This window comes from Nicotiana attenuata, unplaced genomic scaffold, assembly GCF_001879085.1.
Source record: "Nicotiana attenuata strain UT unplaced genomic scaffold, NIATTr2, whole genome shotgun sequence".
Taxonomy (NCBI): domain Eukaryota; kingdom Viridiplantae; phylum Streptophyta; class Magnoliopsida; order Solanales; family Solanaceae; genus Nicotiana; species Nicotiana attenuata.
The window spans coordinates 65,359-125,590 of NW_017673648.1; the positions used below are offsets into that span (position 1 = coordinate 65,359).

Consider the following 60,232-nt stretch of genomic DNA (forward strand, 5'->3'; position numbering starts at 1 on the left):
ACACATTGAAAAGATCTGCTATTGCTAGATTTTAGGCATTACCAGCAAAGGCAACCTCACAGTTTCAGAGGCTCCGGAAAAAAATTCTATGTTTCGTATGCTCCGGTCGTTGAAGAGCACTACATTTATCTTTAACCAGCAATTGAGTTTTTTGTTCTTCATGTTAAAAAGAGTAATGAAGTGATTGATAACTATCGAGTCCTCTTGCACAAGAATGAAAATAGTACATAGCCGCCCTTACTCAAAATGCAACCAAAGAACGAAATCAGAGAACAATGCATAAGAAATGTAATAGAAAACCTAATTGAAGAATTTTTCAAATAACTAGAGAATAAAATTTAATAACATGATAAACTTTCACTGTTGAAATCCCGTCGCTGCTCAGAGAAAACACAAATACCTAGCATATCGTCAAAGACTGAAATAAATAAATACAAGAAGTACAAGATGAAAAAAAGGATACCCAGTCGAAAATCAATATGGACAGAGGGGAGGCGTGAGAGAGCAAAGGTGTCAAAATAAAAAGGTGCTTAAAGATTGAGCTTTTCAGGTAGTGTTGAGTCTGGTAAGAGAAATCAAACGATGACTTAATATATGTAAAAACAAATTATAATTTTATCCTCACAGTGGCCAAGCATGCACATTGACTATGAGTTGCCTCTTATCCTCATTTATAGTATTAGGCTAGTTACCATGAGCCCAGGCACAACTTTCGAGCCCAACAACTATATTCAAAGCTGTAAAGTTTTCCTTTCTGCTCTATGATTATTACAGGTATATAATTTTAAAGAAGCAACATGGAGCAATTTAGAGCTAAAAGTGTCAATTTTCTGACTAATTATGTTTGCTACCCCATCTTGATTGTTGGAAAGATATAACTGTAAGTTCAAATATGGTCCGACTCTACAGTAGTACCCAAAATATAAATTTCGTGGCCCTGTAGCATTAAAATAGGTAAATGTAGTTCATAACAGGTATAGAAGAATACACTTCACAGAAAAAAATATATATAGCTCTTTGGATAACCAAAACCATACTGTACAAGATGATTAATCTTGAAGATATATACAAATCCATAGGAGACTTAGGTAGCAGTTACATCAAGCAGCATAAACAATTTCGTCGACCCTACTTTTGGCACACACTCTTAACTCCAGCTCTAGAAATGCGAGCTCGTAGTAATTGAAACAAGTAAGAAATATTCCTGCAAAATAAACAAGTTAGCAGTAATCTAGCTTCATGGGATGTGCTCTTCCATTCCTAACATATTTTGCAATGTTGGAAAAAAGGAAATATAAAGTTCAATTTTCAACTACGAACTCGGTAAGAAACACACAAACAAACATTAATCTGCAATGCTTGAGCACTGCAACTATGAAATTGCAGCGGGTGATGCAACCTCTGTTTTCAGAAAATGCTTTTTTCTGGTAAATTTAATTCTCTCACTAATTGACTTTAGCTCCTCATGAGGCATTGAGTATACAAACACTTAGTTGTATCCTACCTGGCACAAAACTAAAAGAACAATTCCACTATGGGAGCCAAATTGCCATAGCTCAAATAGAATTCAGGGGAGGTCCAATGAAACTTTTCATTAGCCATATCTGTAGTACAATAATTTTTCTGACTGTACATGTGTGTGCACTCGTTAAAGCAAAATAGGTAAACCAGGTTTTTCCTCGAATATTTATAGAAAAAGATACCCATTAACATCCAGAGTCATTTTTATTTTTGATCATCTATGTTTGAGCTAAAATAGTTTATCTTTAAAGAAATATCAGTTTTTATTATTCGACCTCACTGCTTATTCTTACTCCATATTTGTGGTGAATCAGTTGTGTTGATTATATAATAATATCACGCTTACCATATGAATATCAGTAAACTTCTTTCCTCAATATAAAAGCTGAAGATCAATTGCCTAACCTATTCAGCAACTGGATTTCATGAAACATGATATGCATTTACAAGATATATAGTTTATAAAAACAACTCTCATATCATATAAATAAAAATGCACTAAATAATGTTGATAAACTATTTATTTCATGAAATTATTACCTTTGTTGAACGAATATGATACATACAAAGTTCAAGGTATTTTTCAAGTGAATGCAATTCATCCCGTGTCATTGTTCCAGCTCCTCCTCCATACATGCAGCTAAGGAGAAGTTTTTGGATAGTTAAACTTTGTATCATTATTGAGGAAGAAATAAAAAAAATAAAAAGGGCCATATTTACCCCTCTACTATAAAATATAAGCATGAAGAGAGCGCAAATAATACAGTATAAACTGAACTCATCTGGAAGTGATCAAAAGCAAATTAGTAACAACAAATAGTCAAAGAGCAGAGCGAAACTAAACAGAAAGATAATCTTTAAGAATAAAACAGAAATACCTTCAGAGCGCATATTGCGAAAAGGTTGCGCAGTCGCGAGCGGAATATTTTTGTATTTTTCGACACTTGTGACCCACAAGAAAGCATTAAAGCCTAAAGAACAACCAAATAGTGCACAGTTATAACCAGAATGATCAAAATGTCTGCAAAGCATAAGTAGGCATGTTTACGGGCAACTTCATAAAAAAAGGACGAAGTCAATATTATGGAGTAGTTGGAACCTAGCAAATTGCAACTTGTGTACATATGAGCTGCAAACCACCTTGTTAATGGATTACCGTGGTTTTCATGCTTAGCTTTTACTTTGTCCCTTAATTAGAAAGTACTAATGGTGCTTCAAGTATTATTTGATCTTGAGGACGACTTTTAACTTTTTCCTTCCTGTTTTAAAATGATTCGAGGGCTATAAAATACTATAATTTCGAACAAATGATCACTTAAGGAGAAATAATATAATGCGGATGAGCTGAAGCTAAACGAAATACACATCAAGTTATTAATTACTATTTGTTGAGCGAAATAAATAAGTAAAGAGCTAAGATTACTAAAACGTAGAAACACATAAATAAACTTTTGCATTACTAAAATCAATTTGGAATACACTTCTACCAGTTAAAATTATCATACAATATGCTGGAAATCATCAAAGAGAAGTATGTAATCTCATGAATAAGTGCCCCTTGAAGTTTAAAATGAAGCGACCGTATTTCAAAGGTAAACTAAGGAAGCAAATTTAGACAGAACAAATGTACTCTTTGAAGTCCATAATTTTTCAAGTGGAATACAAACTTTTCTCCTTAAAAAACAGAACAATAGTCGCTGTTTTTCTTTTAAAACAATATCAGAGAAACTAACTTTTTGAACCATGCGATTACCTGGCAAGAGCGAAATCCGAGTTGTGAAACCCAGGAAGACCCAACAAACCATGCTGATATTCATGTTCTATACTTCAGAGAAATCCAGCAATAGAAACCTAAAAGAACAACCAAAAAAAGAATAGTTCAATCCTTTTCGTAAGTAGATATCTCTGTCTACCTTTTTCCAATTGCCTAATGGCATTATCAGAAAAGTATATGTGAGCAACTTCACTTGACATGTAATTCATATTCCTTCAACGATCAAAACAACAAATTCTTTGCGAAGGTAAAAAAAATTCTCATCCTGCCAGAGTACATGCAAATAACCGGCAGCAATAGCAGAAAAGGGCTACATCAGTAATTCCAAATATCTATTACAACTTAAAAGGCTCAAAGAATGGATCAAAATAATAAATAGTGAGATACATTTTTGTAGCAATCATCATTACTTAAAATTTAAAGTCAAGCAAAACTTAGAATTTAGTTATAGGATCTTTTGTGAAAACTTCAGATCTTGATATAAACTTTTACAGTCAAGATCTCTAATTAAAGCGTAGGATCTATACTTACATCTCATTGAAATCGGTTAATATCCAAGGCGAAAAATGAAAAATATTGCACATAAATAATGATATATGGTGAGCCTTAGTGATATGCAGATTTTTTTTTGTTTTAAATAGCTGATTGATTGAGATTGTATAATTGTACCTTGTTGCCAAGCGGGCAACGTATACAAAATTTATCAATAAATAAAGCGAAAGTGCTACTGATATGTGTTAAGGAATAAAGATAATGGTTCTACCATCTTGGTATTTGGTAATACCTACTCACTTTGCAAGAATAACATGGCATTGTGTGGCAGGTCTTCCCATATGGTGAGCAAGAAAGGTTTCTTCCCATAAGGTGAACAAGAAAGGTTTCTTCCTGCAAAGTTATGAATGTCAGCTGAGCGTTTTCTTATTTGATCGAGAGTAAATGACTTACTCGTCATCCATAACTATGGCCTCTTGAAATTTCTTGGTTTGATTGGTAGTGTATTTAATTATCCCACAATTTGTGACCGCTGGTAACATATCTGTTGTTATAAATAACAGAAGAAATGTAGGTAAAACCAGTGGTTAGTTCGGCAACCAAGCTTTATTTAATCTGTGAGTGTCTCTCACTTTTTCTCATTCCCTGTGGGCTCTCACATCTTAATTCTTATTCCTTAAGTCAACAATAACAACAATAGCTATCCTCGTTCCCAAGCTAGTCGAATCGACTATATGAATCTTCATTCCGTTTGAACACCTCTTATTCCTTAATCAACAGCAATAACAATAAATATACTTGTTCCCAAGCTAGTCGGGACGACTATATGAATCTTCTTGGACACCTCTTATTCCTTAAGACAGAAGAAAAATTGTTGAATCTAAAACTCATCATTCGTAAATATTTTCTACTTCTATTACAGGAACTAAAAATCATTCATAGAAGAATTACTCTGTGATAATCAAGAATTGTTCTGTTCACGATAAGATAAAGTAATTTAAAATTTAAAATTAAATTCCTCCGTCCCAAAAGAACAACATAATTTGGAGTACGAATAACAATGCATCTATGTGTCTGTTCCACCTAAAGGTGGTTGTAATTTCCTCTACAGTAATAGCGACCTAATAAATGATCTGCGCATTAACAGACTGCTTTGCTAACAGCTCTATGAGAGAATATTGACACGCAAATGTGTAGCAAACAACAAAACTATCTATGTTTGGATACTTTATCGAAAAAGCTGATTAAACTTGCAACACTAAGCAACTTTGGGGAAGTAAGCTTTCTATTTTCTAATTTCGCGGTGGTTTCTCCGATTGGTGGATACTGGATAAACTCGCCTATAGAAGCCAGTTAAACGGCAACCTTTGAGAGCAAATAATAGGAAATCCCGAGTGTACCATTTTTGTCATCCTACTCTAAAATAAAAAGTTTCCTTCCAATCTCTCCCAGATCATAGTTTTTCCATAAGATATTTTACTCCATTCGTCATCCATATTCTTAGCATACAGGGAAGGCAAATCCAATAGCAATAAAGAACACGGTCTCAAGATTCAATATCCTAATAAAAATAAAATTTGAATATTTTAAATTCTGAATCAATAGCGATCCAAGGTCAGAATCACATATACAAGAATCACATAAAAATTAGAAGCAAAAAAACAAAAAAAAAAAAGCAACATTTGAGAAAAATTACCTGGCAGCCACTTTGGTTACCTGACATTCTCCTTATTCATTTCACATGCTGATTAAAAACTCCCAAGACAGGATACAAGCAACTGCCCTTAGTGAAATACTGTTAGTACCATCAAGCTATCTGAAACATCCACAACTGCAACGTTTAATATGTACAACAATTATATGCTCTTGTCATAATTCAGACCAGCTTTAGCACTACCAAATAAAGAAACTTTCAGGCACACACTTGGAGACTAAGACAGCCAATACAATCATATTTTATGTCAAAGCACCTTCTATGAAATTAAGAAACAATAATTTCAAAGATTATCAAAAATAGTGTGTAAAATTTCTCACCTCTTAACAGCATACGGTCTTACAGTACTTCAACTTAAATTAGCCTATAACCTCTTGGTGTAATTCAGAAATTTTTAAGTCCCACCAAGCCGCATAAGTATGAAAAAAACCAAGTCTAAGAATGAAACCAACCACTTTCTTATGATGCTAGCAAAACAGAAGATGCAGAACATAATCAATTCAGCGACCTAAAATTGATTAATTTAATGCAATATCAAAGGCTTATAATTTGTAGGCGCACAACTTCCAACGAAAATGGACATAAGACCCTTCCCGTTTTACTAAGAGCACAATTTTATTGTAATCTGGTTAAGAGTCAATTAAAAATCCTTATAGCTTCTTCAGTCATGCCATTGGGGGTTAATGCCTTAGTACCTCTGTATTGAGTCGTCGTATTCCTATTCAATCTCGTTGTATTGCCAGGAAAAATAATTATTATTTATTGCTACTTTTAATAATTTACATTAAAGTAGTAATATTCCACCTATTATTTACTCCAAAAGAAAAACAGTTACAATATTTTTTCTTGCAATAAATGGATAAATTCATGCAAAAAATGAACAATCTAATTTCTAAATTTCAAGTTTACGCTCATGGTAGTGCGAAGGACAGAGGAGTATCAATGTGATGCTATTATAGCCATCTTTAAAAGAACATACCAGATTTTCCGAGAGAACATTTTATCAGACACTTTATAAGTGTCAGTACCATTCTTTCATCCTTTTTTCAGAATTAATTTAATACCAATTGTGTTGCCGTTCACCAATCAACGTCTGAGCATAAAAAAAACATAACATCACAATCATCCGAAAAGTCATCATAACAGCATCCCCAAAATAGACCCGAGGAACAATACAGTGAGTACATAAAATACATTACATAGAGTGCACCATCCATACATTACACTTACTTGGGCATATACAAACAGACTCATCACCACTCTTGAAGTACTCATTTGGAGTACGGTGCTTGTTCATATGCATTCAATGATTTCCATCAAACCCATCCGAAGCAAACTGAGCTATAAACTACTCTTCAGTATCTCTGAGTCTCTAATCAGCGGTACCCTTAACAACTAATCAATATTCGGAGACGACAAACAAAAACAGTTAAAATTCGATGTTCGAAACCCTAAAATTCACCTAAATGTCATAGTAATATGAATAGCTTCAAGGTCGTATTTGCTATTTGCAGAAAGACATCGGAATCAGATGAAGAACAAGAGGACGATGAAACAAGCACTTTGCTTATTCCTCCGCCTCTTAGGGCTGTTTTACGAAGACAAATAGCAGAAGGAAGAGGAGAACTAAGAAAGAGCGAATTGAGGTCATGAGGAACACGAGATACTCGGTGCTTCGGCAATGGAGAGAAACAGAGAGACAGAGAGCAAATGATGGAGAGCAAAACACTTTTACGTAAACGGGCCTAAGAAAATGTGGGTAATAAGAAAACCTAAGGGTATAAATGTAATTACACCCGAAAGGAGGACGACGAAGAGCAACTTTACTCCCGCTTCTAAACAGTAGGAAAAAAAAAGGCGAAATACATAAACCGCCCGTTCAAGTTGTCCTCAACGACCAGCTGAACACCCCAACTGATCCATTTACCATTTAGACACTTCAAGTGACTATTAAGTGTATCAAGTAAATACCCGAGTGCTGAAGACTCTATGCGTGAGCTACACTTGCCAATGATGTGTCAAATGAGCCAATTAAAAAATGACACGTGTAAATTGGAATAAAAAATTGCCACATAATTAAAAAAAAAGAAAATACATTAAAGATTAAATAAAAACCCTCACCAGCACTACCCCTCCCCCTTCCCCCTTCCGCCCTCCCCATTCCCCCCGCCCTTTCATCTTCTTCTTTGCATCAGTCATGTCCTTCATCTCCTTTTCTTAAATCCCTTCCCTCCAACAAATTAAAAATCAAACCAATATGAAATAACATAGAATAGCCAAAAAGAGAAACTACCGAGGGATCATTAATTGACCTCGCCGGATTATGCGACCTCCATTATCGAAAAATTATTCTCCAAGCAAATGAGATTGTTTGAATCTTTTTCTGCCTCAAAAAACAAAAACTGGACTAGTCTAGTTGGATGCCTGAACTTGAACACCTCTTCAAAATTTATTTCAACACTGCTTGTGATAACTTCTTCAGCCATGGATAACTTTGAAGACCACTAGATTTGGCGTCACTTTTTAGTCTTTGGATTTTGAGTTCTTGATTTTTCCTATAATTAATAAAGGAGAAAAATAGAAGAAATAGAGGGAGAAAAAATGGAGTAGTGGAGCCTTCACCGAAGCAATGGCCGGAATTTTGGTCGGAATTTTGTTTCAACACTGCTTACGAGGAAGAAGAAGCCTGAACTAGTTGGGTGAAAAAGATTAGAGGAAAATATAATGATATAGTGTGGGACCCACATACAAAATTTAATTTAATTTTGAAAATAAGAGAGAAAAAATCTGATAAAAGTCTCAAGCGGCCAAATGAAACTAAAATACACGTAACTTGCCATGTCAGCGTGAGGTATTTACTTGATACATTTAATAGTCATTTAAAGTGTCTAAATGGTAAATGGATCAGTTGAGATGTTCAGTTGGTCGTTGAGGACAACTTGAAGGGGTCGTTTATGTATTTCGCCAAAAAAAAATACTCTTGGGGTCGTAGGGGTAATTTGGGAAAATTACAACTGCTTTAACCTAACACACGCAGTATTCTTGTTTTACCCAATTTTGACACGTACAACCCTCAAAATGAACGCTCAGTGCATACGCTGCTTCTTCCTTCAGATTTTCACAATTGCTCAAAGCCTCTTCCAGTTTCGCTTGGAAAATGGGGAATTTCCCTTTTTTTTTTTTTTGGTTTCCCCTAGAATTTCTGTAAATTAACATAGGCATCCGATCTCAGACCTTATTGTCCAACGATTTCACTTTTGTCTCTGGATCTAAACTCTATATATCCGATCTCAGATCTTATTGTCCAACGATTTCACTTTTCTCTCTGGATCTAAACTCTATATACTCTGACAAGATAGTTCCGTCACAAATCTCAAGGTAATTTATATTTCTTGCTTGCTGCAGAGAAATGATTTATTTTAAATGAATTTATTTGGTTCTAGGTATTTTTCAGATTGTTGTTGTCCAAAAATTGTTTATATTGGGTAAATTGCTTAACCAAAAGTCCAAAATTGACAGAAGTGCTAACAGTACTCGACACAAAGGAGATGAGTTGAGTGGGAAATGTGATTTTTCACTTTAAGTCATATAGGTATTCCCTATGTCCTAATAGACTTGATTGTTTTCTTTTTTTCCCGTGTAGAAAAACCTTATTTGAATCCAATTAGTAAGGTTTCGAACATCACTCAAAAGTATATTTCTTGATCATCTTATCCACATCAAAATACTTAAAAGGTAGCTGAGTCAATTAGTAGGATTATCTCAATAACATTTTCAGTCTCATGAAAAAATCTATATCCCCAATTTATAGAATCATTAATTATTTATTATCTCATTACATAATCTAAACTCCAAAATTCCAAGAAATTCTTCATAAATTTAATCAGCTAGCCTGCCATGTCCAAAAAGATATAAATTCATGATCCGCAGCACAACTGAAATCTAGCAGATGAATTTCTGAGATTTAAATGTTAAATGTCATTTACATGGTCTAACATATAGGGAGAGAAGTCCTCACCAATTTCTTAACTATACTCCTGCTAAGTAGTCACATAAAACTGGAAAATTACAACTGCCATATACTCAGAATAATTACTCTGCAGATAAATTGATCCTATCTTCCTAGGTTTTACTTTTCACTTATCAAGGTCTTACTAATGAAAAAAAAGAAGACCGAGTCTAATGGCAGAGATGGGAAGAAGAAAAAAGCAGGAAGATTTAGGGTGTGTTTGGTACCAAGGAAAATGTTTTCCATAGAGAGGAGCTTGGGGTAGTAAGGGTATTTTGGGAATAGCAAAAGGCTTGCTTGCCCCATCCGGAGTACTTCTGGTATTTCAACATATTTTCATGCTTCAGTTATGATGTGCCAAGTACAATACTGTGAGTACCTTTTTACTTATGGGCCCCACCTGAACATTATTTCATATGTACACAAAAGTGGGCTCCACTAGCTGCCTTTTGATCCAGTTAATTTTACCATTTCATAACTAACTCTCTGCATATAAAAGTAAACTATGCTGCCTTATTTAATACTTTATATTAGAATTTTATTTTTAATGTAATTAGAGTGAACTAATATATTATCTAGAGCTCTAACAAAGAGAAATTAGAAAATACCCAGCTCAAACAGGCAATAATTGAGAGAAGCACAAGCGCCTCGCCTGCAGGATTTTGAAACTTTTGTTCCGTGCCTATAAACATGATTTGAAATTAATAGTATACTAAAAAGAGAAATTAAATTTATCCTATTTCTCCAATTATTTTCTTAAGAAGTCCAACAAGAAATCCATGCCACGTTGAGCTATTGCTATTATTTTGAAATTACACTCTCAAAAAATTATAAAGTAAATGTTAGTACTACGTTAATTATAATTAAACAAATAAAAAAGATGATATTATTGAGATTAGAGTAGCTGCGATAGAGGGGCGACTCAAGCACGTTAGTAGTCTAAAGTCAAAATTTATTTGGAGGCCTTACATTTAAAAAATGAAAAATAATTTTCCCCCAAAAAATCTATTGTTTTAACTTTTGAAAATAATAATTTTTTTAAATTATCGAAATCTTCTAATATTTGTTTTTCAAATGATAATATAGCCAACTCTTTTAATTTTTCTTGAGAATTATTGATATTGGATAAGATACTATCAATTTTAATTTGGAAAAAAAACTTCTTTCTATTGAGGCAACTATTACATTAAGTGTTAGCATTATTTTATAAGAAATATAAGTATTTAAAATAGAATTATGTCCTTTCATTTAAATGAATATGTCGATTAGAGTATTATTTTCTACTTGTTCTATTTTCTTAAACACTTTTAGTTTAGAATAAGTCTAAACCAACAGTATCAGAGTGAACTATATTTTAAGGAACATTCAAGGTTAAGATAGTATTTTTTTAAATTCTTGTCATCTAACCTCTCATATTTTACCACTAAAATTTTTGAACTGTTGAACTATTAACTTATCCTTCTAAAATTCTACTTATATATAAATACATTATTACGAATGTGGGAAAATGCACACAGGAGGTCAACATGCCTGCTTGGCAGTTGGTGTGTTTTGGTAAATTCATTTAAAATGGAGCAATGTGATTGGCCAAAAAGGTATCTTAATGTAGCTACCATATAAATTCTGAGACTTGACGAAATTGTCCCTTGCTTATCTCATCGGTGATGTATTCAAAAGCTTTCATGGAGATGTGGGTCCCATCTGAGTTTTGTTTTACATGTTGCTATCATTCTGCATATTAGCTATTTGTATTGTACCACTCATTGAAGAAATGGGGCCCATTTAAAGTTCTAAATTCTAATGCTGCTTTAATTACTACTGGGTGTAGTCTTACACTGTTATATATACGTAAATATTAGTACTACTATATAATTTAGTTTGAGTGCACTAGATGTGAATTAAAAGTTGAAAACTACATAAAAATATTTAGAATTCTAATGATCTTTTATACATATATTAAAGCATAATTTAGGTTGTCATCTTTTACGCCGAATACTTTTATTTAGAGAAAATAATATAGAAAGATACAAGGAGAGTACTTGAATTTATTTATATATAATTTATAGCTATCCAATGTAAATACATAAATGGTATAAATTTATATAAAATAAAAATTTTGTATACTTTTGTAGCTATCGATTAAATAGTTTCGGCAACAAACTAAAAGTAATCTTTGCCAAAAAAATAATTATAGACGCTATATATATATATATATATATATATATATATTCGTCGGCTATCATTTTGGAAGACTGTTTAAATTTTTCTAAAAATTAGGGGTGGCAAAATTACATCCATTTATTAACTCAATTCATTTCCATTCAAATTCAGACCAATCAGTCCATTTAATATCCTAATAAAAATCAACAAAAAGGAAAATGGTGAAAAATTTATATTGCAACATAAAGCTTCAAGAGTCATAAATACTTAGCAACAAACTTACTTTTAAGGCAACTGATATTCAATGGCATGTATGAGTAATGCCTAAGCTTTCAGAGATAAGATCCTGGACGCGGCTAAGACTGTTCATAACTTGTTAAAATTGAATTATTTGTTACTCCTTCCGTTCCAATTTATGTGAACCTGTTTGACTGGGTACGGATTTTAACAAAAAATGAAGACTGTTAGAATTTGTGGTCCTAAACAAATCCAAATGGGACCTAGAGTATTTGTGTGGTTATAAAAGCTTCCCATTAAGGGTAGAGTTGTAAGTTTAAGCTAAATTGTTACCAAATTTAGAAAGGGTTCATTCTTTTTGGAACGGATCAAAAAGGAAATAGGTTCACATAAACTGGAACAGATGGAGTATAAAATAATGACTGTAAAGTAAACAAATCGAAGACAAGTAGAGAGAGAGAGAGATTTATTATTCAACTTCAAATTCATGTACATAATTAACTTAAATCTCCTCTATTTATAGAAGAAAGGAAGTTGCTGTGTAAGCTGCTACTGCAAGCTGCTGTGTAAGCTGCTTGTAATTTGCTTGTAAGCTGCTACTGTACCAGATATAGATAATCTTCTACCGGGGCCCATGTGGAAGTTGTTTTGTATCCTTGTATGAGTTCAAATCACGGTAGTGTTTTTTGCTCTTTTGTGTGTTTTTTTGAATCAAGTTTGCATTGTATTTGATTGTACCATCTCTTTTCTTTCGGTCCGTAGCAGAATTCTGAAACAGTGGCAACATGCTTTCTTATGTACAATTGAAACTAGTATAAGATCACTCGCCCTGAAGATGCAATGGGAGCCTCCATTGGACCAAGGCTATCCGGGATGCAGAAGCAAGTGCTTGCTCTTTATAGGGGATTCCTAAGAGCAGCACGCTCCAAGCCTGTTGAGGAGAGAAGGCAAATTGAGTCAATTGTATCAGCTGAGTTCCACAAAAATTCTAAGCAAGTTGACCGTAAGAACTTTATTTATATTGAATACTTACTTCATCGTGGTAAGAAACAACTTGATCAGCTTAAAAGCCCTGATACTGTTGGATTGTCATCCTTGAGTGTTGATTCTTCACGAACTAGGAACTCATCCTCCTAGATTTTTCTTACAAAATCCACTCGTGTTCAACTTTATTGGAGTTGGTTGATTATGTCATCTCTTTTGCTAGGATTAGCATTGGGCATTCGAATGCCAAATTTTATTTACAAACACATATACTGGGATTCAGAAACATATGTACGGTGTTAAGAGTTTGTAATGTACCATTATCTAGAGTGAGAGTCATAGTTGCTGTAAGAGCAATTTAACGACCGGCAAATGATCCTTTTTAGGGAAAAGAGACTGGCAGATGGTTTTGAAACAAAGATAATTCATTTTTGATGATTTTTGTTTTGGTTCTCTTCAATAAGGAGCTTGATTATTCCAATAGTAAGAGTAAAGAGTTGGGAGCTTTTACAACATTAATAAATTCATTTGCTGGTTGTTCCTGAAGTTTACATAAATACTTGCATACAATTATCACAGTATTTCAATATTTAGATGGCATTTACGTTTTCTTCAACAGAAATGCAAGCCAAGCTTGATAGAAACAGACAGTTCAAAAGTTGTTTAGAAAAAAGTATTAACTATGCTTGAATAGTAGTGGTTGTAGTAGCTGTTAATTCCATGATGTGTATATGCGCTGTCTAACTCTGAGATCATATAGATTATGACTCGCATTTAAATGGCATGACATCTTCAGGTGTCTGGACTACCGGTCTGATCCTCACAATATTTCACATAATTGTGCACTATATTGCATCAATTATATCGTACGATCATTTCATATCGGTTCGCAAGCGACATAACTTGTTGAGATCTCATCACTTTCTTTATTTTCAGGTACCTGAACTTCTTCAGGAGTTTCATGAAATGTTATGTCGTGGGCTTTTTTAGAGCTTATTTCCTCCTTGATATGATCATTTTGATCATTTGCTCCTATCCTTTTCAAGGATTGTTATCTTTGGAACCGATTGGTCTACCATGAACCAATACTATGCTTAGGTTGTGCTAATTAGTATGTGTAAATTTTCCTCTTAATTTATATGCACTGGTAATATAAAATTTTACTTAAAATATCAAGTTATTAAAATAGTAAGTGCTTCTAAGTTTTTGACACATACATTAAGAGAATCATTTAATAGCATCAATATAATTGTTATTTAACTAAGTTATCCTTTATATCTTCTTAAATTACTCTTTGTATATACACATATCTTGTAGATCATTTATTGGTTCAAGGATAGTTAGGGAAAATACTAATTAATGCCTTCTTAAAAGAAATGAAAGATCAATTTTAATTTAAAACCATTTGCTCTATTTTGTATATATTTATTTTTCTTTTTCACGTTAGGTTAGACTCTATTTTGCTCTACTATTTTATTTTTATAAGATTTTATAGATGGGTATTGCTCACGTTAGATTAACATTAATTTACCGTGATAGAATGAAAGATCAATTTTAATTTAAAACCATAGGCTTCCCTTGTTTACCAAAAAAAAGACTCTAATTTTATTTTATAAAATTTTAAAAATAAATATGCTAAAGTTAGATAATAAAGACATATTAGTTTTAATTAAAAAGAAACTGCGAATAATGTATTTTTGATTTACTATGAAGTTCATGTTTGAGAAGGAAAACTTTGAGACTACATGCGCCCATAATATAATCTAGACGCGATATTTATAAATTTGTGAGAATGCGAAAGTAAAATTTTATATAATTCCAACTTCAAATAATTCTTTTTTCACCTTTTCTGATGATATCTTAAATGGAATTCACAGTAAATAATCATTCTCCATATACAACTGTAAATAAATAAAATCTACTAATAATATAATCTAACTTTAAGATATTTGTGTTAAACTCATACATATTGCTAAATATTCTATTATTTTTTTCTTATTCAAGTATGTAACGACCCGGCCGGTCGTTTTATGAATTTCATCCTCGTTTTCCTCATTTTTGCTTCTTATTGTCTTGTTCAGCTGTATTATATGTTATCGGGTCGATTAGTTCGGGTTCAGAGAGGTTTTGGTAAGGTTTGAGACATTTAGTCTCTTTTGAGTAAGCTTAAGTTGGAAAAGTAACCGGATGTTGACTTATGTGAGAAAGGGTTCGGATGTGAATTTCGATGGTTCGGATAGCTTCAGGAAGTGATTTGGGACTTAGGAGCGTGATCAGAATGTGTTTTGGAGGTCCGGAGTAGATTTAGGCTTGAGTTGGCGAAATTGGAATTTTGGCGCTTTCCGGTTGATATGTGAGATTTTGATATAGGGGTCGGAACGGAATTCCGAAAGTTGGAGTAGGTCCGTTGTGTCAATTGTGACGTGTGTGCAAAATTTCAGGTCATTTCGACGAGGTTTGATAGACTTTTCGATCGAAAGCGGAATTCGAAAGATTTTTGGAACCTTAGGCTTGAATTCGATGTTATTTGGTTGATTCCATATTGTTTGAGGTGTTTTGAAGATTGGTATAAATTTGGATAGTGGTATATGACTTGTTCGTGCTTTTGGTTGAGGTCCCGGGAGCCTCAGGGTGATTTCGGATGGTTAACGGGGAGTTTGGAGTTGGGAATTTGCAGCTGAAGCTGCTGAGTTTGCTGTCATAACCGCACCTGCGGCTTGGAGACCGCAGGTGCGAGCCCGCAGAAGCGGAAGTGAAGTCGCAGATGCGGCCAAGAGAAGGAAAGGCTGGAGCCGCAGATGCGGAAATTGGGCGCACCTGCGAAGGCGTAGGTGCGAGAAGGTGATCGCAAGTGCAGTGGCTGGCGGATAAGTGAAAAACCGCAGATGCACACCTAGGACCGCGGATGCGGGTTCGCAGGAGCGATAATTGGACCGCAGATGCGATTTTGCTGGGTCAGAACATATATATTTCGCCCTTCGCGAATTTGGGCTATTTTTCATAACATTTCAAACGGGAGGAAGCTTTGGAGAGCAATTTCAAGGGAGATTTTCAGAGGGATTCATTGAGGTAAGGTCCTTGGTTCCTAAGCTCGTTTTTATGGGGATTTTTATCGTTGTTAGCATGAAAATTTAAGGGAAAATCAGTGGTAAATTGGAGGTTAGGGCATGGTTAATTGGAGAGCTTTGAGTGGTGATTTGAGGGGTCATTTGAGGTCCGATTTTGGTATTCTTGGTATGTATGAACTCGTGAGAGTGTGAGGATTCTAGTTTTGTGATTTTTATCGGAATCCGAGGCGTGGGCCCGAGGGGCCGGATTTTGACCAATTTCGGGATTTTGATGTAATTTGATTATTTTCGAGTGGGCTTTGTTCCCTTAGCGTATTTTGATGGCTATATACTGATTTTGGTTAGATTCGGAGCTTTTGGAGGCCGAGTCGAGAGGAAAAGGCGTCGCGGGCTAGGATTTGGCTTGGCTTGATGTAAGTAACGCTTCCAAACTTGGTTCTGAGGGTTTGAAACCCCGAACTATGTGTTCTATGATTACTGTTGAGGTGACGCAATGCTAAGTGACGGCGTGTGGGCGTGCACCGTGAGAAATACGTCCTGGATCATTCCATGGCACCGCTTAGCTACTCTTTTATGTTGATATTGTGTTGTAATCATGTGATTAAGTTGATAAGCTGCAAATCATGCTAAATATCATGTTAAGGCTTCACGCCGATATTGTTGAGACCCGAGAGGTCGTTTCTTGCTGTCATGTCATTAATTCATGTACATTTTATACTCAGTCCTGTTCATGCATATTATATCATGCCTCAGTCTCGATTATTGCTATTTGACATATCATATCATTGTTCGGGCTTGTATCATGACATCTTAGCCCATGTGTGTGAGACTGGAGAGTATTGACTGAGTGAGGCCGAGAGTCGGATATTGATTGACACTATGGGATCGGGTGTCACACCTCCTTTTTCTACCCCGAAAGGGAAGTATAAGGGAGTTTTTTCAATTAAAGTGATATTATTCGAAATGAGATTATTTTTTTTTTCAGAGTCGCCACTTGGAATAGTTTATTTGGTGTCCCAAGTCACCGGTTTATTTTAAAATCCCAAATCGAGGAAATTTCGACTTTATTTTAAAGTTTGCGAACCATAAATTCTAAGTAAGGAATTATGTTAACCCGGGAGAAGGTGTTAGGCATTCCCGGGTTCCGTGGTTCTAGCACAGTCGCTTAAACTTTTAGTAATTGGCCTATTATCTGATTTATTACATATTTTAAACCTATTGTGCACTTTTTTAAATTTTATAACCGCTTTTAATTATTTAAAACCGCTTTTTAGGATTTATGGAATTTATTTTTCTTGAACAAGTTACGATTGTCGTAAACTTGTTTGTTTTTTAACACACCGCAAACCACGCTACATGAAATGCACCCGCGATTCGTGATATGTTTTTTTTATTATTATTCGAAGTTGTTATGATCGGGTCACATGAAATGCACACCCGAATTGGGGATTACGTATCGAGACTATGCCACGGGAGCCGTACCTATAGTCACGATAATTTATTATTAATCGCGCAAAAAGCAAGCTACGATGTTCGTGATTTATTGCCTAAACTTGTTTGATTTTAATAAAAAAAAAATTACCTTTGCCTAAACTATAATTCATATTAGTACATGACCTATGTCCAAAAAAGAAAATTACTCCACCGTCATGGTTAAAAGCATCACCAAACAGTTCTAAATATATGCTACTACAGTCTAGTACTAAAGTGAAGTTAGCTCTGCCCCGTTATTAGGTAAAGTTCGAAATTTATTAGTAAAATTTCACAAAGAATTAATTTGATGGTAGAGAATATGTAAAAGTAGGGGTGTATATAGGTCGGGTTGGTTCTGATTTTTTAGTTACCAAGCCAAACCAATGGTGTCGGGTTTTTAAATCTATAAACCAAACCAAACCAACAAAGTCGGGTTTTTTAATCTTGGGTTTTCCGTTTTTCGGGTTTTCGGATTTTTGTCCGGTAAACTCTTCATAGCACAAAATATGTAACTTGTGCTCCAACTATTTCTTTAGTATTAATTTGAATTTTGTTTGAGTTATTATATTTATGGGATATAAAATTTATTTACCATTCAAGGATGTTATATCCAAACTTGAAATAATACATTAAAAGATAAAATTGTGAAAAAAATTCAAAAATTATTTATAAATTACATTACAATAAATATTTATATGTATAAAATATTTTTACAAATTGTAAAAATGTACTACCCAGTCGGTTTGACTTATATGGTCGGATTTTATTCTCAGCACCAAATCAAATCACAATCGAATTTTTTTTCCGGGTTTGAAACTTAACTATTGAAACATATTGAAACTTAACTCAGACATCGCAAAATAAATATTCCTTTTGGACGCAAAAACAGTCTAATAGTGATACTAAATAATTGTGAAGCATTTCATCTTAAAGATTAAATCCACCATTTAGGTGTATCATTCATACCCGATTTTGATAAAGCGTTCAAAGAGCAGTTTGGTGCAAAAAACTCCGCTATTTGTAAAGTAAAATAAATTGGATGACATTAAATTTATTGTACGCAAATTTACAGTTTATAATATGGTAGGTCACAATTAAAGTTGTCTCCACATGACTTATAGGTTACGGGTTCAAGCCGTGGGATCAACCACTGATCAAAATAAACTGCCTACATCATACACTTTAAAATGCGAATTTTTCTTGAACTCCGCATGATCGCAGAATATTTCGCGCACCAGACCGCTCAGAATGCGTTCAGATATCAACAAATCAAAACATCGGAATCATATTATGTAAGCTCATGGGGCCTGCTTTCACTTTCTTGTTCTAACTTTTTGCTTACAAATTATTGCTTACTTGTGAAAATGCCACCATGCAATCTTTTCTGATTATCCCGACGTTTCGCGTATTGATTGGGTCATAAGCAGTTTTATTTTATTTTAGTATAATAAAAAGGCAGAATATTCTAATAGATAACCGTATTTGTTTCTATTTGACATCCCGGTCTCCTTACTCTATAAAGTTTCAAGTGGACACCTGAACTTGATCAAATATATTATTTTATGCCCCTCCGACCGTTGACCCAACTTACGTGGCATTGACTAAATTGAGCTGGACAATATGCGTGTAATGCACGCGAATGAAGAGAGTGAGCACCGTAATTTTGATTTAAAAGATTAAAATAAGAAGAAAAAATAAAAAAAGAGGCAGAAATTAAAGTTAAAAAAAGAGAAAGAAAAATAAAAAAAGGCTGAAGAGTCCTTCCTCCTCCCTCGTTAGTACCGTCCGTTCCCCATCCCCCATTTCTCTTCTTCTTCCCCTCCATTCTCCTCTTCCTCTTCTTCTTTCTCCCTCCATTCTTCCAGTGGAGTTCAAATGAAACCTATGAAGATTCAATTGATTTTCTGTTTTAGCTACTTATAAGTGTGGGATTTGACTTCAGTTGGTTCCACTGGGCTTTGTAAATAAGGATTTCAACTTTCTTCGATTGGGTATAGATTCTTGATGAGTCTCGTTTAAATTTGTTGTAATCTTCAAGTTTGCACTGGAACTCTCTACGGGATAGTGACTTAAAAAGGATAGTGATTATTAATCATTGAATAAATAATCAAGTTTCTTCAAATTGAGTAAACATATTTGATGGGTCTTAATTATTTATCTGTAATTTTGAAGTAAATATGTAATGGAACTCTCCATCAATGATGTGACCGAAGAAATGTGCTTTTCATGAAGGAAAAATAAAGTAGATGAAGGAGTAAAATATGAAAAGAAATTATATAGTTTTTAAATAATATGAAAAAAGTAAATTATTATTTTATCATGAAAAATCTGACGGGGACACTGATATGTCATCCACGTCAAGCAAGTGAGCAACACACAGCTGTGGAGGTGTTTAGAATATCATATTTGAACAAGTTCAGGTATCCACTTGAAACTCTATAGAGTAATGGGGCCGGGATGTCAAATGAGAAGAAATACAAGTGTCTATTAGGCTATTATGCCTAATAAAAATATTAAAAAAACACTATACTATGCTCAAGTTACATCCATCTAGATCTATATTTGTGTAAATTGAAAATATATGGAATCATTATATATATATAATATTGATAATGACCTAGTTTGACTTATGTTCTATAGCCATGCCGGAGCCAGCTTATGCTAAATGGTGTCACTTTTTCGCCTAAAAATTACACTATTTAATCAGGTGAAAAAATTTATTTTTATGAATATATATTATATGTTGATTACGCTTATTTTTTTCAAGTGTGTTTACTTTTTCATATTTTGACACCCCTTAATAAAATTTCTAACTCCGCATTGGTGAACTGTGTCACGACCCGGATTTCCCACCCTCGGGGGTCGTGATGGCGCCTATTCGAAGAAGCTAGGCAAGCCACAAATCATAAACTCCTAATTCCTTTATTTTAAATCCTTTTTATCATTCATAACAACAAGCGATAAATATTTAAATAACAGCGGAATATGAAATTAAAACGGAAGACTTAAATTATATAAGCTGAACAAAATGCGGAAATCAACATGTGCTTCTACCCAAGAACTGGTGTCACAACATCCACGGACTACTAAGAGTACTAAATACAATCGTTTGAAAGAAATATAACACTGTTTGTCTCGAAAACATGAGATACAGAATGAAATATAAGATAGAGGAGACGCCGGGCCTGCGGACGCGTGCAAGGCCACCTCGGAGTCTCGGTGGATTGAAGGCTGGCTCCCGAGCTACTGCTGCTGTCCGGGACCTGGATCTGTGCAAAAGAGCACAGAGTGTAGTATCAGCACAACCGACCCCATGTGCTGGTAAGTGCCTAGCCTAACCTCGGCGAAGTAGTGACGAGGCTAGGACCAGACTATCAAACAAACCTGTGCAGTTATATAATATACAACGGAAAGTAAAGCAGGTATAAGCAAGTAAGGATGGGAGGGGGAAACATGCTTCGGGGAATAACAGGTAAAACAGAATATCAAGAGAACCATAAAGGAATCAAAATCCAACCACTAGCAAGAATAAGGAAAACAAAGGCAGATTTCACTTTCTTTTCACATCTTGTTGCAGGCGTGCAACCCGATCCCATTTCATTACATCTCGTGGTAGGCGTACCACCCGCTACCATTTCATTATATCTCGTGGTAGGCGTACCACCCGCTCCCATTTCATTATATCTCGTGGTAGGCGTACCATCCGCTCCCTAATCATATTGTTGCGGCGTGCAACCCGATCCATATATATAATAATGTTGCGGCGTGCAACCAGATCCATATATATAATATTGTTGTGGCGTGCAACCCGATCCATATATATAATAGTGTTGCGGCGTGCAACCCGATCCATATATATAATATTTACAATTATAACAAGAGTCCCAACAAGGGATCAAAAGGTCTACACTATCCCGACAAGGGAAAAAGAAACAACTATAACCAAACTTGTTACAACACTTAACTACCTCAGCTATAACCATAATCCTTACCTAACACAAAGAATCATCAACCTAAGTATCCGTAATATCAATGAAGAACACAATACAAGGGAACCACAACTCAACAATAGCCCGGCAAGGGGGCAACATAATGATCTCTTCTCTTTCTCACTTTTACTTCACAATTCACTTCATCACTCGAGCCACTGCTCTAGAGGTTCAATTATCACTTATGTTTTCACCATTCGTTATACAACTGGAGCCAACGCTCCTCAACGTTCATAGGTCACAATTCTTTTCACAACTTTACACAACAAATAGAAATTTTCACCAAGGCATGAATAATACAACAAAATCATGGAAATCACAATATAAGACTCACGGTCATGCTCGACACCGACGTATAGACACTCGTCACCATGCCTATGCATCGTACTCAACAAGAAACAAATAGCAAATAGAACGCAACTCCTAATACCTCAAGCTAAGGTTAGACCAAACACTTACCTCGATGCCTTGAACACAACTCAAACCTCAATTATAGCTTTAGCCCTTGATTCCACCGCCAATTCGCCGTATCTAATCACAAATTTCTTAATTACATTAATAAACACTAAATGAATCAACCCCAATGCATGAAAATGAATTTTCCAAAGTTTTACCCAAAAAGCCAAAAAATCACCCCCGGGCCCACGTGGTCAAAACCCGAGGTTCGAACCAAAACCGGATTACCCATTCCCCTACGAACTCAAATATATAATTTGTTTTAAAATCGGACCTCAAATTGAGGTCCAAATCCCCAATTTTTGAAAAACCTAGGTTCTACCCAAAACACCCAATTTCCCCTATGAAAATCTTTGGTTTTAGGTTGAAATCATGTTAAAGGATGTTAATGATTGAAAGAAATGAGTAAAAACTAACTTAAAATTGGTTTGGAAGAAGACTTGTTCTTGGAAAATCGTCTATGTGTGTTTGGGTTTGAGAAAATATGAAAAATGGGGTTCAAAATCGTTTAAGTATAAAAATTGTAGGTCTCAGTTATGGGAAATGCGAACAGGGGTTCGTAATTGCGAAGCCCGACCTGCTGATGTGGGAATTGCGAAGATATAGTTCGCATTTGCGAACACTGATGGAATCCTTGACTTTTGCATTTGCGAGAGTCTGGTCACAATTGCGAATTCGCTTTTGTGGTGGTGAGGTCGCATTTGCGACTCATGCTGCCAGTCCCCTCCTTCGCATTTGCGAGTGGTTTGTCGCATTTGCGGGCTCGCAATTGCGAGCCTAGCTTCGCAAATGCGAAGCCTGCAGGTCAGTTAATACCAGAAATTTTTAAGTTAAAAAATGCAACCCGTGGCCTAACCAAAACTCACCCGAGCCCTCGGGGCTCCAAACCAAATATACACACAACCTCAAAAACATCCTACGGACTTATTCGTGCGATCAAATCGCCAAAATAACATCATAAACTTCGAATTAAACCTCAAAATCCATGAATTCTTTCAAACTTCATAAAACATCAAATTTTCCAATTTAGGTCCGAATCACGTCAAACGACGTCCGTTTTTCACCAAATTTCACAGAAACATCTTAAATCATATATAAGACCTGTACCGGGCGCCTGAACCAAAATATGGGCCCGATACTAACATGTTTTAATCAAATTTCATTTCCAATTTCCTTAAACAATTTAAGAAAACAATTTCTTTCAAAAATTCATTTCTCGGGCTTGGGACCTCAGAATTCGATTCTGGGCATACGCCCAAGTCCCATATTTTCCTACGGACCCTCCGGGACCGTCAAATCACGGATCCGGGTCTGTTTACCCAAAACGTCGACCAAGGTCAAATTTATTCATTTTAACATTAAAACTTAGCATTTTTTCACAGAATCTCATATTTAAGCTTTCCGGCTACGCGCCCGGACTGTGCACGCAAATCGAGGCAACTCTAAATGAGGTTTTCAAGGCCTCGGAGACACAGAATTTAATTAAAAATAGGTGATGACCCTTTGGATCGTCGCAAACTGTGACCTTCATTCAATTTTCTTGCTGAAAATAGCATGGGCTAGCCAGTTTTCCAACTAGTAACCAAAAAATAGTCAGCGTTTGTAAAATCACTAAAAAATAACTACTATTTTATGCAGAGATAAAATCTGGAAAAAAAATACTCTAGCTGAAACACGGAAAGTTCCAACATAATACTGAATTTTGGAGCTCCTACATATAAACTTCCAGCATATTATGTTGGAACTCCAGCACATTTCCGGATTTTAAGGGTGTTTTTGTTTAGAATTTATCTTTACATGAAAAATTAGCTAAATTTCGATTATTTTTAAAAGAGGAAATTTAGAAACCACTACCTATAGCAACCATATACATAATTACTTCCTATAGATACTGTTTAGTTGTTATGCGACCATATTTGTTGTATTCGCACTATTGTATTCATGAATACAGTAGCAGAATTTGCCTATAAAATAGGAGAGTCCAGTTGTGAGATTGTATTCGCGCTACTGTATTCATGAATACAGTAGCGGAATTCGCCTAAAAAATAGGGGAGTCCGGCTGTTTAATAACGAAAAGAGGATCAATTAGCGTGCATCACCCTAATTTAACTCAACAAAATTATTTCTACATAAATTTCACTGCTACTGTATTGTATTCCCTGTATTCACGCGACTATATTTATAAATACAGTGAGGTAATCAAGAAATAGAGTGTCTACCGACCAAGCAAAATACTGTATATATTGTATTAAAATAAAAATGGAGACGAACAAAAATCCGGCCCTCAATCTTTCACATATGTTGACTTGTTTTATTTTCTATCTTAAAGGTCGTATCAAATTAAGCAATTTACTGTTAAAATTAAGGCTGCATTTGAGAGTTAATGGAGGGTCTAAATGAGTCTCAAAACTTCAGTAAGACCACTCTTCACTGATGTTACGGGTAGAATCAGGTTATACAATGCATAGTGAAACAATATACTTTGTTCACGTTGGGCCCGGGCTTTGCCCAGGCTACCCCACTAGTATTTGAATATGAAGAAATTAAAACCAAAAAAATAAGGAATTTTACATTCCTATGCCACATAGGAAACCTTATTACTCTCAATGTTTAAGGTTTGACTTAATTACACTTAGTATACCAAAGTACCAATTCTATACCATAGTGTATTTTAAGGGTACAATTAATGCAGCGTATATCCCTCCTTAATTCAAGGTACCGTATATCCCACCCCTCCCACGTTTCTCTCTCCCAAACCCTCACCCTCACCCACGTTTATGTACTGTGATTAAAGCGCTTGCCTTTTGCAGTTTTCTTGTCGCCTCTGCCACAGTAAACTGAAATCAAATGCATAAGAATATCATTATCCCGAATCAAATTGAATAGTAGTAAAAGAAAAAATTCAATATTTGGGTGGTTTAATAATTGTAAGGTTAAAAATTATGGTTTTACAAGTGCTCCATACTCAATGGAAGGTTTGCAAAGGTGACATTCGAAGATTCTGATGCTGAAGAAGTTGCTGAAACTGAGGCGCCGGATATGGAAAGAGAACGAGAGAAAGATAGATTGAGAGATAGAGCCATAGGAACTGCCCCAAGTAACGACGACGCCATTGCAGTTGAACTGATAAAGTTCAAATGGTAAAAATAGTGAATTAGTTTCATTTCCAATAGGACACGTGCATACACGAAATATGCCATCAATTTCATAGTCCCAATTCTCAAATAATATCAAACGCTATAATCTATTGCAATATTTCTTATTTTTATCACAATAATTGTATTTTTTCATAAGATTTTGTAGAAGTTTTAGTCGTTTTGAATTTGTGAAAACAGAACACAATGCATCTACAATCAGAATACAAATAATCTACAATTCATCTACAAAATATCTACAAACTGGGTATATTGAATTTTAATATCCCAATTCCCATTCGATTGTAGTTTAATTGGGATTTTTGACATAATTGCGTTTTTTGCAGAAGATTTGTAGAAGTTTTAGTCGATTTTGATTTGTGAAAACAGAAAACAAAGCATCTACAATTAGAATACAAATAATCTACAATTTATCTACAAAATATCTAAAAACTGGGTACATTAAATTTTTATATCCCAATTCCCATTCAATTGTAGCATAATTGTGATTTTTGACATAATTGCGTTTTTTCAGAAGATTTGTAGAAGTTTTAGCCGTTTTTTATTTGTGAAAACAGAAAGTAAAGCATCTATAATTAGAATACAAATAATCTACAATTTATCTACTATTTCTGCAATATGTCTTCTTCTTCTTCTTCTTCTTCTTCTTCTTCTTCTTCTTCTTCTTCGAGTTTCAATCTGAATTTCAGTCAAAACAAAGTCTAATCTTCACCAAAACCCCTCAAAATTGAGATATAAACTCCAAACCATATTCCCGATTATTTTCAACAACACCCAATCCAAACAAATAATGATTTTTGAAAACCCAAATTTGAATTCAAAGCTTTCAAGCTTTTTAATGGCTGTCAATGGTGGAAAATATCTGGAAGAATATTTACTTCCATAATTGTAGCGCCTAAATAGGAATATCTGGAAGAATATTTAGTTCCAGATTTGTAGCGCGCCTAATTAGGAAGGAATCAACTCCTAATAATGGTATTTAATGAATGGTATATATTTTGTAGAATAACTGTGAACTTGGCGGGTAAATATGAAACTATGCACATTTTTGGTAATAAGGTTTCATATATGGTATAGGAAGGAAAAAATATCAAAAACTAATTAGGAATAGAACTCTTTTTTCTCTTTTTCCTTTTTGTTAGGTCGTCTTTAGTTTAGTGAGTTTTTAGCCAGGGAAGTGCGATAGTCCCGACTCGCGAGGGTATAATAAGATAGTTAGAATCAACATCATTAATCAGAAGTTTTAAGTTTATTTACTTGAATATGAGAATTTTTTAATAGAAAATGTGTATTATTTGTATCGGATTAGTTAAAGAGAATCAACTAAAAAGCTTTTTAGAAGTTCTGATAAACTCGAGAGTGTTCTTTTTATTTTGCACATGCCAGATCATAAATTAGTAATTTATGAAACTGGGGAGCCATCTGCTCCGGCGTGCGAGTAGCCCAACTGGCTGAGCTGTTGGAGTCTGAAACTGGGGAGCCATCTGCTCCGGAGTGCGAGTAGCAGGAGTCTGGGTTCCTCCTCCAACCTGAGAGACGGCTGGTGCCACAGGAAGCAAGTCTGCCTGGGCGACACTCTCCATAAGGCCCACTAGACGGACCAGAGCATCATGAAGTACTGGGGTGGCGATCAACCCCTCTAGGACCTGAGCTGGCCCTACTGGAATTGACTGGGCTGGAACCTCCTCGTCAAGCTCAAACTGAGGCTCCGCCGCTGGTGCTGCTTGTGACGACCCGACCCGTCGTCACGAGAGTTACCGCCCCGTTTTTCCCATTCTATGCCTCTTCATGTTTAATTATCGGCATTTGTTGTGTTAAGGTTGATTTGGATTGGTTTTGGTAGGAAATGAGACACTTAGTCTCTTTAAGGAAGATTTGGTTTGGAAAAGTCAATCGGATGTTAACTTATGAGTTAGAAGGCTCGGATGTGATTTCCGGTGATTCGGCTAGCTTCGGGGGATGATTTGTGACCTAGGAGTGTGATCGGAAGTAATTTTGGAGGTCCGGTGTAGAATTAGGCTTGAATTGGCGAAGTTAGTATTTTGGCGAATTCTGGTTGATAGGTGAGATTTTGATCCGAGGGTCGGAATGGAATTCCAAGAGTTGCAGTAGCTTCGTTAGGTGATTTGGGATGTGTGTACAAAATTTCAGGTCATTCGGAGGTGAATTGGTTGGGTTTTTGATCGAATGCGTATTTCGGAAGTTTTTGAAGAACTTAGGCTTGAATTCGATGAGAAATGATGGTTTTAGTGTTGTTAGAGGTGTTTTGATGATTGGAACAAGTTTGAAAGAGGTTTTAGGATATGTTGGCATTTTTGGTTGAGGTCCTGGGGCCTCGGGTGTGTTTTGGATGCCCAACGGGTCATTTTTGGAACTTGTTGGATTGCTGAACTGCTGGTATCTGGTTTCCTTTTTCGCGAACGTGAGCGGTGTCTCGCGAACGCGAAGAGGAAAAATGGGGGGCTGAGATTTGGCCTTCGCGAACGCGAAGGATGAGACGCGAACGCGAAGGAGGGGAACAGTGTGCTACGCGAACGCGAGTGGGCAATCGCGAACGCGTAGAAGGAGTTTGGGCCTGGAGTCAATTGGCCTACGCAAACGCGAGGCATGCTACGCGAACGCGAAGGGTCTGGGGAATTTGGCCTTCGCGAACGCGAGAGTGGTCTCGCGAACGCGATGAAGGTTTTCCAGGCCTGGGCAGAATATTTTAAAACATTTCATCCGCGAGCCCAACCCATTTTTCCACCTATTTTGGACATTTTGAGTAGCTTTTGGACCGGGGTTGAGAGAGTTTCAACTGGATCGATTGAAGGTAAGTTTTATGATTAAAAACATGATTTTATTGTAGAATCATCCTTGAAATTCATGAGAATATAGCCAAACTGTAAGAAAATTAGGGCTTGAGTTTGAATTCTTAAATTTGAGATTTTGAGAGGCCATTTGTGGTCCGATTTGAGGAGATTTTAGGTATGTAAAGACTCGTGGCGAGATGAGGGAATCCACGGTGATGTTTAAATTTACTGATTTTCAGAAGTGGGCCCGGGCTCGGGTTTTTGCTAATTTTGGGATTTCAATGTTTTTTGTGTTTGCGACTCTGGGTATTGTCCATTGCATATTATGACGTATCTTGTGGTTTTGGTCAGATTCGACGCACGAGAGGTGATATTCGAAAGCCAGGGGCATAGCAAGCTAGACTTGTGCCAGCCTGTAGGTTAGTAATAGATGTAAAATTGTGTTGAGGTTTGAAACCCGAATTTTGCACAACGTAGTGCTATGTGAGGTACTTGCACCGAGGATAACGGCGTGGGGTAGATCACCGTGCGGGATTGTACTGGTCCGTCCGTTTATAAAATTACACCTAATTGATTTGAGTTTTTGTGATATCCTTATAAACAATGGATTAATTTACATAATTGGGCTTCGTGCCAACTACTTGAATCCTTCAGGATTATTTTTTTTACTGTTTTTTACATAATTCTAGAATTGACTCAGTCCTGGTATTTAACACTGTTTATTCAAACTCAGCATTTTTCTAAAAAGTAAAACTAAAGTAATATTTTTAAATGAAGTTTGGGCTGAATACTTTATACTACTTGCATGTCCGAAATATGATTATTGATCTTATGGAATTGAGTATGGGATCGGAGACTACACGTCTCTGCGCAGTGGTATGATATATGATATTGATTATAAGACCTTGAGGGCGTTTTGATGCCACGATATGGCTTATTATTGCGCTTGGGCCGTAAGGGGCCCCTCCCGGAGTCTGCACACCCCCAGTGAGCGCCGTCGACGTTAAATAAATGGAGCGGGCTGCACGGCCGCAGCGGGGTACTGGAGGTACCGGTTTATGTGTTGCATTGCATATTTAAATTGTCATTTATTCTTGTTCTGGTGTGACTTTATTATAATTGTTTTCACTGTTTACTGTATTATGCTAGTGGTTCACGTTGTTGTATTTATAGCTTTGCTTTGTGTTTATTTAGGATTTCTTATCCTCAGACTTTATTTATATTTATTACTTTCTGAGTTGGAAGTACTCACAATACTCCCTGCACCTTGTGTGCAGATTCAGGTGTACCCACTGAGGCTGAGTGAGATCTTTCTCTGCCTAGCATCACATTCGGGAGATTCAAGGTAGCTGCAAATTGGCGTTCGCAGTCCTGATCTTCCTCCTATTTTATTTATCCGTTTTCCACATTTCTAGAGAAACATTATGTAGTAGGTTAATACTCATGCATTAGAGGCTCAGACTTGTGACACCAGATCTGTGGGCTAATTAGTATTTTATTTTGGGGTTTTCGGAGGTTAGAAATTATTTCAGAGATTCCGTATTTAAATTGTTATTTTTACTTGTGAATATTTATTTATCCATCTAGGTTATTTGGTTAAGGTTGTATAAATGGTCAGGCTTGCCTAACAGTGTGTTGGGCGCCATCACGACCGGGGTTTGGGTCTTGACACTGCTGCTCGAGCTCTGGGCTGAGCTCTGCCTTTACCTCAGGCCCTAGCACGGCCTCGGCCTCTGCCCCTCGCAGGAGTTGCTGCTGGGGGCTCGGGCTGCTGGTCAGCTGATGAAGCGGTACGTGTTATCACAATCTGCGAGAGAACATAGTAGAATTTCAATCAGCATTGAGAAATCAAATCGCACGACAGGAAAGAATAGATGTGAAGTTTTTCCTAACTCTGTAGCCTCTGGGGATAAATACAGACGTCTCTGTACCGATCCCTTAGACTCGACTAAGCTTGTCCGTGAATTGTGAGACCTAAGTAACCTAAGCTCTGATATCAACTTGTCACGATCCAGATTTCCCACCCTCGGGAGTCGTGATGGTGCCTACTAGTGAAAGCTAGGCAAGCCAACTATTCCGATTGAATTACACTTTTTCAAGTCTTTAAGTCTTTATAATTTCCAAACATCATATCAAAACAGAGGAAATAAAAATATCAATAACAATGCGGAAGACAAAATCTGATAATTTAACTTAATACAAACTGCGGAAGTCTAAATACAACTCTACCTAGAATTTGGTGTCACAATTTCAGAGACTGTCTAAGAATACTACAAGTAAGGTCTGAATAGAAATACACGAATCTGTCTCTGAATAAGTAAAAATAGAAAGAAATGATAGAAGGAGACGCCAAGGCCCGCGGACGTCTGCAGGATTACCTCGGGTCGCCTGTTGGACTGAAGGCAGCAACCACACTGCGGTCCAAACGCTTCGGTACCAGTATCTGCACATAGTGCAGAGTGCAGTATCAGCACAACCGACCCCATGTGCTGGTAAGTGCCTAGCCTAACCTCGGCGAAGTAGTGACGAGGTTAGAACCAGACTACCAAACAAACCTGTGCAGTTAAATCATATACAGCGGAAAATAAAAGCAGATATTCACAGTAATGATGGGAGGGGGAAAAATATGCTGCGGGGAGTATCAGATAACAACAGAATACCAAAGAGGTGTGTAAAGAAACCAAAATTCATTTACTAACAATAATAAGAAAACAAACACGGTATTCACTTTCATCCCTTTCTTGTTGCAGGCGTGCAACCCGATCCCATTTCAAATATTACCGTGGCGGCGTGCCACCCGATCCCATTTCATATATCTTGTTGTAGGCGTGCAACCCGCTCCCATTTCATATATCTCGTTGCAGGCGTGCAACCCGACCCCATTTCAAATATCACTGTGGCGGCATGCCACCCGCTCCCATTTCATATATCTTGTTGTAGGCGTGCAACCCGATCCCATTTCCAATGTCACCGTGGCGGCGTGCCACCCGCTCCCATTTACATATCAACATCAATCACAAAGAATTCCGGCAAGGGCACAAGAGTACAACGACAATATCCCGGCAAGGGAGGCAATATCGTACACAATAACATCCCGACAAGGGAGACAATGTCATAACAAGAACATCCCGGCAAGGGAGACAATATCATAAACCATAACATCCCGGCAAGGGAACCAACAATGATAACCAACATATTAAGCATGAACAAATCATAACAGAGTCACAACAACTGCAATATGAGACTCACGGGCATACTTGACACCGGCGTATAGATACTTGTCACCATGCCTATACGTCGTACTCCACGATTAGCACATAGCAAATAAGACACAACTCCTAATCTCCCAAGCTAAGGTTAGACCAAACACGTACCTCGATGCCACGAACACAATTCAAGCCTCAACTACCGCTTTACCTCTTGATTCCACCACCGATTCTCTTGTATCTAGCCACAAGTTACTTAACTATATCAATAAATGCTAAATGAATCAATTCTAATGCATGAAAATAGGTTTTCTAAAGTTTTTCCCAAAAAGTCAAAAATCGACCCCGGGCCCACATGGTCAAAACCCGAGGTTCGAACCACAACCCGATTACCCATTCATCCACAAACTCAATTATATAATTTATTTTGAAATTGGACCTCAAATCGAGGTCCAAATCCCCAAAATTGGAAAATCCTAAGTTCTACACAAAACACCAAATTCCACCATGAAAACCCTAGATTTTAGGATGAAATCTTGTAAAAAGAAGTTAAGGAGTAAAATAGATGAGTTAAAAATCACTTACTTGTGTTTTGGGGAAGAAAGAGTGTTTTGAAAATCGCCTCTTATGTTTTAAGGTTTTGAAAATTGTAAAATAGCTGAAGAGTCCCGTTTATATACTCCTCTCAGACCCTCACCGCGGACCGCATAAAAAGGACGGTGGCCGCGGAGTTCCTCCGCGGACCGCGAAATATCGAGCGCGGCCGCGAAGGCTTGGCCTTGCTCACCCCGGACCGCATAAATCCCACCACGGCCCCAAGAAATCACTGCGGACCGCAAAGTCTGGTTCAGAGACCTGCAACTTCTCTGAAACTGCAACAACTATGTTCTAAGTCTAAATCCACTCTGTGGCCTATCCAAAACTCACCCGAGCCCTCGGGGCTCTAAACCAAACATGCACGCAAGTCCAAAAATATCATACAGACTTGTTCGTGCGATCAAATCATCAAAACAACGTCAACAACCATGAATTAGACCTCAAATTCATATAATTACTCATGAACATCCAAAATTTCTATTTTTTTCAAATAAAGGCCCGATTTATACTTAACGGACTCCGATTCTTACCAAACTTCACAGGTTCAACTTAATTATTACTTCAAACTTGTATCGGGCTCCGAAACCAAAATACGAGCCCGATACCATCAATTTCAACATCTTTTTATTTCCAAAAACTCTTATATTTTCCAGAGAACAATTTTCTTCGAAAATTCATTTCTCGAGCTTGCGACCTCGGAATTGGATTGCGGGTATACGCCCAAGTCCCTTATTTTCCTACGGACCCTCCTGGACCGTTAAATCACGGGTCCGGGCCCGTTTACCCAAAATATTGATCGAAGTCAACTTAAATTCATTTTAAAAGCAAAATTCCTTATTTTTTCACAGATTTTCACATAATGGCTTTTCCGGATACACGTCCGGACTGCGCATGCAAATCGAGGTGAGACAAAAAGGAGGTTTTAAGACCTCGAAACACAGAACTTATTTCTAAAACAAGTGATGACCTTTTGGGTCATCACAAACAACATATATAGTAAAGAGAAAAATATAGTAATAATAAATTATATGAGATAAAGTAAAATAGACGAAAGTGGGAGGGCAGATATTATGTAGGGGCGTAGGCATCTTGCTCTTTGTTGAAAGTTTTTCGTATGTATAAATAATAAATAAAATTAAAATATTAGGTATATATATATATAAAAAATGACACTTGCCGTTACAATAGTTTATTAATTTGTTTCCTTCTTCAAATATTGACACTACTTACGAAGATTCCTACGTACGCCACGGATAGTATGTATCGACACCAATTAGTATGTTTTCACCTTCTAACAGCTGCATTGGAAATCTTTTGATTTATTCAAGAATAATCTTACTTAAATATGAACCTCAAAATCTGCTCTTGCTTGGAAAGCCCAACAAAAAGAACAAAGAATATTTAACTCTGCTAATACATTAAGCTTCAGATGCTGCAATCAGTTATAAAATATATGTGCAAAACACGAATTAAACAAATGCTTTGCAAAGTGCAACTTTGAGCTCTATGTAGTACTTAAACCTCAGAGTAACTATTTTAACTCTTTAAGACAACACAGCCATAGGGATCTCCTTAGTTAAAGTCTGTTATCTCAAAAACACACGTTGTTCCCTCCATAGAGGCTGAAGCAAGGTACTCCCTGTTGGACGATGCAGCTATAGACTGAATTGCACTAGTGTGTCCGCCAAAGGTCCTCACACAGTCTCCAGAACGGCTATCCCATATCCGCACTTTCCCATCAACACAACCTGTTGCCACATGTGTAGATTGCCCCAGCCACAATAAGCATGTCACGCCATCCTAAACAAAGTTATTGTCAGCGAATGGCACACAAAAAAATTGTGGTTTAGAGCAGATGGATGTTCAACTGCATGTAAAGATACAGAAATATACAGTTGGAGCACAAGAAAGTTCAAACCTCATGTTCACATATGGAGCGAGGTGAGGAGCGCTGCAAGTCCCAAATAATGAGCTTATTATCCATGCCTCCAGTTGGGGTGAAATTAAAAAATAGCCAGATTTACAACTGGTCGTTCAAAAATAGCTCAGTTTCAAAAGTAATCGAAATTTAGCCACTTTTCATGTAAAGATAAATCTGAGCGAAAACACTGTTCAAAACACAGGAAAATACGCCAATATATTATGCTGGAGTTCCAACATAAGTATATTTGAACTCCAGCATATTATACTGGAGTTCCAGGATAAGTATGCTGGAACTCTAGCATAATATGATGGAGTTCCACCATAAGTACACTAGAACTCCAGCATAATATACTGGAGTTCCAGCAAGTATACCGGTCCAGCATAATATACTGGAGTTTGGAGCACCGGTGCTCCAGTCTCCAGTATATTATACTGGAGCCGGCAAAGTATACCGGTGCAGCATAATATGCTGGAGTTCATACACAGGTGCACCGAACTCCAGTATATTATGCTGGACCGGTCTCTGTTGCAGCAAAATAGTGGCTAATTTTCATTGACTTAGTAAACGCTGACTATTTTTGAATGGCCAGTCCGAAAACTGGCTATACCGTGCTATTTTGACCTTCAGTTGCAGCCCAAGGAGCGCTGAAAGTCATTTCACATGATGGAAGTAGTTTAAAGCACCAAATATTAATTTAGCAAACCCAAAAATTACTAATAGAGAGCGGAATATTCAAGGATATCATGGGCCCAATAATACTATGCTTAGGTTGCTAATTAGTATGTGTAAATTTTCCTCTTAATTTATATGCACCGGTAATATAAAATTTTACTTAAAATATCAAGTTATTAAAATAGTAAGTGCTTCTAAGGTTTTGACACATGCATTAAGAGAATCATTTAATAACATTAATACAATTGTTATTTAACTAAGTTATCCTTTATATCTTCTTAAATTACTCTTTGTATATACACATATTTTCTAGATCATTTATTGGTTCAAGGATAGTTAGGGAAAATACTAACTAATGCCTCTTGATAGAAATGAAAGGTCAATTTTAATTTAAAACCATTTGCTTCTATTTTGTATATATTTATTTTTCTTTTTCACGTTAAGTTAGACTCTATTTTGCTCTACTATTTTATTTTTATAAGATTTTATAGATGGGTATTGCTCAAGTTTGATTAATATTAATTTACCGTGATAGAATGAAAGATCAATTTTAATTTAAAACCAAAAAAAAAAGACTCTAATTTTATTTTATAAAATTTTAAAAATAAATATGCTAAAGTTAGATAATAAAGACATATTAGTTTTAATTAAAAAGAAACTGCAAAATAATTTATTTTTGATTTACTATGAAGTTCATGTTTGAGAAGGAAAAATTTGAGACTACATGCGCCCAAAATATAATCCAGATGTGATACTTATAAATTTGTGAGAATGCCCTAAATGGAATTCACATTAAATAATCATTCTCCATATACAACTGTAAATAAGTAAAATCTACTAATAATATAATCTAACTTTAAGATATTTATGTTAAACACATACATATTGCTAAATAATCTATTATTTTTTTCTTATTCAAGTACTCTCTTTGTATGTTTCTATATTATTTTCTCTAAATAAAAGTATTCGGCGTAAAAGATGACAACCTAAATTATGCTTTAATATACGTATAAAAGATCATTAGAATTCTAAATATTTTTATGTAGTTTTCAACTTTTAATTCACATCTAGTGCACCCAAACTAAATATATAGTAGTACTAATATTTACGTATATATAACAGTGTAAGACTACATCCAGTAGTAATTAAAGCAGCATTAGAATTTAGAACTTTAAATGGGCCACATTTCTTCAATGAGTTGTACAGTAGAAATAGCTAATATGCAGAATGATAGCAACGTGTAAAACAAAACTCAGATGGGACCCACATCTCCATAAAAGCTTTTGAAACTATGGCTATGTATGATGAGATAAGCAAGGGGCAATTTCGTCTAAGTCATTCAAAAATTTATATGGTAGCACATTGCTCCATTTTAAATGAATTTATCAAAACACCCTCCCACTGCCAAGCAGGCATGTTGACCTCCTGTGTGTTTATTCCCTCTTATTAATAGTTAGCAGAATTCTGAAACAGTGGCAACTTGCTTTCTTATGTACAATTGAAACTAGTATAAGATCACTCGCCATGAAGATGCAATGGGAGCCTCCAGTGGACCAAGGCTATCCGGGATGCAGAAGCAAGTGCTTGCTCTTTATAGGGGATTCCTAAGAGCAGCACGCTCCAAGCCTGTTGAGGAGAGAAGGCAAATTGAGTCAATTGTATCAGCTGAGTTCCACAAAAATTCTAAGCAAGTTGACCGTAAGAACTTTATTATTGAATACATACTTCGTCGTGGTAAGAAACAACTTGATCAGCTTAAAAGCCCTGATACTGTTGGATTGTCATCGTTGAGTGTTGAATCTTCACGAACTAGGAACTCATCCTCCTAGATTTTTCTTACAAAATCCACTCGTGTTCAACTTTATTGGAGTTGGTTGATTATCTCATCTCTTTTTCTGGGATAGCATTGGGCATTTGAATGCCAAAATTTTATTTACAAACACATATACTGGGATTCAGAAACATATGTACGGTGTTAAGAGTTTGTAATGTACCATTATCTAGAGTGAGAGTCTGTGACGACCCGGCCAGTCGTCTCATGAGTTACCGCTCCGTTTCCCCCATTTCTGCTTCTTATTGCTTTGTTTATCCGTGTTTATGATATCGGGTTGGTCGGATTAAATCCGGATTGGTTTTGGTGAAGTTGAGACACTTAGTCTCTTTTAAGAAGGCTTAAGTTGGAAAAAGTCAACCGGACGTTGACTTATGTGTTAGAGAGCTGGGATGTGAGTTCCGATGGTTCGGTTAGCTTCGGGAGGTGATTTGGGGCTTAGGAGTGTGATCGGAATGAGTTTTGGAGGCTCGGAGAAGATTTAGGCTTGAATCGGCGAACTTGATATTTTGGTAATTTCCGGTTGGTAGGCGAGATCTTGATATAGGGGTCGGAATGGAATTCCGAGAGTTGCAGTAGCTTTGTTGTGTCATTTGGGATGTGTGTGCAAAATTTCAGGTTATTCGGACGTGGTTTGGTTGGGTTTTTGATCAAAAGCGAAATTCGGAAGTTTTTAGAAACTTAGGCTTGAATCCGAGGTGTTTTGGTTGATTTGATGTTTTTCAAAGTGTTTTGATGATTGGAACAAGTTTGAATAAGGTATTAGATTATGTTTGTGCTTTTGGTTGAGGTCCCGGGGGGCCTCGGGGTGATTTCGGGTGGTTAACGGAGAGGTTGAGGTGTTATTGCAGCTGCTGAGATTGCTGCTTCTGGTGTTTTTGCACCTGCGGTTTGGGGACCGCAGGTGCGGTGCCGCACGTGCGGAAAGGGAGCCGCAGAAGCGGATTTGAGAGGAAGAGCCAGGAGCCGCATATGTGGTGGATTGACCGCACCTGCGAGGCGCAGATGCGGAGAGTTGACCGCAGATGCGGTATTTTGCCCGTTAAGTGATTTCCGCAGATGCGGAGGTAAGACCGCATATGCGGTACCGCAGAAGCGGCTATAGTGCCGCAGATGCGGAATAACTGGACAGAGGGATTGGAGCTTTTTGGGCGATTTGAAAGAGGGATTTCAAGGAACTTCATTGAGGTAAGGATTTTGGACCTAAAACTCATTCCTATGCTATTATTTCATGGATTAGAGCTAGAATTTATGGAAATTAAGGGTGAAATTTGGGGAAGCTAGGGTTTAGGATTGGAGACCTATGATTGAGGTTTTGATGAACCATTTGAGGTCGGATTTCTGAGTTTTTGGTATGTATGAACTCGTGGGAAGATAAGGAATCTATTGGTGAAAGAATTTCTGAATTTCGAGACGTGGGCCCGGGGGTCGGGTTTTGGTAATTTCGGGATTTGTGCTAATTGTTGATTAGTTTGCTTGGGCTTCGTTCCCTTAGCATATTTTGACGTCCTCGTTATGATTTTTGATAGATTCGACGCGCGTGGAGGCCGATTCGAGGGGCAAAGGCGTCGCGAGCTAGAGAATTAGCCTGTTCGAGGTGAGTAATGATTGTATATGATGTTATGAGGGTTTGAAACCCCGAATTGCACATCGTAGTGCTATGTTGAGGTGAGGCACACGCTTGAGGACGAGCGTGGGGTCGTGCACTATTGGGGATTGTGACTTGGTCCGTCCCGATTGATGATTTTATCACGTATTTGATTAAAAACTATTTTCTATCATCATTATTTGGGCTGAATGCCATATTTGGGCCTAGTGCCAACTATTTGAACCCTTCGGGGCTTCTTATTGATATTTCCTCACCGTTTTGACTTTATTCTTGAACCCAGTCATGTTATTTTCCACTGTTTTCATACTCAGCCATGTTTACTCAGTTTTAAGACTTAAATGATATTTTAAATGATGTTTGCGCTGAGAAATACTATTTTATTATTGCCAGAGGGCCTATGTTGTGAGAGAACATTGATACTGATTTAAGGCCGAGGGCCTGAGATATGTACGCCACGAGGTGGCTTGATTGATATGAGGCCGAGGGCCTAGTTTTGATGCCACGAGATGGCTTGTTATTGCGCTTGGGCCGTAAGGGGCCCTTCGAGGAGTCTGCACACCCCCAGTGAGCACGGGTACCCATTGTGATGTGAGATTGAGCCCGAGGGGCTGGTATTGTTTCTGAGATGTTGCCCGAGGGGCGGATTGGTGGATACCGTGCCCGAGGGGCGAACTTCTATTTGTTTACTTTACCTTAATTGCCTGTCAGTTACCTGTTTATTTGTTAGGAAAGGATTTTACTTAATTCTTCACTGATTTACTGTTTTATTAAAATGGTTTTACTGTTTCATTATAGTATGCCTTGTGCCTTACATGTTTTCTTACTTTCAATCGTTATTTACATTTCTTACTCACTGAATTGGAGTACTCACTTTACTCCCTGCACCCTGTGTGCAGATTCAGGCGTAGCTGGACCCGCTCCCGAGTGCTGATTCATTCCAGCTTCAGGCGGATCTCGAGGAGTCTTTAGGTAGCTGTTGGCGTTCGCAGCCCGAAGCTCCTCCCTATCTCTTTCCTTTTTATATTCTTAGTTCAGTACTAAACTCTGTAGTTACATTTGAGTATTCAGTGTTGTTAGATGCTCGTGACTTGTGACACCCCGGTTAGGGCTGTGTTGGGTTGTACTTCCGCACGTTATTGATATTATCTGCTACTTAATATTATTAAATCATGTTTTAGACTGCTTTGTGTTGTTTAACTGTTTAAAAAGGTAAATGGGGTTTAATTGGCTGGCCTTGTCTTCACGAGAGGCGCCATAACGACCGGGTTTGGGGAATAGGGTCGTGACAAGTTGGTATCAGAGCCTAGATTACATAGGTCTCACGAGTCATGAGCAGGTTTAGTAGAGTCTCGCGGATCGGTACGAAGACGTCTGTATTTATCCTCGAGAGGCTGCAGAACCTTTAGGAAACTTCATATTCTTGAAATTCTTGTCGTGCAAATTTGTTGATCCGAGTACTAATCTTCTGTTATTCTATTCTCTCACAGATGGTGAGGACGCGCACTACCGGACAGGGTGGACGACCACCAGTACCACCAGCCGGGGCCACTAGAGGCCGAGGACGCGGCCGTGGTCGTGGTAGAGGCAGAGCAGTGAGGGCAGCACCTGCAGATCTACCAGCTGCCCCAGTTCAGGACCAGGTCCCAGCTGTGGACCCTCCAGCAGCACCAGCTCAGGCACCAGCTGTGCCTATTGTGATTCCGGGTCTTCAGGAGGCCTTGGATCAGATCTTATCAGTTTGCACTAGCCTAGCTCAGGCGGTTTCAGCCACTACAGCCGCAACTACTTCTCAGGCCGGGACAGGCAGTCAGACTCCCGCCGCCTGCACACCTGAGCAGGTCGTGCAGGGACTTCAGACGCCGGGGGCACACCCAGCTCAGCCGGTCGCAGCTGCTCAGGACTATGTAGTTCCTGCCATGCCAGAGGATGAGCAGCGTAGGTTGGAGAGATTTGGTAGACTTCAGCCTCCGACCTTCAGTGGGGCAGAGGGCGAGGATGCCCAGTGCTTTTTGGACAAGTGTCAGAGGATGCGTCAGACAGCCGGTATTCTGGAGACCAGCGGGGTCGCTTTCACTACTTATCAGTTTTTAGGACCTGCTTTAACTTGGTGGGAGAATTTTGAGAGGCGTAGGCCTGTTGGTGCAGCACCCCTTTCCTGGCAGCAATTCTCCGTTCTCTTTCTGGAGAAGTATGTGCTGGAGTTTCTTAGAGAGGAGCTGCGTGGACAGTTTGAGTGGTTGCATCAGGAGGAGATGACCGTGTCACGGTATGAGTTGAGGTTCTCTGAGTTGGCTCGTCACGCCATCTGGTTGGTCCCGACAGATAGAGAGAGGATCAGGAGGTTTGTCGATGGTCTTACTTATTAGCTCCGTATTCTCATGACCAGGGAGAGGGTGATTGGTGCTACATTTGAGGAGGTTGTGGATATTTCCCGGGAGATTGAGTCTGTTCGTCGCTAGGAGCGAGAGGAGAGGGATACCAAGAGGCCTCGAGGATCTGGTAGCTACAGTGGTGCTCCTTCGAGGGGCCAGTTTCAGCACGGCAGAGGCCAACAGTTCCAACATGGTCAGTCAGATCGCCCAGGTTATCGAGGGGCGTCATCGGTCATGGTTCTCACAGTTCACACCAGGGGCATTCTTCACTTAGTGCCCTTCCAGCTCAGAGCTCATCCGTGCTCCATCAGTCCAGGGCTCTTCTATGCCGAGTGCATCTGCTAGTCACTCCGGTGCGAGGGGTTCCCATCAGTTCCCTTCTCCAGCACCTGGGAGTTGTTACGAGTGTGGAGAGATGGGCCACATGTGGAGGCAGTGTCACCGTCGTGTTGCTAGTTCATCCCAGCAGAGGAGCGAGTAATCAGCCTCAATGCGAGTTGCTCCACTACCACTCGCCCAGCCAGCTAGGGGTGGGGGTCAGTCAGCCAGGGGGAGGCCGATAAGGGGGCGGTCAAGCCCGTTTCTATGCTCTTCCAGGCAGACCCGATGCTATCGCTTCAGATGCTGTTATTACAGGTATTGTTTCAGTCTGCCATAGAGATGCCTCTGTATTATTTGATCCCGGTTCCACCCATTCTTATGTGTCATCATACTTTGCTCGTCATTTGGGTACGCCCCGTGAGTTTCTTGCCCTACCTGTTCATGACCCCAGTGGGCGATACTGTTGTTGTAGACCGTGTGTACCAGTCGTGTGTGGTGACTATTGGGGGTCTGGAGACCCGAGTGGATCTTTTATTATTGAGTATGGTGGATTTCAATGTCATTCTGGGCATGGATTGGCTATCTCCGTGCCGCGCTATTCTGGATTGTCATGTTAAGACAGTCACATTGGCTATACCGGGTGTGCCACGGATCGAGTGACGAGGTGTGACTGATTATGTTCATAGTAGAGTAATCTCTTTCTTGAAGGCCCAACGTATGGTTGGGAAGGGTTGTCTTTCGTATCTTGCCTTTGTGAGGGATGTCGGAGCGGAGGCTCCCAGTATTGATTCTGTCCCAATAGTGAGGGATTTCCCTAATGTATTTCCCGCTGACCTACCGGGTATGCCACCGGACAGGGATATTGATTTTGGTATTGACCTGGTGCCGGGCACTCAGCCCATTTCTATTTCGCCGTATCGTATGGCACCAGTGGAGTTGAAGGAGTTAAAGGAGCAGCTTCAGGAACTCCTTGACAAGGGGTTCATTCGGCCTAGTGTGTCGCCTTGGGGCGCGCCAGTTCTGTTCGTGAAGAAAAAGGATGGCACTATGAGAATGTGCATTGATTATAGACAATTGAACAAGGTAACAATTAAGAACAAGTATCCCTTGCCTCGCACTGATGATCCATTCGACCAGCTTTAGGGAGCGAGGGTGTTCTCCAAGATCGATCTTCGTTTGGGTTATCACCAGTTGAAGATCAGGGATTCGGATATTCTTAAGACGGCCTTCAGGACCAGATATGGTGACTATGAGTTCCTGGTTATGTCTTTTGGGCTGACCATTGCCCCAGCAGCGTTCATGGATTTGATGAACAGCGTGTTCCGGCCTTATCTTTACTCATCATAGTTTTCATTGATGATATTCTGGTATATTCGCGTAGTCAGGAGGAGCATGCGGAGCATTTGAGGGTTGTGTTGCAGAGAATGAGGGAGGAGAAGCTTTACGCAAAATTCTCCAAGTGTGAGTTTTGGCTCAGTTCAGTGGCATTCTTGGGACACGTGGTGTCCAGTGAGGGTATTCAGGTTGATCCAAAGAAGATAGAGGTGGTTCAGAGTTGGCCCAGACCGTTCTCAGCCACAGAGATTCGCAGCTTTCTTGGTTTGGCAGGCTATTATCGCCGGTTTGTTCAGGGATTCTCATCTATAGCATCGCCCTTGACCAAGTTGACTCAGAAGGGTACTTCATTTGTATGGTCGGACGAGTGTGAGGAGAGCTTTCAGAAGCTCAAGACAGCCTTGACCACAGCTCTAGTATTGGTTTTGCCATCAGCTTCAGGTTCATATACCGTGTATTGTGATGCTTCGAGACTAGGGATTGGTTGTGTGTTGATGCAGGAGGGTAGAGTTATTGCTTATACTTCTCTTCAGTTGAAGCCCCATGAGAAGAAGTACCCCGTTCATGACTTGGAGTTGGCTGCCATAGTTCACGCGTTGAAGATTTGGAGGCTTTAATTGTATGGCGTATCTTATGAGGTGTTCATCGATCATCACAGTCTTCAGTATTTGTTCAAGCAAAAGGATCTTAATTTGAGGTAGCGGAGGTGGTTGGAGTTACTTATGGATTATGACATCACTATATTGTACCATCCTGGAAAGGCCAATGTGGTGGCCGATGCTTTGAGCCGAAAGGCAGTGAGTATGGGGAGTTTGGCATATATTCCAGTTGGGGAGAGACCTCTTACGGTTGATGTTCAGGCTTTGGCCAATCGGTTCGTGAGGCTGGATATTTCGGAGCCCAGTCGGGTATTGGCTTGTGTGATTTCTCGGTCTTCCCTATATGAGCGCATCAGAGAGCGCCAGTATGATGATCCACACTTGCTTGTCCTTAGGGACAGAGTTCAGCATGATGATGCCAGAGATGTGACTATTAGAGATGATGGGGTATTGAGGATGCAGGGCCGGATTTGTGTGCCCAATGTAGATGGGCTTCGGGAGTTGATTCTGGAGGAGGCCCATAGCTCGCGGTATTCTATTCATACAGGAGCCGCGAAGATGTATTAGGATCTGAGACAGCATTATTGGTGGAGAAGAATGAAGAAAGATATTGTGGGATTTGTAGCTCGGTGTCTCAATTGTCAGCAGGTGAAATATGAGCATCAGAGATCGGGTGGCTTGCTGCAGCGGATGGATATTCCCGAGTGGAAGTGGGAGCGGATCACTATGGACTTTGTAGTTGGGCTTCCACGGACTTTGAAGAAGTTCGATGCTATTTGGGTGATTGTGGATAAGCTGACCAAGTCTGCGCACTTCATTCCTATCTGTACTACTTATTCCTCAGAGCGGTTAGCAGAGATATATATCTGGGAGATTGTTCGGTTGCATGGTGTCCCAGTTTCCATCATTTCAGACCGGGGCACTCAGTTTACTTCCTAGTTTTGGAAGTCTGTTCAGCGAGAGTTGGGTACTCAGGTTGAGTTGAGCATAGCTTTTCACCCTCAGATGGACGGGCAGTCCGAGCGCACTATTCAGATATTGGAGGATATGTTACGCGCTTGCGTTATTGATTTCGGAGGGTCATGGGATCAGTTTCTACCGCTTGCAGAGTTTTCTTATAATAACAGCTACCAGTCGAGTATTCAGATGGCTCCATATGAGGCATTGTACGGGAGGCGATGTAGATCTCTAGTTGGTTGGTTTGAGCCCGGTGAGGCTAGGCTATTGGGGTCAGATTTGGTTCAGGATGCTTTAGATAAGGTGAAGGTGATTTAGGAGAGACTTCGTACAGCGCAGTCGAGGCAAAAGAGTTATGCTGACAGGAAGGATCGAGATGTGTCCTACATGGTTGGTGAGAAGGTCCTGTTGAAGGTTTCGCCCACGAAGGATGTTATGATATTTGGAAAGAAAGGGAAGTTGAGTCTGTGGTTCATTGGGCCTTTTGAGGTACTTTGGAGGATTGGGGAGGTGGCTTATGAGCTTGCCTTGCCACCCAGCTTGTTGAGTGTACATCCGGTGTTCCATGTTTCTATGCTCCGGAAGTATATTGGAGATCCGTCTCATGTCTGGATTTCAGCACGGTTCAGTTGGAGGGTGATTTGACTGATGATGTGGAGCCAGCAGCTATTTCGGAGCGTCAGGTTCGGAAGTTGAGATCAAAAGATATAGCTTCGGTGAAAGTGCAGTGGAGAGGTCGGCCCGTAGAGGAGGCTACCTGGGAGACCGAGCGGGAGATGCGGAGCAGATATCCTCACCTGTTTGAGGCTTCAGGTATGTTTCTTGACTCGTTCGAGGACGAACGTTTGTTTAAGTTGGGAAGGATGTAACGACCCGGCCAGTCATCTCATGAGTTACCGCTCAGTTTCCCCCATTTCTGCTTCTTATTGCTTTGTTTATCCGTGTTTTATGATATCGGGTTGTTCGGATTGAATCCGGATTGGTTTTGGTGAAGTTGAGACACTCAGTCTCTTTTAAGAAGGCTTAAGTTGGAAAAAGTCAACCGGATATTGACTTATGTGTTAGAGGGCTCGGATGTGAGTTCCGATGGTTCGGTTAGCTTCGGGAGGTGATTTGGGGCTTAGGAGTGTGATCGGAATGGGTTTTGGAGGCTCGGAGAAGATTTAGGCTTGAATTGGCGAAGTTGATATTTTGGCGATTTCCGGTTGGTAGGAGAGATCTTGATATAGGGGTCGGAATGGATTCCGAGAGTTGCAGTAGCTTCGTTGTGTCATTTGGGATGTGTGTGCAAAATTTCAGGTTATTCGGACGTGGTTTGGTTTGGTTTTTGATCAAAAGCAGAATTCGGAAGTTTTTAGAAACTTAGGCTTGAATCCGAGGTGTTTTGGTTGATTTGATGTTGTTTGAAGTGTTTTGATGATTGGAACAAGATTGAATAAGGTATTAGGTTATGTTTGTGCTTTTGGTTCAGGTCCCGGGGGGCCTCGGGGTGATTTCGGGTGGTTAACGGAGAGGTTGAGGTGTTATTGCAACTGCTGAGATTGCTGCTTCTGGTGTTTTCGCACCCGCGGTTTGGGGACCGCAGGTGCGGCGCCGCACGTGTGGAAAGGGAGCCGCAGAAGCGGATTTGAGAGGAAGAGCCAGGAGCCGCAGATGCGGTGGATTGACCGCACCTGCGAAGGCGCAGATGTGGAGAGTTGACCGTAGATGCGGTATTTTGCCCGTTAAGTGATTTCCGCAGATACGGTACCGCGGAAGCGGCTATAGTGCCGCAGATGCGGAATAACTGGATAGAAGAATTAAAAGAAGTCCTTCGCGAATTTTGGGTTATTTCACCATTTTTGACTTCGGCCTTGGAGCTTTTTGGGCGATTTGAAAGAGGGATTTCAAGGGAACTTCATTTAGGTAAGGATTTTGGACCTAAAACTCATTCCTATGCTATTATTTCATGTATTAGCGCTAGAATTTATGGAAATTAAGGGTGAAATTTGGGGAAGCTAGGGTTTAGGATTGGAGACCTATGATTGAGGTTTTGATGGACCATTTGAGGTCGGATTTCTGAGTTTTTGGTATGTATGAACTCGTGGAAAGATAAGAAATCTATTGGTGTAAGAATTTCTGAGTTTCGAGACGTGGGCCCGGGGGTAGGGTTTTGGTAATTTCGGGATTTGTGCTAATTGTTGATTATTCTTGCTTGGGCTTCGTTCCCTTAGCATATTTTGACGTCCTCATTCTGATTTTGATAGATTCGACGCGCGTGGAGGCCGATTCGATGGGCAAAGGCGTCGCGAGCTAGAGAATTAGCTGGTTCGAGGTGAGTAATGATTGTAAATGATGTTCTGAGGGTTTGAAACCCCGGATTGCACATCGTAGTGCTATGTTGAGGTGAGGCACATGCTTGAGGATGAGCGTGGGGTCGTGCACTAACTGGGATTGTGACTTGGTCCGTCCCGATTGATGATTTTATCGCGTATTTGATTAAAAACTATTTGCTATCATCATTATTTGGGTTGAATGCCATATTTTTTCCTAGTGCTAGCTATTTGAACCCTTCAGGGCTTCTTATTGATATTTCCTCACTATTTTGACCTTATACTAGAACTCAGTCATGTCATTTTCCACTGTTTTCATACTCAGCAATGTTTACTCAGTTTTAAGACTTAAATGATATTATAAATGATGTTTAGGCTGAGAAATACTGTTTTATTATTGCCCGAGGGGCTTGTGAGGATTTTTGACTGAGTAAGGTCGAGGGCCTATGTTGTGAGGGCACACTGATACTGATTTGAGGTCGAGGGCCTGAGATATGTACGCCACGAGGTGGCTTGATTGATATGATGCCGAGGGCCTAGTTTTGATGCCACGAGATGGCTTGTTATTGCGCTTGGGCCGTAAGGGGCCCCTCCAGGAGTCTGCACACCCCTAGTGAGTGCGGGTACCCATTGTGATGTGAGATTGAGCCCGAGGGGCTGGTATTGTTTCTGAGATGTTGCCTGAGGGGCGGATTTGTGGATACTGTGCCCGAGGGGCGAACTTCTATTTGTTTACTTTACCTTAATTGCCTGTCAGTTACCTGTTTATTTGTTGGGAAAGGATTTTACTTAACTCTTCACTGATTTACTATTTTTTTTAAATGGTTTTACTGCTTCATTATAGTATGTCTTGTGCGTTACGTGTTTTCTTACTTTCAGTCGTTATTTACATTTGTTACTCACTGAGTTAGAGTACTCACTTTACTTCCTGTATCCTGTGTGCAGATTCAGGCGTAGTTGGACCCGCTCCCGAGTGATGATTCATTCCAGCTTCAGGCGGATCTCGAGGAGTCTTTAGGTAGCTGTTGGCGTTCGCAGCCCGGAGCTCCTCCCTATCTCTTTCCTTTTTATATTCTTAGTTCAGTACTAAACTTTGTAGTTACATTTGAGTATTTAGTGTTGTTAGATGCTCGTGACTTGTGACACCCCAGTTAGGGCTGTGTTGGGTTGTACTTCCACACGTTATTGATATTATCCGCTACTTAATATTATTAAATCATGTTTTAAACTGTTTTGTGTTGTTTAACTGCATAAAAAGGTAAATTAGGTTTAATTGGCTGGCCTTGTTTTCACGAGAGGCGCCATCACGACCGGGTCCGGGGAATAGGGTCGTGACAGAGTCATAGTTGCTGTAAGAGCAATTTAACGACCGGCAAATGATCCTTTTTAGGGAAAAGAGACTGGCAAATGGTTTTGAAACAAAGAAAATTCATTTTTGATGAATTATTGTTTTGGTTCTCTTCAATAAGGAGCTTGATTATTCCAATAGTAAAGAGTTGGGAGCTTTTATAACATTAATAAATTCATTTGTTGGCTGTTCCTGAAGTTTACATAAACACTTGCATACAGTTATCACAGTATTTCAATATTTAGATGGCATTTACGTTTTCTTCAACAGAAATGCAAGCCAAACTTGATAGAAACACACAGTTCAAAAGTTGTTTAGAAAAATTTGAGAGAGTATTAACTATGCTTGAATAGTAGTGGTTGTAGTAGCTGTTAATTCCATGATGTGTATATGCGCGTCTGAGATCATATAGGTTATGACTCGCATTTAAATGGCATGACATCTTCAGGTGTCTAGACTACTGGTCCGATCCTCATAATATTTCACAGGTTGTGCACTATATTGTATCAAATATATTATTTATCGAAGAATAATACTGAGAAATACGAAGTCTGATAAAAACACTCCCACAAGATCTGGGGTCACGAGTCTAGAGCCTCTAAAACAATCTGAATAACAATATCTGAACGAAAATACTCAAGTCTGGAAATGTATATATATAAATAAAACTGAAATAGGAAGAGTAGTCAGGTTCTGCGAACGTCAAGCAGCTACCTCAACAACTCCGATAAGCTCTGGAAAACAAAGACTGCTCAGCTAAGCCTCCGGTGCACCTGAATCTGCACACAAGGTGCAGGGAGTAGGGGTGAGTACTACCGACTCAGTGAGTAATAAGCATATAAAATGTCTGAAGATAAGAAATCCGCGAAATGCCACAAAGCAAAGATGACTCAAAAGGTCATAACTTGTTTTTAAATTAAATTCTGCATTTCGAGGCCTTAAAAACCTCTTTTAGCATCACCTCGATTTGTGTGCGCAGTCCGGGCGCGTAGCCGGAAAGCCTATATGTGAAAATCTGTGAAAAATAATAAATTTTGACTATAAAATGAATTAATTTGATTTCGGTCAGCGTTTTGGGTAAACGCACCCGAAGCCGTGATTTGACGGTCCCGGAGGGTCTGTAAAAAAATATGAGACTTGGGCGTATGCTCGGAATCGAATCCGAGGTCCCAAGCCGAGAAATGAATTTTGGAAAGAAATTATTTTCTGAAAAATATAAAGGGTTTTGAAAGTGAAATGTTATGTGAAACCTGAGGTATCGGGCCCGTATTATGGTTCCGGAGCCCGGTACAGGTTCAATATGATTTATATGTGCTGTCGGTAAAGTTTGGTAAGAAACGGAATCCATTTGACGTGATTTGGACCTTAAATGCAAAATTTGATGTTTTAGAGGTTTTGAGAAATTTCATTGATCTTGAGGTTTAATTTGATGTTCATGATGTTATATTGGTGATTTGATTACACGAATAAGTCCGTAGGATATTTTTGAGGTTGGGTGTATATTTGGTTTGGAGCCCCGAGGGCTCGGGTGAATTTTGGATAGGCCACGTGGTGCATTTTCAACTTAGAAATTGCAGGTTTCATTGCTGGTATGATAAGGCCTGCAGGCTTCGCATTTGTGAAGCCTGGCTCGCAAATGCGATATCGCAAATGCGAGGGCCTGGTCGCAAATGCGAACCACCCCAGGCCTGCCTTATCTCGCAAATGCGAGTTGTTCTTTGCAATTCCGACCTCGCAAATGCGAGGGTCCCTTTCCCTGAGGGGTTCGCAAATGCGAGCCTTGTTTCGCAATTCCCATAATAGCAGAGGTAGGGGTTCGCAATTGTGAACCCCAGTTCGCAATTCGCAATTCCCACATTTGAGACCTGCAACTTTTATACTTAGCCGAATATTTAACCCATTTTCATATCCTCTCAAAACATAAACACACTTAGGCGATTTTTCAAAGGTCTCTTCTTCTCCAAATCAATTGTAAGTCATTTTTAACTAATTTCCTTCAATCCTTAACATCTTTTAACATGATTTCGACTTCAAATCAATGATTTTCATGGGGGAAATTGGATGTTTTCGGTAGAACCTAGGTTTTTCAAAAAATTGGGGATTTGGACCTCGATTTGATGTCCGATTTCAAAACAAATTATATATTTGAGTTCGTGGGGGAATGGGTAATCGGGTTTTGGTTCGAACCTCGGGTGATCATGTGGGCGCGGGGGCAATTTTTGACTTTTTGGGTAAAATTTTAGAAAACTTATTTTTATGCATTAGAATTGATTCATTTAGCGTTTATTGATGTAATTAAGTAACTTGTGACTAGATACGAGCGAATTGGTGGTGGAATCAAGGGGTAAAGCGATAGTTGAGACGTGAATTGTGTTCGTGGCATCGAGGTAAGTGTTTGGTCTAACCTTAGCTTGAGGGACTAGGAGTCGTGTCTTATTTGCTACGTGTTAATTGTGGAGTACGACGTATAGGCATGGTGATGAGTATCTATACGTCGGTGTCAAGCATGCCCGTGAGTCTTGTATCATAATTGTTATGACTCTGTTGTGGTTTATTGTGCCTCACATGTTACTATCATCATTGTTCCCTTGCCGGGATGTTTGTTTTGATATTATTGTTCCCTTGTTGGGATGTTGTTATATTAAACTTGAAATTAAAGTCTTCTGCTTGTTAAATTTTGTTGATTATTAACTGTTTGATTATAACTATTAACGAATTTAAAAATGGATAAAGGTAATCTGTTCAGTAATTGGCTTGCCTAGCTCACACTAGTAGGTGCCATCACGACTCCCGAGGATGGGAAATCCGGGTCGTGATAAGTTGGTATCAGAGCTCTAGGTTACATGGGTCTCACAGTTCACAGACAAGCTTAGTAGAGTCTGAGGGATCGGCACGGAGACGTTTGTATTTATCCCCAGAGGCTACAGAGTTAGGAAAATTTCCCATCTTTTCTTTCCTGTCGTGCGGTTTGGTTTCTCAATGACTAATTGAATTTCTATTCCGTTCTCTCGCGGATGCCGAGAACACGCGCTTCCTCATCCACTGACCAGCAGCCCGAGCCCCCAGCGGCAGCTCCTACGAGGGGCAGAGGGCGAGGCCGAGGCCGTGCTAGAGGCCGAGGTAGGGGCAGAGCTCAGCCTAGAGCAGCAGCACTAGCAGCGCAGGCTCAAGTTGACTTTGATGATGAGGTTTCGGCCCCAGCAGCTCCGGTGGGCCCAACTCAAGTCCCAGAGGGGTTTATTGCTACCCCAGTACTCCAGGATGCTCTGGTCCGTCTAGTGGGCCTTATGGAGAGTGTCACCCGGGCAGGTTTGCTTCCCATAGCACCAATCGTCTCTCAGGCTGGAGGAGGAGTCCAGACTCCTGCTACTCGCACTCCGGAGCAGGTAGCTCCCCAGTTTCAGACTCCAGCAGTTCCGCCAGTTGGAGTAGTTCAGCCGGGTGTGGTAGCCCCTACCGGTGATGTAGCAGCTATGTCTGCCGATGCTTTATGGAGATTGGACAGGTTCACCAGGCTCTTCACTACTACTTTCAGCGGTGCATCTTCTGAGGATCCACAGGATTATCTAGACAGCTGTCATGACGTTCTTACAGGGATAAGAAGAAGGATCTCCACATGGTGTTTATCGATCTAGAGAAAGCGTACGACAGGGTTCCTAGGGAGGTCTTATGGAGCTGCTTAGAGGTTAAAGGGGTCCCGGTTGCCTACATTAGGGTGATTAAAGACATGTATGATGGAGCTAAGACTCGGGTTAGGACAGTAGGAGGCGACTTCGAGCACTTTTCGGTTGTTACGGGGTTGTACCAAGGGTCTGCGTTCAGCCCTTTCCTATTTGCCCTGGTGATGGATGCCATAACGCATCATATTCAAGGGGAGGTGCCATGGTGCATGCTATTTGCTGATGACATAGTCCTAATTGACGAGATACGACGCGGCGTCAACAAGAGGCTAGAGGTTTGGAGACATGCCCTTGAGTCTAAAGGTTTCAGGTTGAGCAGGACGAAGACGGAATACCTCGTGTGCAAATTTGGGGCCGAGTCGACAGAAGCGGGAGTGGAAGTGAGGCTTGACTCTCAAGTCATCCCTAAGAGGTACCTTGGGTCAGTTATTCAGGGGATCGGGGAGATCGACGAGGATGTCACACACCGTATAGGGGTGGGGTGGATGAAGTGGAGGTTAGCGACGGGAGTCCTGTGTGACAAGAAAGTTCCACCGTTACTAAAAGGTAAGTTTTATAGAGCAGTGGTTAGGCCTGCCATGTTGTATGGGACCGAGTGTTGGCCAGTTAAGAGCTCGCACATCCAGAAGATGAAAGTAGCAGAGATGAGGATGTTGAGGTGGATGTGCGGGCATACAAGGATGGATAAGATTAGGAATGGAGATATTCGAGAGAAGGTGGGAGTGGCCCCCATGGAGGACAAGATGCGGGAAGCAAGACTCAGATGGTTCGGGCACATTCAGAGGAGGAGCACTGATGCACCGGTGAGAAGGTGTGAGTGACTGGCGGTGGTGGGCACGAGGAGAGGTAGAGGGAGACCTAAGAAGTATTGGGGAGAGGTGATCAGGCAGGACATGGCGCAACTTAGGATTACTGAGGACATGGCCCTTGACAGGTAATTGTGGAGGTCGAGCATTAAAGTTGAAGGTTAGGGGGAAGTTCTGGATATTTCTATAGCGCACTAGAGTGAGACTAGCCAGTTAGGAGTTAATCTTAGGATGGTACTGATCAGCTACTGATGCAGGGCTTTATCTGTTGGATATTAGTATACCTCTCATCTTTTTCGTATTTCCTATATTTCTTATATTGATGTTATTTTGTTATTTTATGGTATGGTATGTATTTTATGTTATTTTATGTTATTTTAGTATGAGTCTATTGATAGTACTAATATATCGTCTCTTGTTGCTTTCTTGAGCCGAGGGTCTCCTGGAAACAGCCTCCCTGCCCCTCGGGGTAGGGGTAAAGTATGCGTACATATTACCCTCCCCAGACCCTACTTGTGGGATTATACTGGATTGTTGTTGTTATTGTTGTTGTTGTCATGAGGTTCTCAGGAACATGGGGATATTGGAGACCAATGGGGTCGATTTTGCTACTTTTCGCTTGTCTGGATCTGCTAAGACTTGGTGGAGAGATTATTGCTTGGCTAGACCAGCCGGATCACCAGCTTTGACTTGGGAGCAGTTCATGCAGCTATTTCTGGAGAAGTTTCTCCCTATCACTCAGAGAGAGGCCTATCGGAGGTAGTTTGAGCGTCTCCAGCAGGGTTCTATGATCGTTACCCAGTATGAGACCAGATTCATCGACTTAGCTCGTCATGCTCTTATCATACTTCCCACCGAGAGAGAGAGGGCGAGGCGGTTCATTGAGGGACTTATCTAGCCTATTCAGCTTCAGATGTCTAGGGAGACAGGGAGAGAGATCTCTTTTCGGGAGGCGGCCAATGTGGCCAGGAGAGTGGAGATGGTTCTGTCACAGGGAGGTGGTCATGGGTCGGACAAGAGGCCCCTCATTCAGGACGATTTAGTGGTACCTCATCTGGAGGTAGGGATTTGTATGGTAGAGGCCATCCTCCTAGGCCTTTTCAGTCGGCACTTCAGGTTTCTCACGGTGCTTCAGGTGGCCGTGGTCCTCAAATGCAGCATTCTGATCAGCAGTCCTACAGTGCACCACCAGCTTCTATCAGTGCACCGCCGCTTCAGAGTTGGGTCGTCAGCCCCAGCAGCCGAGGGCTTGTTTTACTTGTGGCGACACAAGGCACATTGCTAGGTATTGCCCTCGAGCACCGAGTAGCTCTCAGCATCAGGGTTCCCGTGCCATGGTATAGGCACCGAGTGTTCCACCGCCCGCCCAGCCAGCTAGGGGTGGAGGTAGAGGTGCTAGAGGTGGAGGTAGAGGTCCTAGAGGTGGAGCTCAAGCCGTTAGAGGTGGAGGCCAGCCAGCAGCAGGCCGTCCCAGAGATGTAGTTTAGGGTGGTGGAGCCCCACCCCGATGTTATGCTCTTCCAGCCAGGCCTGAGGCTGAGGCTTCTGATGCAGTTATTACAAGTACTGTTCTGGTTTGTGATAAAGATGCTTCAGCGTTATTTGATCCAGGGTCTACATACTCGTATGTGTCATCTTATTTTGCACCGTACCTGGTCATGCCTAGTGATTCTTTGAGTGTTCTTGTTTATGTGTCTACACCGGTGGGTGATTCCATTGTGGTAGATCGAGTCCACCGTTCATGTATAGTTGTGATTGGAGGTCTTGAGACTCGTGTAGATTTTCTTCTTCTGGACATGGTTGATTTCGATGTTATATTGGAGATGGACTGGTTATCACCTTACCACGCTATCTTGGACTGTCATGCCAAGACTGTGACCTTAGCCTTACCGGGTTTACCTCGTTTGGAGTGGAGAGGGACTCCTGGTCATTCTACCCGTAGTGTTATCTCCTATGTGAAGGCTCGGCGTATGGTCGAGAAGGGGTGTTTGGCCTATTTGGCCTATGTTCGTGATTCCAGTGTCGAGGTTCCTTCCATTGAGTCTGTGCCCGTTGTTCGTGAGTTTCTTGAGGTATTCCCTTCAAACCTGCCGGGTATGCCACCCGACAGGGATATTGACTTTTGCATTGATTTGGCTCCGGGCACCCAGCCCATTTCTATTCCGCCGTATCGTATGGCCCCGCCTGAGTTGAAAGAGTTGAAGGAGCAGTTTCAAGACTTGCTCGAGAAGGGTTTCATTAGACCCAGTGTTTCGCCTTGGGGTGCGCCGGTGTTGTTTGTTAAGAAGAAGGATGGATCGATGAGGATGTGTATTGATTACCGGCAATTGAATAAGGTTACAATAAAGAATAAGTATCCGCTGCCGAGGATTGATGATTTGTTCGATCAGCTTCAGGGTGCCAAGGTATTCTCAAAGATTGACTTGAGATCTAGCTACCATCAGTTGAGGATTAGGACATCCGATGTCCCTAAGACAGCTTTCCGCACTCGGTAAGGGCATTATGAGTTCTTGGTGATGTCGTTCAGGTTAACAATTGCCCCAACAGCTTTTATGGACTTGATGAACCGAGTGTTCAAGCCTTACTAGAATTCGTTCGTCATAGTCTTTATTGATGATATTTTGATATATTCCTGCAGCCGGGAGGAGCACGAGCAACACCTTAGAGTGGTTTCAGACTCTGAGGGATAGTCAGTTGTATGCTAAGTTTTCGAAATGTGAGTTCTGGTTGAGTTCGATTGCATTCCTAGGTCATGTTCTGTCAGCAGAGGGTATTCAGGTTGATCCGAAGAAGATGGCCTAGACCAGCATCGGCTACAGAGATCCGGAGTTTCTTAGGTTTGGCAGGCTACTATCGTCGGTTCGTAGAGGGGTTTTCATCTATCGTAGCCCCGATGACCAGGTTGACCTAGAAGGGTGCCCAGTTCAAATGGTCGGATGAGTGTGAGGAGAGCTTTCAGAAGCTCAAGACAGCTCTAACTACGGCACCGGTGTTGGTTTTCCCTATAGGTTTAGGGCCTTATACAGTTTATTGTGATGCATCTCGTATTGGACTTGGTGCAGTATTGATGCAGGATGGCAAGGTCATTGCCTATGCTTCACGACAATTGAAGATTCATGAGAAGAACTATCCATTTCATGACTTGGAGTTAGCAGCCATTGTCCACGCGTTGAAGATTTGGAGGCATTATCTGTATGGCGTGGCATGTGAGGTGTTCACGGATCACAAAAGTCTGCAGTATTTGTTCAAGCAAAAGGAGTTGAATTTGAGGTAGAGGAGGTGGTTGGAGCTGTTGAAAGACTATGATATCACCATCTTATATCATCCGGGAAAGGCTAATGTGATGGCCGATGCTTTCAGTAGGAAGTCAGCTAATATGGGCAGTCTTGCTTATATTCCGGTCGGTGAGAGACCGCTTGCTTTGGATGTTCAGGCTTTGGCCAATCAGTTCGTGATGTTGGATGTTTCTGAGCCCAGCCGTGTGTTAGCTTGCACAGCCGTTCGTTCTTCATTATTGGAGCGTATCCGAGATCGGCAGTATGATGATCCCCATTTGTGTGTCCTTAGAGACACGGTGCAGCACAGAGGTGCCAAGCAGGTTACCTTAGGTGATAATGGAGTTTTGAGATTGCAGGGTCGAGTTTGTGTGCCTAATGTGGATGGTCTTCGAGATTTGATTTTAAAGGAGGCCCATAGCTCCCGGTACTCTATTCATCCTGGCGCCGCTAAGATGTATCAGGATTTGCGGCAGCATTATTGGTGGAGGAGAATGAAAAAGGATATCGTTGCATATGTGGCTCGGTGTTTGAATTATCAGCAGATGAAATACGAGCATCAGAGACCCGGTGGTTTGTTCAAGAAGATTGAGATACCTGAGTGGAAGTGGGAGCGTATTACTATGGACTTTGTTACTGGACTCCCACGGACTCAGAAGAAGTTCGATGCAGTGTGGGTCATTATTGATAGGCTGACCAAGTCAGTGCATTTCATTCCTGTGGCAGTCTCATATTCTTCCGGGAGGTTAGCTGAGATCTATATCCGGGAGATTGTTCGCCTTCATGGTGTGCCCGTGTCTATCATTTCAGACCGAGGTACGTAGTTTACCTCGCATTTCAGGAGAGCAGTTCAGCGAGATTTGGGCACACGGGTTGAGTTGAGCACATCATTTCATCCTCAGACAGACAGGCAGTCCGAGCGGACTATTCAATTTTTGGAGGATATGCTCCGAGCTTGCGTCATTGACTTTGGAGGCTCATGGGATTAGTTTTTGCCTTTAGCAGAGTTTGCCTACAACAACAGCTACTAGTCGAGTATCCAGATGGCTCCCTATGAGGCTTTATATGGTAGACGGTTTCGGTCTCCGGTTGGATGGTTTGAGCCGGGAGAGGCTCGGTTGTTGGGTACGGATCTGGTTCAGGATGCCTTGGACAAGGTCAGGATTATTCAGGATAGGCTTCGTACAGCTCAGTCCAGGCAAAAGAGCTATGTCGACCGCAAGGTTCGTGATTTGGCATTCATGGTCGGTGAGCGGGTATTGCTTCGAGTGTTGCCTATGAAGGGCGTAATGAGATTTGGGAAGAAGGGAAAGCTTAGCCCTAGGTTCTTTGGCCCGTTTGAGATTCTTGATCGAGTGGGAGTGGTGGCTTATAGACTTGCGTTGTCGCCGAGCTTGTCAGTCGTGCATCCAGTGTTTCATGTGTCCATGCTTCGGAAGTATCACGACGATCCATCCCACGTATTAGATTTAAGCACTGTCCAGTTGGACAAGGACTTGTCTTATGAGGAGGAGCCGGTAGCTATTCTAGACCGGCAGGTTCGTCAGTTGAGATCGAAGAGTATTCCTTCTGTTCGTGTTCAGTGGAGAGGTCAGCCTGCTGAGGCATCGACCTGGGAGTCCGAGTCCGATATGGGGAGCCGTTATCCCCATCTTTTCCCCGACTCAGCTACTTCCTTCTTCAGCCCGTTCGAGGACGAACGGTTGTTTTAGAGGTGGAGGATGTGATGACCCAAAAGGTCATCACTTGTTTTTAAAGTAAATTATGCATTTTGAGGCCGTAAAAACCTCTTTTAGCATCACCTCGATTTGCGTGCGCAGTCCAGGCGCCTAGCCGGAAAGCCTATATGTGAAAATCTGTGAAAAATAATAAATTTTGACTATAAAATGAATTAATTTGACTTCGGTCAACGTTTTGGGTAAACGGACCCGGACCCGTGATTTGACGGTCCCGGAGGGTCCGTAGGTATCGGGCCCGTATTATGGTTTCGGTGCCCGGTACAGGTTCAATATGATTTATATGTGCTGTCGGTAAAGTTTGGTAAGAAACGAAATCCATTTGACGTGATTCTGAGCTTAAATGCAAAATTTGATGTTTAAGAAGTTTTGAGAAATTTCATTGATCTTGAGGTTTAATTCGATGTTCATGATGTTATTTTGGTGATTTGATTACACGAGTAAGTCCGTAGGATGTTTTTGAGGTTGGGTGTATATTTGGTTTGGAGCCCCGAGGGCTCGGGTGAGTTTTGGATAGGCCACGGTGTGCAGGCGATTTTTCAAAGGTCTCTACTTCTCCAAATCAATTGTAAGTTGTTTTATTTAATTTCCTTCAATCCTTAACATCTTTTAACATGATTTCGACTTCAAATCAATGATTTTCATGGGGGAAATTGGGTGTTTTGGGTAGAACCTAGGTTTTTCAAAAAATTGGGGATTTGGACCTCGATTTGAGGTCCGATTTCAAAACAAATTATATATTTGAGTTCGTGGGGGAATGGGTAATCGGGTTTTGGTTCGAACCTCGGGTGACCATGTGGGCCCGGGGGCGATTTTTGACTTTTTGGGTAAAACTTTAGAAAACTCATTTTCATTCATTCGAATTGATTCATTTAGTGTTTATTGATGTAATTAAGTAACTTGTGACTAGATACGAGCGAATTGATGGTGGAATCAAGGGGTAAAGCGATAGTTGAGACGTGAATTGTGTTCGTGGCATCGAGGTAAGTGTTTGGTCTAACCTTAGCTTGAGGGACTAGGAGTCGTGTCTTATTTGCTACGTGTTAATTGTGGAGTACGACGTATAGGCATGGTGACGAGTATCTATACGTCGGTGTCAAGCATGCCCGTGAGTCTTGTATCATAATTGTTATGACTCTGTTGTGGTTTATTGTGCCTCACATGTTACTATCATCATTGTTCCCTTGCCGGGATGTTTGTTTTGATATTATTGTTCCCTTGCTGGGATGTTGTTATATTGCTCTTGTTCCCTTGCCGGGATGTTGTTATATTGCTCTCGTTCCCTTGCCGGAATTCTTTGTGGTTGTTGTTGATTTTTAACTGGGATCGGGTGGCACGCCTGCCACAAGATAAATGAAATGGGAGCGGGTGGCACGCCTGCCACGATATATGAAATGGGAGCGGGTGGCACGCCTGCCATGAGATATATGAAATGGGAGCGGGTGGCACGCCTGCCACGAGATAAATGGAATGGGAGAGGGTGGCACGCCTGCCACGAGATAAATGAAATGGGAGCGGGTGGCACGCCTGCCACGAGATATATGAAATGGGAGCGGGTGGCACGCCTGCCACGAGATATATGAAATGGAGCGGGTTGCACGCCTGCAACGAGATACATGAAATGGGAGCGGTTTGTACGCCTGTAACAAGATGTGAAATGAAAGTGATTCTGCCTTTGTTTTCCTTATCCTTGTTAGTAGTTGGATTTTGATTCCTTTATAATTCTCTTGATATTCTGTTTTACCTGTTATTCCCCCGAATCATGCTTTTCCCCTCCCATCTTTACTTGTTTATTTCTGCTTTACTTTCTGTAACGACCCGACCTGTCGTTTCGAGCCCTAGCACCCCGTTCAGCAGTTTGAGGCCATGATCAGCTTCATTTCAGGTATTACGACTTGTACGCGTGGGCGGAATTGAATTTCGGGAAGTTCGGGGTTGATTCGGAAGGAGAATTTTCATTTCGGAAGCTTTAAGTTGAAATAATCGACTAGGATTGGATTTTTGAGTAAACGACATTGGATTCGGGATCTGAAGGTTCCAGCAGGTTCGTATGATGATTTCGGACTTGGGTTGAAGCGCATTTCAGTGTTATCGATGTCCGTTTGGGATTCCGAGTCTGGGAGTAGCTCCGTATGGTGATTCTGGTATTGGAAGCGCGATCGGAAGTGAATTCGTCGTCCGTGGGTCATTTTGGAGCCATTTGGCTAAAGATAGAAATTTAAAGGTTTTTGAGAAGTTTGACCGGAGGTGGACTTTTTGATATCGGGGTCGGAATCCAATTCCGGAAGTTGGAGTAGGTTTGTAATGTCGAATATGACTTGTGTGCAAAATTTGAAGTCAATCGGACGTGATTTGATAGGTTTAAACATCGGAAGTAGAAGTTAGAAATTCTAAAGTTCATAAAGCTTGGATTAGAGGTCGATTCGTGGTTTTAGCGTTGTTTGATATGATTTGAGGCCTCGAGCAAGTCCGTAATGTGTTTTGGGACTGGTTGGCATGATTGGTTAGGGTCCCGGAGGCCTCGGGTGGATTCCGGATGGTTAACGGATCGAAAATGGAATTTTGGAGGAGCTGAAGTTACTGGTTGCTGGTGTAACCGCACCTGCGAAAATAGGGCCGCAGAAGCAGAAATGGGGGGCTAGGCGTGGTACCGCAGATACGGTCACTTTCCCGCAGATGCGGGACCGCATCTGCAGAAGTAGAAGCGCAGAAGCAGGCTGGGCAACTGGAGGAAGACCGCAGAAGCGGCTGTTGGTCTCGCACCTGCGGAACCGCAGAAGCGGTCAAGTGACGCAGGTGCAGAAAGTGCTGGAGGCATAGAGTGTTTTAAAAATCGGGATTTGGCAATTTTCTCTTATATTTTCTTGGCTTGGGCGATTCATGGAGGGTTTCAAGAGGGAATTTTCATCATCAACGATAAGGTAAGTTAATCCCACCTACCTTGAGTTAAATACATTGATTATGTATGAATTTTAGCATGTAAATTGGTAGAAATTTGGGGTTTTGGTAGAAAGACCTAGAAATTTATATTCTTGGAATTTGTTTTTGGGTATGGAATTAAGAGAAAATTATATATTTGAGTTCGTGAGGCTATGGGTAAACTTATTCTTCGAAAATTTTGGAAATTCGGGCACGTGGGCCCGAGGGCGTTTTTGTCAACTTTTCGATCGGGGTTAAGAATTGTTATAAATTGGATTGTAATGAGTAATTGAGCATATATTAATGTATTTGCACAACTATTGGCTAGTTTTGGAGCGTTTTGCATCAATTTGAGTATTCGAAAGGGCGTGGAAGGCCGGTTATGGATCTTCGGAGCGAGGTGAGTCTCCTTTCTAACCTTGTAAGAGGGAATTGTCCCCATAGGTGAAATAATTGGTTACGTGCTCCTATTTGTGGGGGTTACGTACGCACGAGGTGAAGAGAGTCCGTGCGTAGCTACTAATATGTGTAAGTCCGGGTAATCTAGGACCCAAAAAGCATGCTATACTTGGAATATCTGTGATCTTATTGACAATTGAATTCCTTAAATCCTATCGGATTGGTAAGTGAATTTCTAAGAAGATTAAACTTCATTTTCTTGAATTGTTAAAAGAGAATTTGCCTTTTCCTTGGATAATTGTTCGCTGATAAATTCAGGATTGACTGATTGTCATGTTTTGTTTATATTTGACCGCGTCGCATGTATGATTCGAGAGCGGGGTAATAGATGCATCTATTGTTCGGGACGCTCGACCCTCGGCAGTGCACATTTTACATTTATGTTGGATCGGGCCGTACGACCTCAGCATGAGTTGCGCATGTTTGAATTGCTTGCCTTGAGATTTATTG

General features: G+C 40.1%; 2 protein-coding genes across 11 annotated transcripts; both read left to right on the top strand.

Annotated features, from left to right (window-relative positions):
• Nucleotides 1–8,558: 8,558 nt before the first annotated feature.
• On the top strand, nt 8,559–14,152 carry LOC109216946 (succinate dehydrogenase assembly factor 1, mitochondrial-like). Of its 10 annotated transcripts, XR_002066576.1 has the most exons (3): nt 8,559–8,879; nt 9,021–9,093; nt 12,431–12,470. XR_002066576.1 is itself a non-coding variant. In XM_019381170.1 (2 exons), exon 2 carries the CDS (start codon nt 12,748–12,750, stop codon nt 13,042–13,044), a length of 297 nt encoding a protein of 98 aa, XP_019236715.1. In that variant the 5' UTR covers nt 8,563–8,879; nt 12,670–12,747; the 3' UTR covers nt 13,045–13,437. The 10 variants fall into 10 exon arrangements, 4 of the variants coding, with proteins under 4 accessions (XP_019236715.1, XP_019236714.1, XP_019236716.1 ...); XR_002066579.1 differs by lacking the exons at nt 9,021–9,093; nt 12,431–12,470 and adding an exon at nt 13,828–14,152; XR_002066577.1 differs by lacking the exon at nt 9,021–9,093 and having other exon boundaries at nt 12,434–12,471.
• A 21,578-nt stretch (nt 14,153–35,730) lies between these two features.
• LOC109216945 (succinate dehydrogenase assembly factor 1, mitochondrial-like) lies at nt 35,731–36,087 on the top strand. Its single transcript, XM_019381167.1, has one exon. It carries the CDS (start codon nt 35,759–35,761, stop codon nt 36,050–36,052), a length of 294 nt encoding a protein of 97 aa, XP_019236712.1. The 5' UTR covers nt 35,731–35,758; the 3' UTR covers nt 36,053–36,087.
• Nucleotides 36,088–60,232: the final 24,145 nt, after the last annotated feature.

Excerpts from the sequence above, each read along its gene's own strand:
- LOC109216946 (XM_019381170.1), top strand. The coding sequence starts at position 12,748 with ATGGGAGCCTCCATTGGACCAAGGCTATCCGGGATGCAGAAGCAAGTG.
- LOC109216945 (XM_019381167.1), top strand. The coding sequence starts at position 35,759 with ATGGGAGCCTCCAGTGGACCAAGGCTATCCGGGATGCAGAAGCAAGTG.